Raw genomic sequence first — 72,089 nt, 5'->3', positions numbered from 1 at the left:
GTGGGTTTGTTGTTGGAAGATTTACAAACAAACATATCGCTCAATTCATTATGGAATCTGAGAGTATTGCGTTAGATAAAGCATGAGAGGGGGCCGAGTGCCTAAGATGATTTTTAGAAGACATTCCTCTTTGGCATAGGCCTGTGCCAGCTATATCTATACATTGTGTTAGCCAAGCTATAATAGTTAAAGCTAAGAAATAACTAATCTCAATCGGCGTTATTTCCATTGATTGGATAAAGTCCAAGGAGAATATCGCGCAATCTTTGACGAAAGGTTTGTACAAAGAGATAGTTAAAAATGCATCGAAGGGGTTGGAGCTTAAGCTCATATATTAAACTTGCCATGAAGGATACTCAACCTTGCTGACTGGAGATCCCATGATCAAGGTTTCGAATGAGACAACTAATTTGTGGTGGGTAAAAGTAAACACTATCAGAGATTTTCATTCTCTGTCCCTTCCCTATGGTGTAGACGTGATAGTGTGACTGCATGTGGAGGATGACTTTTTAATAAGTCTTAATGAGTTCTATAGTTTCGATTTAAGATTGAAGTGGGGTGTAGCAGTAACACTCTTTATGGAAACTCACCTATCTGAATGAGGAAGTGGGTCGCTTCCTGTGAGAATATGAGCTGATTCTCTAGAGCATTCTGAGAAACAGGATACGTCCAGGGCCAAAACGGACAAAACGGCACGAGCTTGGCAGCAATCTTGGAGATATCACCCGTGGTTGTTATCACGAATTACATCAAATGCTAGCAGTTCAAGACATAGTTCACTGTCTCTAGCAAGTAATTCTGGTAATATCTCACTAAGCAAAGGTTCAAGACCTCATGGACACCTCTGCCTAAAATGGTATTTCCTGCGTTTTTTATGTGAATTTCATTTTGATGGTTTTGGTATTACTGGAACTTAGGACCTAAAGGTCACTAAGGGTTCACTAGTTCATGCTTTTTCACTTTGGTGAAAGATACCTATAGTCTCACCATGTGAGAATTAAAGATGAAAGCTCTCAATACTATTATGATTTATGCAATCCATAGTATGATCCTGGGGTCAACACACTTTTGTGTGAGGGAGAGGACGTAGAAATGACTAGTATGATTTCAACACTTGCACGATCAGTCTGTTTGGATCGTGATGTTGGGATGTTTATTTACCAAGATCTATCTGTGTTTTCATGTTTTATTGAGTTTTCATTCATGTGGGGGATTGTTGAAAACGATTAATAAAAAAATAATTTTTTAAAGTTTTAATAAAAAATTATAATTTATTGTTTTATTTTGTGAATGAAACTTTTTAGTCCCACATCGTGGAGTTTCCAATTTTTAGTAGTTTTAAGAAACTATATAAAGCTTTTAGTCCCACATCGGGGAGTTTTTCTTCTTAAGTTGTATTTGTCAATTATATAAAGAAATTCACTACTTTTGTAAAATCTATGGGAAAGGGGTTGCTCTATATTTTAGAGGGACCCCTAAGGAAAAATATTTTATAGCGTTTCTTAAGAGTTCACGATTTTCCTTAACGGTTTTTTCGGAGTTGCCAAGCTCAAGTTGAGCATCTACTACATATGCTAGTAGTAGGTGTAGTAGGGTGTTTTATCCTGGAGATATTCGTCCTGTGAGGGCTATAGCATCACTCTTGAGTGTAGCCGGGCGCTAATGTCTTAAGGGCAACGTGTTGAACACGTGACTCACTCTGTTTTTCCAAAGTTTTGCCTTGTTGCTGTTGTGGAGATATGAGAAGCTCGTTCGTTTCGTCAATCGATCAATTCCATTATAAAGGAGCTAAGTATCAATAACTTTTGCTTATTTGATTTTTCTTTGTTTTTGATTGTTTCACCCAACATATAATTCCACTAATACCTCCAGATCACACTATCTGCACACTTTTGCCACAGAACTTTTTTTGAACCCTGAACCAGAAGGTCCAGAACCTTTGCTTCCTTTTCTGAACTTTCCCTCCATAACTACTACCTAATTGTCGTTAGAGATTAAATATTCCCACCCACTATTCTGCATGATCCACCCAAGAACTCGGCCCCTTTAAGTATGAGATAAATGCTATGGATAATAGAAGTGACCAGGTTAAATTTTATCGGTTTCGGAGGAGTTTTACTATATTGTCTTTGAGTTTGTTACTGGTATCATCACCGAATGACTTTATCACAATATACAGTGACATCTGTTGTTTGTTGGTGAATTATGATATATCTAAGCAAAATGCATGTCCTATTGACTCTAAGACTAAGCATAAGCAATCCAGAACTGTAACGGTAACATTGCACGATAAAATTGTGAACAATGTCTAGTTTGCAGTGGAATATTTAACAAATGGCCGGAGAAGGTACTCTATAATTTGCATATTACACATCAGTGACTAAAATTTGTTGGACACCATATTTGGCTATTCTTAGAGCATCCACAGTCATGGAGTCGACCAAATGCCAAATAGCAGACCAAAAGATAAATTTTTTTGGCATTTACAGTGATCAAACACAGTCATGGAAGACTATTTTTTAGTCAGGCGGAAGTATAAAAAACGCCCCAATTCAGACGCATTTTTAATGACCGCCCGATTTCAGGCGCACTTTTAATGACCGTCTGATATCATGCGCACTTTTAATGTGCGCCTAATTCAGGCGCACTTTTAATGACCGCCTGATTCAGGCGCACTTTTAATGACAGCCTGATTAGTGAATTTACAGAAATATTAGCCCGCTAATCTTCTTCTAATAACGTATTAGCCCACTAATCTTCTAATAACATATTATCCCACTAAACGAGTGAATACACCAACGTCCCATTGGGGCGTACATTAAAACAACGTCCCATTGGGGCGTACAATATACCAACGTCCCATTGAGGCGTACAATATAACTACGCCTGTGTTGGGACGTATGTATTACATGCGTTCGGTTAGGCGGAGTTTATAGATGCGCCTGATTCATACGCTAATTGTATCACCGCCCCATCTTCAAACGGTAATTATACTCTCGTCTGATTTCATACGGTCACTAAAATCTCGCCTGTTTTCATACGCTATTAATACTTCCGTCCCACTATATCTTTGTTTAGTCTGGGTTGATGACCACATTTGGTCTCAAACCCTAATTTTGGCGACCAAATTTGGGTTTGGTCCCTTCCGTTGCGGTACATTTTGAGACCAAATTTGAGTTTAGTCCCCAAATTTGGCCGTGGTTGTGGTTGCTCTTATCCATTATAGACATTATTTTTATTTTTAGTTTAGTCCCCAAATTTGGCCGTGGTTGCTCTTATCCATTATAGACATTATTTTTATTATACTGAAACTAGAGAGATCCTAAAAGGAGAAACCTTTTCATCTAGTAATGGATTGGATTTTGATTTTGATTTTTTTAGGGAAATCGAAAGTTAGGATCTTTAAAGCTACCTGTCTTGAAAGTTGGAATCTAATTGAAGTGGATAGTTTGTCGGATACCATTGTCTTTCCATCCTTTACGAAACAAAATTGAACGTTGAAACGAAAATTTTGTGAGACTAGTTAACTCATGGGTGCTGATGGGTGGTGCGGGAGGATACCAAAATTTATATAAGACACACTAAAAAATCTTCTATTTTATATGAATTTTGACACCCTCCCAGTAATGTGACACCGCCCATCGGCAATGTTGAGTTAAATAGGGAACAAAACTTAGGACAGTCTTTAGCTGAGTTTCAACTTCCAAGCCAATGCATCAAACTATTTAACTACGGCTCGTAAGTCTTAAAAGTCAGTTGCTAAGTAGGGGTAATTAGTATCTCCAACACTGTGAGCAGTGAAAACAGTAAATCATCAACTTTTTAGAAAAAGTTTGAACCCACAAAGTTTTTAATCACCAAATAACAACACGTACACTTACCAGAAACAACAATATGGGGTACCCTTCGATGACTTTTGAAAGCATGAATTGCATTGAGATCATGGGTATGTGTAACTAGAAATCAACACTTCTAAGTTGGCGAATATGGAAGCATTTCAAGTCTCAATGCATTCATATTATCTTAAGTTTCCCCAGATTCATTATTAGCCTAATTATTTCTTCAGACCTGTTTTAGTATTTATTAATGCAAATACAAATCAAATGCAATAATAGGAAGGAAACAGTCAGTTGTTTTACTTTCAGCTTTCATGTATCTAGACGGTTTTGAGCACATTATGCACTCCAGTTTAATAGTTATTTTTTTTAATTTTGAAGATAAGTTATTCAATAAACAACACGCGCTAGTGACTAAGTTGATATTTTGCTTACTAATATATTCAGATTTTATTGAAATCAAAATCTAAAATTAAACTTGTAAAATAGGGGGATTTCTTGTTCTAAGATTATGAAACATTACTAAAGTTAGAATATCCTAGGTGTTGATTTTTTGTTGATGGCTCAAATTGTCACTGTAGGGGCATAATTTGATCATGTCAACTTAGCTTACTGTTGGGTCATTTAAACATACGAAGGCCAAATATTTCTTTGAACAATTAGAATCTTGTTACTGGGGATTCAACCTTATAGGATTTTGGGGCTTAAAATGCTATATGTAGCCAAAAGATTGATAGGGGTACTTCATGGTATATGAAAAGTCAAAAGTACCCTTATCTAAATTTCACTATTCATAAAAAAAAATCATAAATATATAATCTTCTCTCCTCCTCATTCTTCTTCTCTTCTCATTGACAAATCAAGATGAAGACGATGTTTATGATTTCCACGTGAAGAAGATGAAGATCATTAAAAAAAACAACTAAATATATTATCTTTTCCTCATCATTCTCTTCTCATTCTAATCATGATTATGATTAATCCTAATTCACACACTAATCATAATTAGTTTACTTAATCATCCTAATTAACACTAATTCAATTGAGGATATTTTAGGCATTAATAAAATAATAAGATAAGGGGTTATCGGATTTGCTATTTCATGACCCAATAAAACCCCAAAACTATTTGGGTTTCATGCCCCAATAATAGGATTCAAAAATTAACTAGCCTTGCCCAAAGTGGCACTTTATTACACGCTGTTTTATGATTTTATATCTGAGTTATGAAGCAAAATTTGTAGAATTTATAATAAGAATCGTATCATTGGGGCGGATTCTAATATCCTAAAAGGGGTAGCTAGCTGGTCATCCCCATTCCTCAACGGTTTTATTCGTTCAGGGAGGTCCTAAATTCGAGTCCCTGATGGGTCAATATTGTAGAATTTGACATGGAAGGTAGAGTTAGCTTGCCCCTCTTGCGACATAATCAGTCCCCCTATCCTCTTTGGCTCCCTTGGTTGGTTTTTTATGAGGCTCAATGGTAGACTAGCACGGCAACTTGTTCAATTAATGTAGTAGTACGATGTTGGAGCTTAACTTGTTAAGCTTCCAACTAGTTTCTTGTAACAATACTCTTTACAATAAATATATATATATATCCTAAATATTGATAGGGGAAAAACCAAATGTAAGTTAAAAGTCAAATTTTCCCTTTCAATATTTCTATTACCTAAAATCAAAATTATTTCAAAATTCAAAACCAAAATTAATTCTCCATTCTCTTTCTCTCTTCTTATTCTCAAAATCAAACAATAAAACCTATGATTAAAAACTTTGGAAAATCTTTGATCAAATCTTCATCGGTTCTCAAAACCTAGGGATTCAAGATGACAAGATCATGGCGATGTGGATTGAATCTACCATTTACTGGTTATGATTCTAATGTTTATGAAGGTGTTAAACCACAAATTGAAGCTTCGGTGAATTCACTAGCAAATGCTCCAGAATGTTAAGAATTGAAAAACCCGCCATTTATTTTGCCTTTAGATTGGTTTAGTAGGTAAGATCGATGAATCCAGGGCTTAGGAAAACTGCATATGGGTTTATTACGGCTAGGAGTTCTTGTCAACCTAGTCGTGAAATGACAGTTACAGTTGGGACTATAAAAATTCGCATCCGTGAATTGACCGTTACTGTTGGCACTTCTTTGCTGTTAGTTGTTCTGTATTTGAAGAAAACTAGAAAATTTTCTTTTGGCTCTGCTAGGAATTCCCAACTGTGACACAACTTTTCCAGACGTAAGTTCATTTAACGGTTAGGTTTTGCAATTTTTCTATCCATGAGACATAACTCGGTTGGGACATTTTTCGTCGTTACTAATTCTGTATTTGCAAAAAAAAAAAAAAAAAAAAAAAAAAAAAAAAAAAAAACAGAAAAGGAAAAGGCATACATATCTCATAGCATTTCATTGAAAAGAAAAGGCATACATATTTCATAACATAAAATTTAAAGAAAAGATCACTACATTGCAAATATGGGTCTCAATAATAGTGATTGAAATCAGCATAAGTACTTTCTTCCAAGATATGATAACATCCACGAAGGTCAAACTTCTTGCGATAGAGATCCTCAAAATCGGCTTCGGCCATCTCCTATTGAAAAAATAAATCAATTATAGAATCAAAAATCTCAGTTTGGGATCACCTTCAGTATCAAGAAAATTCTTTGAACAATTATGAATAACAATTGTGCACATGTTCAAATTATGTCGACATCCATAACTTTCCTATCTTAGAAAACCCTAATTCCAAACTCACACAAAACCGTGAAGTAATATGTGAACTTGAGATTCTGTTTTAGCTTTGGGACCGGTTCTACCATGACACCTAAAGTAGGTTAAGTTTTGGTTCTACCAAGTCTCCAACATAGGTAGGGATCGGTTCCACTTTGGTTCCTAACACAAGTTAAGAAATCGGTCATACTAAGTTTCCGAAATGAGTAGGGATCGGTTACACCTTGGTTCCGAACATAAATTAATAATTGGTCATACCAAGTTCTATAGGTAAGGACCGGTTCTACCTAGAGTCTCAACATAATTTTAAGAATTGGTTATACCAGGTTCCCAAAGATAGGTAAGGATCGGTTCTACGTTGACTCTCAACATAAGTTTAATAATCGGTTATACCACATATCTTACCATAGGTATGATTCGGTCATAAATATATTCATGATAAACTGGACCAACATACCTATTTATTTCCTTTCGATTACGAAACAAGTTCGTATATGTACTTCCTTTAAACAAATGTTATAAAACATTGTTTCTTAGGATGAAATCACACCTATATCCCATACACACAATCACGTAAAAAGTTACGTACGTAGATTAGATTGACATCGGACAATAAGCGTTTTACTTCGTCACTCAATATACTTCTTTGACACTTTGATCATAATAATATGACCAAGTCTAATACGTACTAGAGTTTCATAAATGTATAACTTAGCATGTTATGTTTTCAATCAAAAGGGACTTGAAAGATACGTTAGGAATGAAAACAAGTTCAAGTCAATATTACTCAGCTCAAGTGGAAGTATGATGTCTTCGGAGTAGTCGTTACTTCTTCACATTCTTCAGGTCATCAGAGTAATATTTGTAAGTCTCAACATTCCTATACTTTTTAGTCTAATCTAAACGAAGTTTACTCTAGTAATTAATCAAGCGAATTTAGATAAGTTTTAATACTAAAATATGACAATCAACCTTGACATACCAACGCTTGGTGGGTTCAACCGAGCCATAATATAACAATAACTAATACAGAAACTTGTATTCTTCTTATTTCAATAATTCCACCTAGGCTAAGGCAAAGGAAACAACAAGGTTAGCTAAGTCAGGTAAAAAGAAGCGAAATGACGAACAAAAATACATGTATCACAAAGCCTCTGCAAATATTAACCTATATATTATCACTTGGAATGTAGTTGAAACTGAATCAAGCTCCGAGCAATTCAGCTTCAGTCATGCTCCTTACGCCTCTTGGATCTCGCAAGATCTTACGCACTTTATTCCCCAAAATGACGTCGATTACAGGCATAGGAGTTTCTACGCAGTCGTTCGTGAAGACTAGTGTTACCCTTCTTTTAACATGGCATTTATTTTATTTCCTTCAAACATGTTTCAATCGAGGTAATGGAAATATATTTGCTTTAAGATATCTCCAGGTTAAAAAAAGATATCAATCAAACCTCAACAATTAGGATAACTTACTCTCTTAAAAAATTATAAAGATGCCTAATTGATTATACCTCACAAAATCCATGTTAGAACACTTATCGGTCGAACTCGTTAGCGTTGCTATCTCAAGCTTGTTTGTCAAGTTTAGTTGTCAAAACTATAAGAATTGATTTCTAGTCTACTTATATCTATGTCTCGGATTAGGATAGAATATGTGGTTGAGCTTTAGACTTCACGACGTTCATCGATTGAAGACGAAGAATTACTAAGGGGAGCTTGTGAAACTTCATAAACAAAAGGTATGTGGAGACTTGAACTCATCTATCACTCAGAAGTCTATTTCTATCCTATCTCCTTTTGAGACAAAAGTCGTATAGCTATATAGACTTTATATTATACACATTTAATATCTCGAGCTGAATTTAACTCGCTTACATATTTCTCAAAATATGTTTTGGTAAGCTTTCGCTTTAACCAAGTTCATCTTTATTCTTGACGAAAGTCAAAAGATGATCATGTAAAAATCGCCTGGTAACATCTTATATGATTTGTGTGAGACAGTCATTTCATGTAGACTCGGAATGTTTCGTATTGATCTATTGATCACTTGAAAATTTCTTTGAAGCTAATAGTTTGTGTGAGACAGCTATTCCCGTCTTCCAAGAATGTTTCAATAATTAATATGGAGTTTAGAACGATTAACCATTGATTGGATATAGCACAGTATGCGTACTCGTATGCTAACTGTTGCAAGTTATTCAAAGTCCGGGAACCATATTATGCATACCCGTATGCGTACTGGTTTGATAGTTGAAGTCCGGGAACTTAGTATGCATACCCGTATGCGTACCTGCTTAAAGTTTAAGTCCGGGAATTCGAGTTTGGCCACGTACGACAGTATGCATACCCGTTCGTATACTGGCGAACCCAGACCAAATACGACTACTTAGGTATACTTACCCGTTTGCATACTTGAGTGGGTTAAGTTATAAAATCGGTTTGTTTATGAACAAACACATTTATATAATATATAATAAGGAATGCAGTCTTTTGCAAGCCGTGGCTATAATGTTCATGAATTGATTCGATTGAATTAAAATCGATTTTGCTTCAATTGTGTCTTGTATACTTCTATGAGAATATAAACAATTGAACAACTCTATAATTAGTTTCATTTGAGTCATTTGAATTAGTTGTGATTAAGATGAACAAGGTTGATATGAAAGTGTTCATATGGATAACTTCGGTTAACTATTGTGGAGCCAACTAAGTGTACAAGTTTATCTACGGTTACCCATATATAAATGATGGCATATTTCATTTGTGTATAACAAGCTAAGTTCTATCTAACGGTTGAAATATATTAGCTTGAAACTAATCAGGTTTCCATCTAACGGTGAATATTGAATGCTTTGTTACCAAGGTAACATTGATTGCAAAACCTGATTTGAAATCTATATAAGGGAGAACTCTAGCAACTGGCACCTCATGTGTGATACTAGTTGCGACTAGAGTCGATTCTCCTTTAACCTAGGTTTTTCTAAAACCATCATAGATTATCGACTTAAAGACTTCATTGGGATTCTGAAGACAGACCCAACTATTTTCTATGTAGTTGCGTGTTATGATCTTACTTTTTTCTATCGTATTGAGTACTATCTTCTCTAAGATTTGCTTGAGATTAAATCTCTGATAGGTAAGATAAAAAGTAGTCACAAACATCTTCGTCTCATCATTTGTGATTCCACAATATCTTTTTCTGTTTCCATACGGTTAAGATCATTGTGAGGTGATTGATATTACTAGGATATTCTTCGGGAATATGAGTTAGGTGTATCAATTGGTTCTTGTTCACCTTGATTTATCAAAAGACTGAACAAAAAACTCGTAGGTATTTATGTGGGAGACAAATTTATCTATTCAATAGACTTTTCCATGTGAGACAGATTTGTTTGTCAAGTCTTCGGATTTGAGTCGTAGCAACTCTTAGTTATGGGTGAGATCAGCCAAGGGAATCAAGTGCGTAGAGTCATGCTAGCATTTAGAGTCATAAATAACACGACTGTACCTTAATAAGTGTGAGATTGGTTAGGGATCAACTACATTCCAGTCTGAAGTTAACTTGTAGTAGGCTAGAGTCTGAAGCGTCTTAATACACTGTGGTGTTCAAATCTGGACTAGGTCCCGAGGTTTTTCTGCATTTGTGGTTTCCTCGTTAACAAAATTTATGGTGTCTGTGTTATTTCTTTTGTACATTATATTTTCTATATAATTGAAATATCACAGTTTGTGCGTAGTTCAATCAATTAGATAATCCAACCTTTGGTTGTTGATATAAATTGATTGGCACTTGAATATTAGTCTTTGGTACCGTTCAAGTTGTTTCTCGTAATAATTAGGCTCGCAGATTTCTATTTATTTGATTTGTTGATTACATTGAGAAACATAGATATAACTCTTGGATGTATTTTCCTTGATTGAGTTTGACTGTCTAGTTGATTCTATTGGAAGTATATTGGAGTTAGTCCATACAGATTTCCTAAACGAAATATTGGGTGTGGTTGTCAGACCCGCGCTTTTTTAATTCATATAAATAAAGTTTAGATATTAATCTTGCAGAACTAAAAAAGTCAGAGACAAATAACTATTTGTAGTTTCTATCAACTTATTCACCAATCAATAGTTCTTAAATGGTCATACCGCAGAAGATGCATACATTTTAGAAAAATTAGAATTGACAAGAACTACGATCAATATAAGATTCTGGAAAACCTGAGATTTATTAGGTAAAATGAAAGTTTGACAGGATTCACGAATCCCTTAGTGAAGACTTCAAAGGCATAACCTAACTATGTTTTTCGAAGAAAACTTAGGTCTTCAGGAGTTGACTCTAGAAGTAACTAGGACACAGAGGGCTGGGATTGAATTTCTTAGTTGCAGCGAGTCATATATTTATAATGATGAAGCAATCTAGGTTTCTTAAAGTTCAAGATATTATTTCTTGTAATCAAAGCAAGTTCGTGAACTAGTATCCATGTTTACGAATTACTTTGATCGCAAGAAAATCTTAACTTCTCAATATAGATTGATTTCGAGGAATGGAAACCATGTAAGCATGTGAAAAAAATTATTGTGATTCAAAGAAGAATGTGCACCCGCGTATTCGTTGGTTAAAGAACCATGCACAAAGTTATCCCACAGATAACCGAGTAAGGTTCATGAGCTGTCAAGTTATATTAGAGTTCAGTAACCCCAAAAAATAGACCAGTTCGCAAACTAGAAAACTTTGTTCGCGAACTCAATAATTTTGGAGTTACAGGAATATATCATAAATTTCATAATGGTGAACACAATAGAAAATTTCAAAAGTGTCCAAGAACACCTTGTGATTGCATAGTTCGGGAACTATAAAATCAGTTCGTGAAACTATTGTGCATCTTGGAGTTCAGTGTCAACAATTTTATAGACAGTTCGCGAACTAAAAATTCTTCTCTTGAACAATGGTATAATTTGACATTTTTAGTATTTTTGTTCGCAGATATAGTATTTTGAACAATATATTTTGTTCTCAACCTCAAAAGCGATAAGTCATATAAATATTCGTCGCTTGAATTCACTGTTTCGAGATTAGTCAAGTATATATAAGCTTGAACTCGAGACTTCTTATTTGTAATTCATCATATATATTAAAGTCATACTCCATTATCTAAAAGATAGAATATTGGAAACATTGAGTAAGTAGGATAGTCATTGTTCACGTACCTTTGTTTATGAAGTTCTAGCATATGTCTTCATTGTTCTTCAATCTTCGAGGGTATTCATTGATTTCTGATACTCAACTACCATGCTCTAATCCTAGTTGGAGACCGGAATTAATAGAGTATAAATCAATAAATAGTTCAGATCATCTAACATTGACAACAAGCTTGTCATACCAATAATTGTAGGTTCAATCGAATGATGGTCTAAAAAGATACCTAGGATGATGCACTAGTTGCTCAAAATTCTTCGCGAGAGATGAGAAGGATGAGGTTAGAAATAGATTAACACATGTTCATTCTGAAAGTAAGGTCGTGCTTCTGTGGAAGGATGATTAATTCAATTGCTAAGCTGACCCATATAATTGCGTTGTTGGAGCAGCTTCGCGCAAATTCCTCTGGGTCGTCCTATAATTTCGTACGTGTAAACTTAGACCAAGCTAATGCCTTAGTTACAAAATTTTCTTCGGAGCGTGACAAATTTAATTATGACTTATTTTGGCTCATGAAAAATTTAGAAAATCGAAGTTTAAGTTACTCAAAGTGGGAGAAGATAAAGTGAAAGATAACAATTGATGTGTTTCTCTTACAGAAAAACGAATTTGAGCCGGCTGAAGAGTAGTGTCATGACATGGATTTGAAAAAAATTCTGGTAACGTAAAGAGTCTTGAGGCCTTTTATGTACTCAACTAAAATAGACTTAGATCAAATTGAAATGGACTATGAGAAGCTTTCAGAAAATCTTATTCATATGGATGCATCTCGTGAATAAACTGAAAGCTACTTAAAAGGATTCCTTGGGTTGGAACCAGGGTCTGACTTACCCTTGCTCCATCCACCCCTAACAATATCTAAAATAATTACAAAAATTCTTATTTATTTACGCCACAATTAAAGAAATTTCATCTCCAATAGTAAGATCCTATAAATTATAGGCGGTGACATGGGAATTAATAGGTCTACGAGAAATTCTTAATTAGACTTCTGGTTAAACTTCTAACTATTCACAATGCGACAATTTTATGCATTAACAAAATGAGAATAAAATATATTTTTATGTTTATCCAAGTTTAAAAATTATAGGATGAAACGTACGTTAACAATCGAACATTAGTTATAAGATAAACTTTTTTTTTTAGACCACATATGAAAAGTGAACCAACAAATGGAGATCTAATAATGACTTCTTCCGATAGGTTTTTTTTTGACTTATTGTTGGAGATGCCTTAAAAGCCCAAATTGCATTCTTGATGTATTACTAGTAGATAAATATGGTCTCAAGCCCGGTAAAATTCTTTTGTTAAGCCCAAATCCTCTTCCACTGACGAATGAGGATGCATTAGTCTTTTTATTAAATTGAGGAATGAGGATGCATTAGTCTTTTTCTTATGTGTAGAAGTATAAACAATTGCTCAACAACAGTAGTAATGCAGAACGGAAGCGTGAATAAAGAAATAGATATTAAAAATAGGATAATTGTAGAGAAATATCAATATTGGTTTTATAATAATGTGTTCTAATAGTAAGCATTGGGGGTTTAGGAGATAGAATGTCCGGTTTTCTCGCAGCAAAAATGGTGAGAAGTCCATCTTCTCAACTGCATAGTTTAGGGTTTTTGGATTGGAATTAACAGAGCAGGAACGGTTTACAGGGAAAGCAGAGTTTACATGGTTCAGTGAAGACTAATGCAGGTTTTACAACTTTGGTAGAAAAAGTTCGTGGTACAAATCATATCAATAACACAGAGGCTGCAGGTGCAATAAAGGAGAATGAGACTCAGGATTGGCAAACAGTTTCAAGGAAGAAGAACCATAAGAGAAAGCATATTCATTCAGGAAAAGAGATCATTATAGACTGTAAGTTTAAATCTTTCATACTTCCATCTAGATCTAATGGTATTTTCTTTGATGAAAAAACCAGAGATACAAACAAAGTTTTGCAAGTCCTGATCAGCAATGAAGGGGTCATTTGGATGAAGAATATACTGAAAAGAGAATCAAAAAGAACCTTTTATGGTAAGTGGTACTGCATTTTTCACAGAGGTAATGAGCACGTACTTTTCTCTCGTGATCAAACTAGGTTTGGTGAATTTTTCCGTGTTTCTTATTCTTGTGAAAAGGTTAAGCATTATATGCGCTTCCCAGCTGAAAACGATTCTGCTAGATGGTTACCTTTTGTTCAAGGTTTCTATGATATTTTCATGCATAAGAATTCACAATTCCCTCAGGTTGAGTCGCAATCTATACAACCAGATCTTATTTTACAGATCGAGTCGCCATATGTTTCTACTGAGAAGAAATCTATTGTTCCACAAATTGAGTTGCAATCTGTTGGTACTCATAGGCTTACTCAAAAAAAATATTCACAGTTATTATTATGGTGATCGGGATCAAGCAATTATTTTTGAAACCTCTATTGAAGTCTCTTATTGGAATTCTATTGGAATTGGGATTGCAAATCGATTTTCTTTGGATATTGGTTTTGATATCTATCCGTTTTCATCTAAGAAAGCTTTTTTCTTTGCTTCGTTGAATGATAAAAAGAATTTGCTTAGTAAAGGACACTGGGATTTTTGCGGATTGTTTATTAGATTGTTGCCTTGGTTGAGTGCATCAAATTCTATTTCCATTCCAACTCTATCTTCATATGGTACATGGATGGAAGTCAAAGGTGTTCCATTCGATCTTTGGGGTAATAAGCTTTTTGAGGAGATGGGATCTACTTTTGGTGGTTTGTTAGAAGTGCATTCAACAACTCTGACCTGGAATGATGCTTCAGCAATCATAATTAAGGTCAAAAGTTATAATGGACTCAACACTTCTTTCGTATTTCGTTTTGGAAATTTGCCTTTCCAGTTATAATCTATGCATTTAACATCATCAATGGATTCTTTGATCATCATCATCAAAAATTAGGGTTCAGAACTTGGAAATGGTAATCACAGATTTTCCAGCTGTGGATTCGGTAGAAAATCTCTCATTCAATGTGGATTGGCCGAAAATTCCTCGTAATATCTTGCGACCACATGATTCTCACTGTAAGAATATGTTTAAAAAATTCTCCTCCGCTGAAAAAGGAAAGGCATTTAGTGACATTTCAAATTTTGAATTTACTTCTAATAACCACGGAAAAAGAGTGTGGGTTTCAAATATGGATTCGGATGCTTCAATTTCAAATTTAGACTCATCAATTGAAAACAACGGTAAGATTTTGGCATGTGTGGAAGACTCAAGTTCAACTCCAACTACTTATACAGATTCAAATGTTTCTACTCCAACGGCTATCTACCATCATTTCAAAATGAAGATGAAGTTAATGAGTATCTGAAGAGTGATGTTTCAATACCTTATTTACAGAAGATTGATCGTCGGATTTCTCATCTACACCATCTACTTCAAAGGCTCTAGTTCCTCATAAGTTAGCAAATCAACCTCAATAGAAATTTGATATCTTTTTAAACACATATGAAAAATGGAGCACACTAAAGCTAAAAGCAGATCCAGTTTTAAGGAAAGATTTTTAAACAGGTTTTGATGTAGATGGTTCATATTTTTCCTAAGTTGGGTAATCACTTCAAAGGTACTCAGGAGGAGATTGATGATTCTATGATGGACACTTTAAGAATTCATCTATTCAACTTCAACTTGGAAAACAGGAAGACATTATAGAGGTTTTCTATTCTTCTTTAGTATTTTGGTTTGAATATTTTATGGATTTTAAAACAATATGTTGGAATATCAGAGGTCTCAATGATTTAAATCGTAGGGACATTGTTAAGAAGAAAATAAATGATTGGAGGCCAAGTATTTTTCTTCTTCAGGAGACTAAACTACAACAATGTAGTGATATTTTGGTTTGGAAATATTCGAGTAATAAGAATGTTAAATGGCTAGACTCTCCTTTTCAAGGTAGTTCAAGAGGGATTTTATGCATGTGGGATTCTTCTAAGGTCGAAGTTATTGATCCCTTAATTGATCCTTACTCAATTACTCTTCACTGTAAAACTATTTCAAATTCCTTTGAGTGGATGTTCACAGGTGTGTATGTACCTTGTGCTTCAAATACTGAAGAAGTTAAGCTTTTCTGGAGAGAAATTGAAGAGGCAGTATCCTTGGGTAATTGGAGGGGATTTCAATCGGATTAGATTTTCTCATGAGAAAACTTCAGGTGGTGAGTCTACTTCTGGTATGAGAAGATTCAACAATTTTATCTCTAAGCATCATCTGATTGATCTTCCTTTAATTGGTGCAACTTACACTTGGAAAAATAATCAAGCACAAAGTATTAGAAGTCGCATTGATACAATCTTAATCTCTGCTTCTTGGGAAAGTTTTTATCCTCAAGTAATCCAGAAATCCCTTGCAAGACCCTGCTCTGATCACAATCCAATTGTCTTAATCTGTGAAGGAGTGAAGCATGGACCATCTCCATTTCGCTATGAGTATTTCTGGTTTTCTGACCCTGATTTTCTTAAGAAATGTGGTTTTCTTTTTTCTGTTTCAGGGAATGCAGCTTTCATTTTCTGCAAAAAGCTACAACTTTTGAAACCAAAATTGAAATAATGGAGTAAAGTGCATTATGGAGATCTTGAAATGAGACTAGAAGAGATGGGAGATATCTTTGTGGATTTGGATGCTTTAGAGAATGTTAACAATGGTCTCACAGAAACTCAATGGGAGGAAAGAGCTACTTAAAGACAAGAATACTGTAAACTAACTATCCTAAAAGCAGAAAAATTGAGAAGTATATCAAGGGTTATTCGCACAAAGAACTTTGAGCACAACACCAAATATTTTCATAAAATTGCCAATGACAAGAGAATAAGAAGTTACATTGGATCAATCAAAGTTAATGGTTCTATTACTTCAAATGAAACTGAAATCAATATTGGCATTGTTTTTTCCAAAATATTTTTCAATCTCAAACTCAAAGGACAGTGAATATGGATGGTATGACTTTCTCATATATTTATGAAGAGCTATGTGCTTGGATGAAGAGAGATATTGATGAGGAGGAGTGTTTGGCAACAATTAAAAGTTATGCCAAAACAAGGCCCCAGGGCCAGATGGATTTCCTGTAAGTTTCTATCTTTTATGTTGGGACTTTATCAAGACTGACTTCCTTAATGTCACCAAAGAATTGCAGGAAAAATCCTTTCTAGATTGGAGAATGAAGAATAATTTTATTGCTTTAATCCCAAAGAAAGACTTTGTTGAAGAAATTAAGGATTTAAGGCCAATTAGTCTCATTCATGGATCTTGCAAAATTGTTTCAAAAGTTCTTGCAGAAATATTTAAGCAAACTTTGCCTACCATCATTTCTCAGCACCAGACTGCTTTTATCAAGAAGAGACAAATCTTGGATGGAGTGTTAATAGCAAATGAGCTTATTGACTCAAGAATCAGAAGTGGAAATCCAGGTATTTTGTGCAAAGTAGATTTTGAAAAAGCTTTTGATCAATGTTAACTGTGATTTTTTGGATGCAATTTTTCAGTTAATGGGATTTGGTACTAAATGGAGACAGTGGATTAGATGTTGTGTTGAATTCACAAGATTCTCAGTTCTTATAAATAATAGTGCATCTGGTTATTTTAAGAGCAAAAAGGGCATCAAGCAAGGAGATCCAATCTCTCCTTTTTTGTTTCTTCTAGTAGGAGAAGCTGTGAACTTTATGATTAAGAGAGCTCAAGAGCAAAGTTTATTAGCTGGTTTCTAGTAGGAGCAAAGTTTACATGTCCCTTTTTGAGATACCAGTTTCAGTTTCAAAAAAACTTGAAAAAATAATGAGGGAATTTTTATGGAGAGACAATAAAGGCAGAAAGAAGATTCATCCAGTTAAATGGATAGTTTTGTGCAAGAAGAAGAAGTTTGGGGGATTGGGAATTAAGAACTTACGACTTTTCAACCATGCTTTACTCTCCAAATGGTCATGGAAATATGCTATTGAAGATGATGCTCTAGGGAAAAATATTGTGGATGAAAAATATGGGACTGGTGATGTTGACTGGTGTTCTAAGAATCCTAAATGCACTTTTGGAAGGTATGTGTGGAAAGCAGTTATGAAATCAAATTCAATTTTCTTAAAATTTGTCAGATTCAAGGTTAATGATGGTGTTTTAGTCAAATTCTGGCATGACAATTGGTTGTATGAGCATCCAATCAAAGATTGTTTCCCAAATATTTTTGTTATAGCAAGATCCAAGCAAAGTTCTTTGGAAGAAGTGGGTGATATTACTGGTAATAATGTGTCTTGGAGTCTACAACTTCCCAGACGAATAAATGTTACTGAAAGGATAGAATATAATCTTCTTCAAGATGATTCACACTCTTTTAAGTTCAATCCGTCCCATAAAGATGAACTATATTGGCCTCTAACTTCTAATGAGTGTTTCTCAGTTAAGTCAACTTATGACAAGCTATCTATGGAGGATTTTCCAAATTCAACAATGTTCTCTTTTATCTGGAGTTTAAAATGCCCTCCGAAAATTGGCTTCTTTCTTTGGTTAATTGCACATGGCTGACTTTTAACAAGAGATTTGTTGTTGAGAAGAAGAATTGATGTGCCAGCAAACTGTCTTTTCTGCACTTCTCTAGAAACTGCATCTCATCTTTTCCTTCACTGTTATTTTGCTAAGTCAGTTTGGGATATCTTGTCAGGTAAGTTAAAATGGCTTTATGCAATGCCTTAAAATGTTATTCCAGCTTTACAAGCTTGGAAGCTTACTCTTTATGACAAAGCTAGAACTGAGATTTGGAGACTTGTTCCTGTGGCAATCATCTGGTATTTATGGAAGGAAAGAAACAATAGAGGTCTCAACAACAGTCCCACTACTACTGTAGCTGTTGCTCATAAGGAAAATTATCTGTTGTTTACTTGGTCTATGGCTTTCAAATATTTTGAGAATGTAGATTCTAAGGAGGTGATGAAGCATTAGTGTAAAATTTACTTTGATGTTTCTTAGTGCTCTTAGCTTGTTTTGAGTACTTTTTTCTTTCTTTTTTGAACTTTGCCTAGGGTGGTATAACTCTTTTTGATCAATCAACTTTTGTTTATCAATCAATAAAATAAAATAAATAATGTGTTCTAATACATAGGACTTATCTCATATTTATAGAATAGATAATAAAATTCATATTCCTAAAATAACTCTAAACTTAACTTGGAAAATAAAAAATCCCTAAAGTAAATGGTGTTCTAGAATTTAAATAATAAGTAATTTGCTGTAGGGTCTACGGCCCGTGGATGTGCGGTCCAACTAGAATCATAACGGTTTCTCTTTACATCTCATCTTATCTTATAGTGGTAATTGAATATTTGTCCTTATCACACAATAAATATGTCCCTCTTTATATATAAGCCCATCAGGGGTTCAATAAGGATTTTATTTCTTCCAAATTTGCCCTATATCTATTGTTTTTATCTATCACTACTTACTTCTTCTTCTTCTTCTTCATTTAGCAGCGAACCATCATCTCCATTTCTCCACCACCACCAACAACATCTCCATTGTCACCAACTATGCAAATTCTCCTACCTTCGCCGCTGACAATAGATATGTATCAGCAACATATGAAACCTTCTTCTTCTTCTTCTTCTATAATCGTTTTTTAAAATAATATCCAAAGAAAACGAGATCTGATTTTTTAGGTTTTGAAATCAAGTTTTGAGCAACGTCTGCGAACGATTTGGTGGTTCGATTCGATTAAGAAAAGGGAATCTGAGAGCTTCTACGATAAAATTGATTTCGAGATGATTATGGTGTGTGAATCAATAAGATATGTTGGAGATAATGAACTTGTTGTTGCTGAGAAGTAATGAGTGTGTTCGAATCTGAAGCGGCTGATGCTTCTAATGGATTGTGATTAAAATGAATAGATGAATGTGTAGGAATTACAGGGAATATAGAATTATGAAGAGAGAATTAATGATGATAATGGTAGCGGCGGCGGTGGTTCTGGTGGCGACGCTGGTGTTGGTTCGAATTGGTGTTGAAGCTTCATAGAAGATAGTGGCGGTTGCTGCTATGGATTATAAATGGTGGTTGATGGTCCTGTTGGTGGTTACTGCAATGAAGGATATGAATATGTTGTTGTTTATGAAGCTACAGGTGATAATCAATTAGTGTTGTTTATATGTTTTTATGGGATCAATTCTTGTTGTTGACTCAATTTTTTATGGGATCAACTACGTTTGTTGATCCATTTATGGGATCAACTCTTGTTGTTGACCTAATTTTTATGGGATCAACTACGGTTGTTGATCCATTTATTGGATCAACTCTTGTTGTTAACCCAATTTTTTATTGGATCAACTACTGTTGTTGATCCTTTCAACTCCTATTGTTGACAATATTTCCTTGGATAAGTATAATCATGCTTGTATTTTAAATCATGCTTGTAGTTTAAATCATGTAAATTTATTCCAATGTGAACTTGTGGTGCAATGATAGCATGATTGACTCCATGTCAGATGATGCGTGTTCGATTCACGCCAAGTTCACTCCATTTGCATGAATCAACTTCTAATGTTGGTTTTATTTTATCTGGATCAACTACTGTTGTTGATACAAAAATATTTAAACCAGTGGTGGTGGCGGCGGTGACGGTGGAGATGGTGGCGGCGGATTAGTGGTGGCGGCGACGACGAAGTATTGGTGGTGTAATGGTGGTGGTGAAGGAGTGGTGGTAGAATATTAGTGGTGGTGGCGGTTGGTAGGTGGTGGTTGTTGAACGGTGGTGGTGGAATGGTAGTAGAATGTTTGTGGTGGTGGTGCTAGTGGTGGTGGTGAAGTGGTAGAGGAAGAAATTTGTTGCATTTTGAAATAAAGAAAAATATTATATGGGTGAGGGTATTAAGGGAATCTAATTTTAAATGGATAAGGTTATTAAAAAGTAGGGACATATTTATTGTTGCATAAGGATATATTTATTGGGTGTCAAAAGTAGGGACATATAAATAATATACCCTATCTTATACTAATATGAAGAAAAGAGGGTTTTTTCAACCGTGTCCACCCTATTTTACTAAAGTATCCTCGCTGATTTCTACCACCGAAATTATGCAACCAAGGGTAAAGTCGTAACTTGATGTAACAGTAGAAAACCAGTTTCGTTTCTCTTCGTCTCTGTCTCGAACTTCTCTTTCGTCTGAAACACCTCCACCATGAAAGAGATTTATGAAACACCTCCTCCATGAAAGAAGAACAAAGGCTACGGAAACTGAGGCTTAACGTAAGATTTGAATCCAGATAAGTCTTTTTTGTTCTCTAATTTTGATAATATATCAATCGTCGATTTCCAACCTATGATTTTGACCTAAATTTCGAATTTTTCTTTCCCAATTTGAGAAGCCATAGCAATTGCTGCTCATTTCTCATTCTACGGAAAGGTTAGTCAAGTTCCCAACTATAATCTAATTCTTTTAAATTTGGGAAATCCAATCACCGATTTTCAAATCATATAAATTGGGTACCAAAATTGAAATTATGATTCTGTATTTGTGAATTTTACATCTAAAATTTGGGGTTTTATTTAGGTAGGTTAATCTTTAGGAATGCGTAATGAATTAATGGGTTTGTTGTAATTATGAATATCTTTGATTGAAATTGGTAGAAACTCAAGTTGAATAAGCTGTATAGATTGAACTAAAATTTAAGTGAATGTTCACTTAAGTTGAGAATGAGACTGCAAGGTGAAAGTTTGTTATACAGGAGATGATAATGCTGGACTAAAGTGGAGATGGTCTGAAGGGGAAAAATTCTTCTCTCTGCTTTCGAGCAGCTCAAAGTGTCCATTGCAGCATCTATAAAAGAAAAAAACTTAGTTCTGCTTGGAAGAGTTAACTACGGGAAAAATCATCATTGAGGGCTACAGATTAGCATTGTAGTACCCCTACGAAAAATCCATTTTATGCATTATGGAACGGGGGTATTGTAGAAATTACAAGCTTTTCTACAATGCCTGACTAAGAGTTGTAAAGTGTGATGTGATTCATGGATCGACAATATTTTTCCAAAGTTGTGATTCTCTTTCGATTTTTTTGAAAGCCTAACACAACTCTTTCCTGTGTAATAGGACAATGTTGGACAACACAAGCAAGACATCGTGGAAACATATATAACAACAATTACTAGTATTATGAATAAAATTTGCACGACTCTTATATGAGTTGTAGAACTATCTTGGACAACACACACTTGTGTTGTAAAAAAAAGGTTTCACAATACGTAGATTGTGTAGTTGCAAATCGGAAGACAACATATATTAGTATTGTGAATGCTCCTGTCACTTCACTTCCTAGAGTTGTACAACTATTCTGAAAACAACTACTTATTATGCTGCAAGATTTGTTTTTACAATCATTACCGTGAGTAGTAGAACGTTTTAACACAACACTTATTAGTATTGTGAATACTACAGTCATTACACATGTTGGAATTGTAGAACCACCTTGATATAACTATACTATATGTATTAGAAATTTTCAACACCACTCTTACAAGTATTGTAGGACTATCTTGGAAAACACAGATATGGTATTGTGGAAAAATATGTAACAACAATTACTATTATTATGAATAAGATTTAATAAGATTTGCACGACGCTTGTATGAGCTGTCGAACTATCTTGAACAACACATACTTATGTTGTAAAGAAACTATTTCACAATATCTGGGTTGTGTAGTGGAAACCTCTAACACAACTGTTTATTTGTGAATAAGACCTTACATATACATTTCACTTTTGGCACTTTGTTTATGTTGTGAAATGTGAAGAAACAACTAGATTCAACTGAAACATAACTGGCTCTGAAGTTGAAAGATTCATTCAAATTAAACCAAACCCAGTGTCACAGCATTCACATACCAATGTAATATACACAAAACATACAAAAAAGTGGCAGTGATGATGTTTGTTACCAAAAGTTAAGTCTCCAAAAAGATCAAAGATAAGTTCCAAAAAGATCAAAGAAGATTAAAAAGTCTAATGGTAGGATATTCGATCCTTGGGCCATGTGATAAAATTTGAAACAGCATCACGAACAGTTTTTACTTCTGAAGTCATTTTGTAGACAAGAGCATCCTCCACATAAGCAACCTTCACACATACAGTGTAGGCACCAAGACTGATTGGCATTCCATGTATCTTCTTACTTGGACCTGTTTCAGCAATTTTAGCCTCGGCAACCACCTCGTCCTCCTTGTACCATCTTAACAGCTTGCAAGCTTGGAATATCTCTGGCACTTGGACCTCATTTGGACTTCTGACAGGACCTGGAGTGGTATGAGTTGAGTCTCTTTCATTGCATAAAAGAATCCTTCAAGTGCTAGCCTCTTGGTTGTTGCTGGCTTTTGGACTTGACCTGTGAGAAGGTGAGACTCCATTGCAGACACATTTTGAGTTCCTTCCCTACATTAAGACCAGATCAGCAGTATGAGGGGCATAATCAAGTTTGAATTCATCAAAAAAAGGAGACCTAATCGAAGAAAAGTTAAATTCTCACCTCTAACTGCACCATCCGATCATTCAATTCTCTATAGGATTCCCGACACTCTCTAATCATCAACTTATATTGGGACTGGGTAACAACCTTTTTCGTGTCGCTCCAAAACCAATTCATTTAAGTCTCCCTTTAGTTTTCTTGTCCTCTCCAAAGTCCTTTACAAGAATATCATTTGTCACGGATGATCCACAATCAACACCATTCTCTACTTGAGCTTTTTCAAGTTTTTCCTGTATAAGTGTGTAAAACATTAGATATTTTCACATTTTTCAAGCACACATAAACCAAACAAAGGAACATCATAAAATTTCTTACAAAAGCTTCTACAACACCAGGATGTGGTTTTTTTCCTTTACGTTGTTTATGACCAACTTTCCAGACTACAGCTCTATCAATCTCTTTGGTTGTGTTTTGCTCTTTTTGCTGCCAAATAAATGTATCAATACATGACAATCATCAATAATAGCATAACAACATGGTATTAAAGTCATGATACATGCTACGAAGAAACTCAAAATATTTCTAAGATATAACCTTGTAGAGAACTTCATGATACTTCATGAATAAGACACTAGCATGACCAAGACTATTGGATAACTAATCATATAGATGGGAGATAAACACATGAGCAAACCAAATGACAAAATTACAAATATCTTCATGTGAGAGCACAAGCCTACCAAATTCTATGTGTGACTCAAAGAATTTCACATATTACAACTAATTTATAAAGTCGATACAGTTGCTTTTGATGTAAACAAGCACACACTTTCAACCAGATGAATTCAAGGTTGGAAATTCAAAAGAAACCTGATAGCAAAAGAATTGTGAGGCATAACATGTTCAAATGGGATTTAAATATCTGATAATTCTGCCTTAAAATATGTACACAGTAGTGGCTTAGCGTGGGCTTTGAACTTTAAACTCTTTAAGGAAGTCAACGACCAAACATGAATATTTTCTAAGAAACTAACATGAAAACAAATGCTAGATTACAATAATCAGAAGGGTCCCTAAATTAGGTAGGCTAGTCTAAACCACAGGTCGTGATTTGAAATATGAAATGATCCATCATAAACGACTTTACAATTCACAACCAGTTAAAAGCCAGATATCAACCTATACGAAATTGCATAAGCATCTAAATGGGGTGAATATCAGTTAAAAGGCCAGAGATCAACCTTTACAATCCGCCTTTCGGTCAATGTTACAGCTAACAAACAATTATATTTTTAACGATGCAATAGCTTTCACGTGGTTAATATCAAGTGTGTTATAAACATGATTGTGTAGAACATACCAATTGCACCTACAATCGCGTGTAACCTTGTCGACTTATGGTATGTGGGGTGGTGTGTTTTGAACGCTTTTCTTGCATTTTTAGTCTTTTGACCTGAAAAGAAAAATAGAGACATCATCATTCGACAGACTTTAAAGTTTTTAATAAAAATATATAGTCATTCATTATAATAGAAAAACTTACTCTGAATTCAACAGAGTCTACATGTTTCACAAATTCTTCCCACTCCTTAACTGTCATGGTCCTGGGCATTAGCTTTTCCATCCGTTTCTCTCTTTCTTCCCCTTGGAACCGATCCAAAGCGTCGAGTACCAAACCAGCTTTCCTTGACCTTGCTTCTCTAAGATAAGATCCTATTTTGCTGAAATAGTAGTCTTTGTAACACTCAGGCACAATGAATCGGTTCTACAAATAAAAGTAAATAATTTGAATTAGAATACGCTATGAACTTAATAGTTGTTGACTAAACGAAAAGAGATAAAGAGTTATGGACTATTGTACCAAGACTATCTTCCATATGTTTTCTTTGGCTTGAATAGGGACACGTCTCCAATCTCTAAAAGTTAATGGAAGTTTCCGAACAAGCACCCCTAGCACACTGGCGAGTTGCACAGATGGATCGCCAATCAGCTGTTCATTAGCGTTGAAGGAAACTGCTTTCTTCGGATCAACAGAATCTAACTTCAGTACATGCATCTGAGTTGGGGCACGTGGAACATACTTTCTTTTCTTCACTTCGTTTCCTTCTTCACCTTCCTCATTATCAGAACTATTACCATTCTCCAATTCAGGCTCATCATCATTACCATTATCATTCTCTTCTTCCACATCATGCTCCACATGATTAGAGTTATCCTCTTCCACAACTTTACGGGTACGTAGATTTTCCTCTTCATCTTGCAAATCTGCGAGTGTGTCGTTTGGATCCCTAAGTTGAACATTCATACATGGGCCTGTGCTGATTGTGTCAAGTTTCCGCTTTACATTCTTTCGCCCCACTCCAGAATTTTCATCATCTCCTTTAGAGCTTTTAGATTGGGACTTTTTAGTTGTTGACTGTGAATGTCGAGCACTTTCAGATTGCACATTCTTCTTCCTAGTAGCTTGTCTCTTTGTAGTTGGTGACGACAGTTCACTTTCCGGTTGTCGATGACGCTTTGAAGTTGTTGCATAGTTAAGAGTCTGATTTCGTGTTTGGTATAGATAAATTGTTCCGTAGTTAAGTTTTTCCTTAAAACTGAAAGAAAGAATTGTGATTTCTTGTGTGTGTTGTGATGGCGACTATGCGTATTAACTGTTTGATAAAATGTTTGATTGAATAATCTCTAACTGTTCGTGTTTTTGTCCAGATGACACACTACACCATATGATGAAACATGTTTGGTAATATGCATAAGATGATTTTGAAAATTATGATGCATGATTTTATTTTGAGGGGTTGCTATGATATATTTTCTGGACAGCTTGGATTTTCCATGAAAATGGGTTTTAAATTTATTTAGCAATCCTGGACTCACCAGTTAATATAACTAAGAAAAAGGATTTTGTTATGATAACTGCTGAATGGTTTATTATTTCTTTTAGGCTATGATTTTGGGTTTTGAAACAAACATGCTATGTAATTGGTTATATTTAAAAATGAAGGTAATCTAGTAATTACTGTGCACCTTGATTAGCTTATTCTGCCAGTTAAATGTGGATCGGTAAATGTGTTAACATGAGCTTAAAGGTTAAGGATGCAAATTTATGGCTAATAAGGTCTTTAGTATAACCCGAACTTGTGAACATTAAATTTTAATAAGCTACAAATAATTGTTATATATATTGTGTGATGTCGTGAAGTATGTATAATGACATGTTTATTCAGTAACTCTTATGATGGATTAAAGCATGTTTCTAAATCTAAAAGTAAAGAGAGGTCTATTCTATTTTGGGCTATGGATGACCACTAAAGTGATCATTCAAGAGTGCATAATTCATACAAGTTAAGTCTTTCCCAAAGGTGTCTAACTTGGATAAGGTCATGTTTTCTTGAATTTGGTTTCTAACCATTCAGATCATAAGTGTCTGTCTATATGCAATAAACTGTTGGTACTTCCCAAAGATGTCTAGTAGTTTATGTGTGGACTAGGTAGAACAGAATAACCTATAATGTTCGGCTTGAGACAAATATCCCTTTACCTAAAAGCAAGGAAGTGTTTGTATCAAATTGAATCCTAATAGATTAATTCTGTAGGCGATTTTCATCGCATATTGGGAGGTGAATTGTATGTCGTTTGTACTGTCCAAAGGTATAAATCAATGATATGTCGTTGTCTCGCAGAGCGGAAAGGTTACAATTTTTATAAAACACTCCGAGTATTTAAGCAATACCCTAAGACTGATTTACATTTTGCAGAACTATTGAATTGTATTTGTCGATAAGTACAATGTTTGTTGTGATATTTATATGATAACTTATAAAATCATCATAATGCATGTGAGTAGAATCTTTTCTACTTCAACTCTAAAAGATATAATAAAAGATCAACAAAAGAAATTGGGCATGACAACAAGCTTTTCTGCTAAGAGTTAATTAAAGATCCTGATCCACTTTCCATTTACTTGAACTTCACTATTGTGGGTCATTTTAATTGAATATTGGGATCTTGTTTTCAACTTATTGATTTCCATTTAAGAATGAACAAAAGGTGATTTTCCTTGATCGGTAGTGGTCATAATGTGGTTTAATATGGTCAGTCCCTTAAAGTGATCATAATAAGAAAATCAATTTACCCAGGCAGTTTAGAAATTCATTAGCTTTTGATAGTTTACCAAGGATACATGCGAACCTTATCTAAACTATCTCGCAGTAGTCAAAACAACATTCCTAGTTACCTGAAACTTTATCGGAAGATATGTTAAGGACATGAGGTTACTTTGATGATGATTTACATATGTCAAATTTTTGCTGATATAGAAGTTTATGGACAATGAATCAAGCTGAATTCATGGATATTTAAGGTTGTTCTTGCTCTAAGTTGTACCACACATTGGTTTGCTTTAATTGTGGAGACATTTTCATTTATATATTTTGAAGGGAGTTCAAACATTTCATCTTCTTTAGGTGCAGATTTTTATGTACCGTAAAATGAAGCAGAAGTGGCAAAAGGGAGTGTAAAGGCTAAAGAATTAGCATGACAACTAATGCCTAGGGTCTTTAAGTTCTTCCAAGTCTGTCCGATAAATCCGTAGAAACCCTTTTTATTCTGTGCGAGGAAGGGGAGCTTGAGATGAATTTTCCTCCGCTTTTGTGTGCTTAGTTACTCTCACTTGATTATTAAATACTTAGGATCTTAACTAAAGTGTATGCATGTTTCTATTGCAAGTTTTAAGGTCCTGCAAGTTTTAAGGTCCTGGATCTTAACAGTGAAATATTGTTATATATTTTTTGAATCAGATTAGCTTGATATTCAGATAGAGAGTGTTTCTATGACAGTTTCGCTAAATACATCAGGAGTTTGGTTCTTAGAAAAAAATTAGATAAGAGCCAACATTCTTAATTTCTAAGTTACACAATTTATTACAAAATCAGAGAAATGGTTTACAATTTAAAGGAAGATAATAAAGGGTTTTAATTTGATCCATGTGATATAGTTTCGTACGATGCTTGTAGAGTTTGAGGCTAGATGCAATGTATTGCATGACTGGTTCAATATGGTTTTCCACATGATTGTAGTTTGTTGGGACCGGTAACTTGCTGAGTGATTCTGCTTCTGTTGGGAGATATATATATTTAAAAATATAATTTTTAATTTATATCAAACTTAGAAAAATAGTGTGGTGGTATTATTTTGGACTCCCACATTATAGACTTGGGTTCAAATGCATTTGATTAGGTATATTATATATATCTATATTACTTAAAAATTCCGGGAGAGCGGGGCCTTGGGAGGTCTACTGATTTAAAAGTTAACTTTTTGCAGATTTAACTTCTGATTTCCATAACGGTTTTTTGTCAACTTAATACTCTCAATTAAATTCATTAATTTCGGTTTTATATTCTAGCCGCTTTATTACTGTTATAGAGGATTTTAAGTATGCATTTATTATTGATTTTATTCTCATTAAACCGAATTGATTTCCTTTGAATTATAAAAGACAGTTTTTGGAGAAGATGAATCACTGAGTTTTTTCATCTATTTGTGTTCTGAGCAAGTGTAAGATAGAGTAAGAGTTGGTTCGATTTTTCAAGGTGCAGAGAAATCGAACAAGAGAGAATCACCTGTTTTATCCCATAGGTGTTCGACAAGTCTTTGACTGCCAGCAGAATCAAGAGGCAGCAGAGTCACGAAATACCTTAAAGATAGCGACCTAGTCCGCGACTCAGCTGTTTGAGATTTATTTTGTTTGAATTTTCTTTATTGTTTTCAACAACTTCTCCTTAATAAGCTCATCTCTTATCTTTTGTTACATAATTGTCGATATTATAGTGTGCAGAATTGTTAGGATATGGTCGACCTCTAACTTCAATATTTCATTTAGAATCCTAATTTTAATCAAGTGAGAACGGCTTAGTATTATATCGATACTCTCTTCTTTTCTTTTTTTTGGATTGCGCAGATTTCTCATCTTTTGTCAGCAGAAAAATTGTTATCCTGGTCATTTTTCCTTTGATCTAATAATAACTTTTGGAGTCATGGATTGCCCTCACTGTGTGTAAATTGAGTGACTGCATTGAGCAAGCAGTCTTACATCATTGTACGCTTGAAGGAACCAGTAAGGAATGCTACTTGCTGAAATTGTAATTGGTAGTCTAAAATTGTCTTAGAACAGTTCAGATGAATATTGAGAATTTTAAATAGCGAGAGTTGTATCGAGTAAACAGATTAGCCAACTAGTTCTTCAGTTAGAATTCAGCGTCCGTTGAACAAAGCCTATAAATATTCAGTTGTATTATCGTTTGTAAGCAAGAAGATGAATAAGAAGATAGAATTTTAGAGAGATTAAAGTTAGATGTATCACTGACGGACAAATTAGTACGATCTAAGTTATACTTATCGGTCACCTTACTGCATCAGTTTGTTTTTATAAAAGTAACATGTCATATTCTTTTTGGATTCTACTGTAGTTATTACTACTATGGCTACTTATGCATTCACCTGCTTAGTTCTAGTTTTTGTTTCAACCATGTGGTATTAATACCTCCACATCCTAAATAATATTCGTAGGTTTGACATAGATTTGTCTCACTCGTGCCGAAAATTGAGGATTTTATTTTATGATTTGGTATGTAGAACGTATTAGTTACTAGTCTGACCTAAGTGAGGGATTAGGCCATTAACATGGTTTTATGATGATACGACATTACAAAGGATTAATCTTGTGAATTTGTATTTCCTGTTGTGGTTTTCTTTGGTCCCGTCACTTGATAGTATGTGTAGTTTCAGTTACGATCAGTTCTTTTGAGTACTTACAGGTTTACTTGTAGATCACATCGCACTATTAATTGGTGGTTTCTGTGAGCATATATATAGTTTTGTTCCTTGTAGTATATTTGGAACTTGAATGTCAGGCAAGCTAAAGTCTAACAGTTGTTGATGCATTATAGGAAAAATGCTGCAAAGTTTTGTTGTAACTAACCAAAGGGTTAGTATTGTTTACCATTTTTTCTGCGATTGATGACAGTATAAAAACTGTTGTATGCTTGGATACGGTTTTCTAGTGGGGGTTTAAATCACTCTCACAAATTTTCCTTAAAGTAAAGTAGTCATGCCACGAGAATTTAAGAATCATTTGATTCTGTTTTTCAGTGGGAGTTGCATTTGGTTAAGTTCACATGACTACAGTTTTTCCAGTGGGAGTTCGAATTGGATTAAGTTGCGACATCTCTAGTACATTTGTTGTCAGTAAGAGGTAGTAAAATAGATTTAATTTGTTTGGTTCAGTTAAGTTCATATGACTGCAGTTTTCTAGGGAAGTTGGTATTTTCATTATTTTGCTTTCAATAAAAATTATAAAGCAACTAATTAAAGTAGTTGTTATGTTTCAGTAAAGTACAATGAAATGTCTTGTTGTGTTGTTGTCAAGTCTAACGAAGTAACTCTGTTAAGTTTCATTTCCTTTGATGCATCATATACATTGTATACATTCAGGAGCCTAAGAGAGCTTTGCATAAGCTTTGTTTTTTCTTGAGATCAACATGGGTAGGTACCATGTTAGATAAGCTTTCATCCTGGATAGTTGGTAATGTTAACACATTTAAGGTTGCGCTAAATACTGTGTTATACATCTACACCACACTAATAGCCACTGTAAAGAATAAAGATGGCCTAAGGATTCTAGCAACGCTAAAACTGAGATTATGTACTGACCTTGCATCATATTGACTGCTTGTGTCTTCAATGTCCACTTTAGTGGTGCTATTTTGTTTAGGTGAAAGTTAAAGTATATCTTTGTAATGTACCATAATGTGACTGGTTTTCTTTCAAATGTAAGGGTGGCCACCCGATTTTCAAAAAGCTTGACCCAGTGATATTTTCATAAAATTATGTTGTGATGTTTAGAATTGACCAAGTGGGAGAATGTAAGATATCCCATATATTGTGGTCAATACTAAACATAAGTATTTTCAAACTTGGATCTCTAAAGTCACATTAGTGTACGTATCCGATTGAGATATGGGAAACAATTCTTATGAATTACTTCTCTCGTTCTGCCTGGTGTGCTAGCAGTATCTGATTGGTGGTGTACCCTTAAGTCTCTAGATTCTCGTAATGGGTAAGGATCGAAGAATTTTATAAAGGAGGGGAGTCCTTATTCTCACCGTACCTTGCCATTGGTATCCCATATACTGCAGACTTCGAAAGAGAAGGGAAGACTTCATTCTTAATAATCGCGGCTGTTTTTGTTGTTATTCTTGATATCTCTGAAGGTGCTAATCAGGTATGTAACAACACTCATTATATTGTTAGAATCATGATCTTAATCTTTGGCAAAATCATTATAGTCTATGTAGGTTTCAAATATTCTGTATTCTAATTTTCCTACAGCTTGTCCTACGTCTACTATCGTACGAGTGTCGCGGTTTGATCCCAGCAAGTTATTACGGCCATCTCTATTTTGTTCCTTAACTTCCTTCCCATGTTCCTTCTGTAAGTTGTTTTTTATTTGACCAGCTCCCGATGAGCTTTTTCTTTTTCTTTTTTTTTCTGCCCGAAAAGCACACAATATTAAAACTCAACCAAACAGGTTAAAGGCCTGTTTAATGTCATGTTTTACATGGTCATCATTGTCGGGATAGTGCACTCTTTTCTCACAGTTTTGATAGTTTAGAAGTAAAGAGCAGCTATCCCATGCAATCTTGGTAGCCACATTTGCCTTAAGGGAAAGCAATTAAACATGCCAAAATAGCAAAGTAGGTCTATATTGTACATAGCATTTTAATTTTGGATTGTTGTATTCACTTTACTGATAAGAAAATGCAATTAAACTTTGGGTGAGTTTAAATGGTCGGATTTTAATTCCGGATTTACCATCATCTCTCCCTTATACATAAATTTTTTTTGGATATCTTTGTTGTTTATCGTTCTTTCTTTTCGTGATCTACTTGTAATTGATGTCCTTATTTGTATTAGGGTTTTGATTATTTTGTATTTTGATGTTTTTATTGTTCTTGTAAGCGAACATGTAATCACGATTTTGATTTGAATGAATTGAAATATGTTGATTGTCAAAAAAAAAAAAAAAAAAAAAACTTCTGGTGAGTTTTAATGATAAGAAAATGCATTCTTTCGCAGATGGACTAACATTAATCTCTATCATGTTTTTCGAAAAATAAAATAAAACTAATTGTACTCATTTTTACTGATAAATTCAAGATATATTATCAACTTTTCAGCTTAGAATTTTGTTTTATTTATAATTTTGTCATTTTCATAGTGCCGATATAATCTTATTATCCTACTTTATGTAACAAAACATTTACAAATTTGATATTACTTCGTTATTGTCATTCCAAAGCGGTTATAATTTTTTATTTCTAAATATTGTCGGTCAGTTCATTCGGCCACATCTGTACTAGGTACTCCTAATTATCCTTTTTCTTAATTAATCACATTATAAGATTTTGGAAGTTGGTATGATTAAAATAATAAAAAATTATCTAATCTTAGTTTCTAAAGCTCTTTTATATGATTTTACATTCCAATATTTTTTTTAAATGACAAATAAATTGAGATCATAGATTTTTTAGGATTTTTTTATTTTTATTTTCTTTTCCTAATATATATTCAACCTTAATAAATCTTTTCTTACAAGTTTAACATTGATGTTGTTGATATTATTTATTTTTTTGATATATTGGTGTTGTTGATATTACCCGTGCAAAATGATTTTTCTCACCATATTTTCACATTTTTATTGGTAAAATATTAAGTTTTTACAAATCTCTTATCTCACATCTTTCAGTAATTATTATTGATATATCATTGGTGAAAGCTGGATTTTTCATAAATATTTGTGTTTTTGACATAACAGGTGAAATTAAAATTTGGGCTTTTTACAAAAATAGGCCCGTTTTTTTGGTGCTTTTCATTTTTAGGCCACTTTTTTTATTTATTGCTAGACTAGGCAAGTTTTGACCAAAAGTGATGGATGGAAAGTTAGCTGCAGTTATCTTCCAGATGTCCATATCTTCTTAGCTAAAAAGACGTTTTAGTCCTTCAAATCTATTGAACATTCAGTGCTTGCTGAACTCATTGAATTGCCTGAGCATACATCATCAGTAAAGAAGCAACGCTGCACCGGTCGGAATGAATGCAACAGACATTACAGAAAAGTCCGAAGAATGGGAATGGCATTGAGACTGAAGGCCCTTTTTGCCTTATGAATAGTGACATAGAATGGGAACATGGCCCTAACCCAGACAATTGCCTAACCTAAAGCTTACAATTTAGTACAGTATTTGAGACTTCAGACTTTCGAGACGGTGGACGCATAAGGGTGGAAAAAAGACAAATAGCAGAATCTGCAGCTATTCCTCGTCTTTTACGTTAGGCGAACTTAGGCGCAGGCCCAAAAAAAAATAATGTGCATAACTGCTTATGCAGTAAAATCAACTATGCATAACTGCATAGATTATTATGCATAACTGGTTATGCAATAAAATCAACTATGCAGAACTGCATAACTTATTATGCATAACTGCTTATGCAGTAAAAACAACTATGCATAACTGCGTAACTTATCATGCATAACTTGTTATGAAATAAAATCAAACATGCTGAACTGTGTAGCTTACGATCAATAACTGGTTATGCAGTAAAATCAACTATGCAGAACTGCATAACTTATTATGCATAACTTGTTATGCAGTAAAAACAACTATGCATAACTGCGTAACTTATCATGCATAACTTGTTATGCAGTAAAATCAACTATGCATAACTGCGTAGCTTATCATGCATAACTGATTATGCAGTAAAATCAACTATGCAGAACTGCGTAGTTTATCATGCATAACTGGTTATGCAGTAAAAACAACTATGCGTAACTTTGACTGCATGACAAGTTATGCATTGTTTAGAGTATCTGCATAACCTGTTATGCATATAAAGTTATGCCTTCCCTGATGAGTGTTATTAAATCATATTGCAGTTTCAGGAGAACTTTAGAGATGAGTACAGTGCAATGGAGTTGGAACTCTGTGAAATCGAAACTAAAAGATTGAATCGAAAAGATCTACATTGATCGATAACCAAATAGACAAGACAGACATCAACTTGGGAATAATAGTAGTTACAACCATAATATTCGATAACCAAATAGACAAGACAGACTTGTTTTTGCTTCAAAACTCAATATTGCAAACAAAGCACGATGCGCATTTTAAGGCACTTAATCATGCTTCTTAAGGTTATAACCAGGGGTAAACTGGAACACTTAACTTAGCCATAATTTCAGTACGTGATATAACTAAAATAGTAAATCCTGATTAGAAGTACTTATAGCATAGAAAACTGCAACTAACTCAGATGGTGTCAATGTACAGACAGTATTTCCATCGGTGGCAGATATTCCAGCAATAACCATAAACATTGCACCAAAAAAGTATGAATATGCAGTCACTGAAAGACTGGACGGATACTTCAGTAGCAGCGGAGCCTGGAATATGTATGCCATACACAAATCAGTATATACAACTTCAAATACACATCTTGGTTCATTCTCAGTTTCATAACCATTTCAAAATCATCTCACCAAACCCATACTTCCTGCAACATCTCATTCATTCAGGCCATCCCATAACACCTACAGTTTCATATACACAAACAACACCACCATTCTCTAGCTATCAACACCACCAATCTACGGTTCATGCATCTCATACAATCCTTTCACTGAGAAGAACAATTACCTCAAGATAAATCCATTCCAGCAAATATAATTCAATTCTTGTTCTTTCTTAACTGGATTCTGCAATTCTTCTCAAGGCTACAACATCCCACCAAATTATTTCATCCAACACCAAAATACTCCCATCATCACCAACAGATCTCAATCTTCATAACAAATTCTATCGAACCCTTCTCTCGGTTTCCTGACTTCAATCAACTCCAGCACCACCACCAATCTTCTTTAATCTTGAATGACTCTTCATTGTTTCCATCAATTCAGCATCAACAACTTCTACATACTCTTCTCATATAACTGAAATCACCAGCAAACCCTAATTCTTTGATTCATCTTCAGGACAGCTTCAATCAAACATCAATTAGAACAAACCCATCTTCTAACTTCTTCTTATTCATCCTCAAATTAAACTCTGATTCCATTTCTCAGAAACCGTAACTCAATTCCCAACTATTCTCCCAGAACTGCTTCATATCATCAATTCATCAACAACCCCTCTTTTCCTCATCCATTAAGATCTCATTTCATTTCTCAACTTCATGCCAAACCCTAACTCTGATTTTATCAGATTAATCCCTAAACCGTAAAATCTCTAATTGATTTTCTTCATAAACCTCAACCACACCATCTTCTTCAACAATCATACCACCTCAACATCTGATGTACTTAGATAGACATAACACACGACTCGCAGAGAGTCAGCAGAAAACAAACGGAGGATGATATCAGCAGAATCATTCAAAACCAGCACCAAGAACCCAATTTCAGTTCGAATTCAACCCTAGTCTTCGATTATCGAAACCATCACTGCCAAACACCATCAATACTTTCTTCACAAACTGAACCTTAATCTACTTTGCTTCTCAATTTCTATCAAACCCTTTTTCTTCACTAATGAGCAGAAGAAAGAAAACGGAAGGAGAAGAAAACAAAGAAGAAGAAGATAAGAAGAAGAAGAATGAATGAGATCGAACACGTGACTGACACACACGTGTGAAGGACATTTCAGTAATCTTACCACATGTATGAGATCTCCCTATATAATATTTTGGCGAGATATTAACAAGTCAACACGATAAATTGACCGAGATGGTTAAAGTGGATGGAATCCGTTTAACTTGCCTAGTTTTGCAAGAAATAAAAAAAGTGGCCTAGAAATGAAAGTGAGGGTCCAGACGAGGCCTACTTCTGCATATAATTTTTACAAATATGTTTGTTTTGTTAAGGAAACTTACACGAGTATAAATCTGACTTTTTCACCAATTCCGCTAGCGTTATTATTATTGAAAACCAGAATTTTCAAACACACACATGTATATATATACATATATATATATATATATATATATATATATATATATATATATATATATATATATATATATATATATATATATATATATATACGTTATTCTGCAAATTTTCGCATATTTTGTTCTTTCAAATCCTAGGGTGTCTAGTGAAAATCTATCGGTGAAATGTAGTTTTCATCAACATTTTGGTTTTGTTAAGGAAACTTATTATCGATGAAAACTTGATTTCTCGCTAATCTCACCTAATGCCATTATCCAATTTTTATCATAAATTTTTTTTGTTAAAGGAAGCTAATTACGGTTTGAAATTTGACATTTACTAAAGAACTTTTTAGGAGAATCATGAACAAAAAATAGTAAGGAATAATATTTAGAATTATGTACTTATTATTCTCGACAAGTTTTTTCAATTGCGTTGGAAATGAATAATTCGATGTAGATTTCCTTTTTCAATATTGAAGTTGTTATGCAGTCAACTTCTAGTATATCAATAGGTGGGCAACTAACATAAGAGAAAAAAAAAATAAAGGTTTTGGTTAGAAAAATTCCTCCCCCAAATTAATAGAATATAATCATTTGTTAATAGGTGCTGGTTCTATCGGTTGTATTGTCCGAAATAATGGAGACAACATTCCTCTTTGGTGTTCTACATACGGTGCAATATCCAAATATCAGACTCGAGGAGGAGGAGGTATGTAATAATTTTTGCGCAAAAAAGAAAATTCAAACAATAAATAAGATAAAATGGCATGAAAAAAAACTAGTTATTTTGAGAGATGTTACAAAATTATTTTCACAAAATTGGTTAAAAAGACCAAAATCAACAACTCATGGGTGAAAAGGACATTTAGATTTTGATACTGTTTAAATGGACAAAAAGTAAAAATACACAGGATGTAAACAGTTTCATCCTACCCATTTTCAAATACTTTTTCTTATTTTTAATTTACATCAGGATGCATCAAGTTTCATCCTTACTATTTTTTAAGTTTAAGTCAGGATGAGTCCAGTTTCATCCTTGCTATTTTTTTAGTGTCCATTTCACCCATACTAATTTTTACTCGTCCATTTGAACCATGTTTTAAAAGTATTAGGACAAATGACCCATTTTCCGAACTATTTTTGGATACTAATTTAGTCTCATCCAATGAAAATTTCTATGGGGAAATAAAAAATATCTATACTACCCTTTACACTAAATTTAGACCTAAATCGTTGATTTTCATTATCATTTTCAATACTCCTTTCTCCTTCTCTATTTTTTATCGGTTGAATTCTTTTTTCGTCGTTTGCATTTTAATTGGTCCAAACATCGTCTATCAAACAAATCTTAGGATTTAATTGGTTGAAATCAAAACCCAAAATTCATTAATCTTAGAGTTGAAACTTAGAACGTCAAGAAAAATTTTAATAAAGCAAACAAAACAGAAAGATCATAATAGTTGTGATCCAAACTTAGGGTTTTAATTTCTTAAAATTAAAAAGTTGATTGAAAGTTTTTCAAGAATGTATAGTTGCAGGATATTTAATCCATAGGTATGGAGTTGATTTTATCCGCCGATTATGATTGATGTTTTTCGCTAAAATTAATTGTTATCTACCGATTATTTTTGCTTCAACAACTTAATTTTTCTATACTAAAAATTAAGCATAATTGAACGAGCGAAGGACGTCCTTGTATATGACCATTTGGGAAGTTCACAAATACTTTTTTGCGATCATTTTAATCTCGCTTTTTCCTAATATCTCCAAATCCAAATCCAAACAACTTGAACTTGATGTAGCATAAAGATATCATGAAGAAGAAGAGCTTGGCATGGTTGCAAAAAATCTTGAAAGTGTCGCAAAAAGCTATTAACAACTACTGTGATTTTTTTATTTTCAAATTCCTTCAATCTAACTCAAATTTCTTCATCTACTGTGATTTTTTGCTGGAGCCAAGATTTTTCAATCGCATTTAATTACATTAACTTGAAATGACCAATGAATTTGAAGAAACCGAAAAATAGTCACAAAATGTATAATCTTCAGTCGACCTCCCCAATGCGTGCGGTCATGTAATCAACAGATAATAATGAAACCGATTGGTCGATTATAATTGAGTTGCTCTTTATCTGAAAACCTGACGAGATTTCAAATATCTACCGGTTACATTGTAATTGGTAGACAATTAATATCATAATTTCGCCTATTATAACCTAAAATCTAATTAGATTTTCTAGACATGAAAATCAAAATAATTGGTAGATAATTTTAGTTGTTTTTTACCGATTATATAACTCAAAATTTTCAAATTTGATTTTTTTTCTGAGTCCTATTATTGGGATGGAAAGAATGGATTCGATGGGGAACTGTATTTTCAGGGGAGGGATTGACTTTTCAAAAGATGAATAAAATGTCTAAAATATCCTACAGATGAAATATTCCATCTCTCGTCTCAAAACACGTTAGAACATTTTGTGGATGATTACTCCGCCAAATATTCAGTACTAGAGAAACCAGAAATGTTCATGTACTCACACAGAACCTAAAAGTAGGAACATATATGGTATGAACCAACCTATATTTTACTACTCAGAAATGTAACCAAGTCAACTGCACGTCCAGTGAACAGAGATAGGTTACCTCTACAACAGTTTTCCCTGTGATCTAAGATGGTAGTTTAGGTCCATTAGACACTGTTGAAGTGACAATTGATGATAATGATGTTCTCAAACAAAAATACTCAGCATTAACAGTGAATATGTGTAGTGTACAGACTAACCTAGCTACACTCAAATATCCAAGTAACAAAAAAACATCACTATAATTCGTTTTGGAAAATCTTGCAATCCCCAACCATCATCTTCGCCCATTTCCAAGTGACACAACCGAACAGTGGCATCAGACAGTGTCGTCGTCCCCAAATTATGTTGCCTTTATAGCATTAGCCTTTTTAAGAATATTTGATATGATATCTAACTCGAATCCATTGCTCATCGCCATCAATCTAACTCGAATGTAACAAAGTTATTGAAATTCAATGGCTTTTTAGAAAAAAAGGGGTTAGGCAAAATTGCTAATAACGGGTACCAGATTAAGTGGGGTATACCAAAATCAAGATAAGACAAAACAGATTTCTATATAGAACGAAACAAGTTTTACCTTGACTTGGTACACCCCCACTAATCCTGTCACCCCTATTAGGGGTCTTGGGGTTAGGGGTTTAGAGGTAGTAGTTGGCAAAGATGTACGGTTAAATCAGTAAGGGTGGGGTTGGTATTTTTTTAAAAAGTACTACTTTGGATTTGTTTTTCTTTTGACCGGTGTTGACCTGAGTTTTGACTATATTCTTCTCTCCTCAGATCTATTCTTTCCCTCTCAATAACAGGACTCTTTTTTTTTTTAATTTAAGGCTACTTTCATAAATGGTGGTTTTTAAACTTGACGAACCTATCAAAAATCAGTAGTTTATGGACTACTAATTACTGTTATTTTCTTTTCTTCGTTTAAATTTTGTTAAAAAAGAAAACTTAACTTTTTTTTCAAATTTTTTTCAGTATTATTTTCCAATTAAAGTAAAAAAACTTAAGAAAAAAAAAAGAGAGATAACAAAAATAAAATTATTCAAGAAGTTACTTCAAAATATCCTTACCTTGTTTTGTTATGTAGCCCCAAATCATTCCGAGGCAGCCCTCAAAATGGCCAGGAAAAAAACTCTCAAAGAATTTGTGTTCTTATATGTGCATTGCTCTGCATTCAGTGCAATTTACGAAGTGGGAAGAGATTAAACAACAAGATGGAAATGAACAAAGGTTATCTGTTGAGGTAAAATTTCATTGAACTTAAAGTTAAATCTTTTTCTTTTTCTTGTATATGGATTTTTGGGAAATTGTCCCATTTTCTGAGTTTTACTTGAATTATTTTTTTGTTGTATAGATTTCTGACCCCAAAAAGGAGGTAAAGGAACAGGTGAAAATGATTAGATTAAGGTTAAGTGAGATGAATGTTGGAGAAATAAGTATATCAGCTTATGATACTGCATGGGTTGCACTAGTTGAAGATATATATGGAAGTGGCTCACCTCAATTCCCTTCAAGCCTTCAATGGATCATTGAAAATCAGCTCTCTGACGGTTCTTGGGGTGATCAACATATTTTCTCCACCCATGATCGAATCATTAATACTTTGGCTTGTGTTATTGCATTAAAAGCTTGGGATACATGCCCTTCTATGCGCGAAAGAAAAACGCAAAAGAAAATCCATTTTTGCTTCCGGTAACAGGACAGCAGTTATAAGTTGGATGTGATGGGTTACTGATTTCTTGTATCAAAATTTCTCTTGATATTATGCATATTTAGGACTCTTATTCATTTTCCTGATGAAGATTTCCCTGCGTTGAAAGATGTATATGCTAAGAGGAATCTAAAGCTAACAAGGTAGGAGGTTAGCCTTTTTTTGATGCCACAAGTTATGGGTTTGTATCTTTTCGATGTAATTTAAAGACGAGCCTATGCGTATATTATATATATAGGATACCAAAAGAAATGATGCATGCAGTCCCTACACCACTACTATTTAGCCTAGAAGGAACGACAAGCCTAGATTGGGAAAAGCTTCTCAAGTTGCAGTGCGTAGATGGATCTTTTTTGTTTTCTCCAGCATTCACAGCATTTGCTCTTATGCAAACTAAAGATGAGAAGTGTTTGGAATATCTTCAAAAAGCTGTCAAAAGATTCAATGGAGGAGGTAAAAAAATTTAAAAATAGTTCGTATTTCTTTAGTAACTGGCTATATTTCATAATAGATTACCGTACATTATAATTGTTTCCTTTTAGTTTCCCACAACCAATTAATGACTTCATTTCAGTTCTAAATGCTTACCCTGTCGACTTGTTCGAGCATATGTGGGTCGTTGATCGCTTGGATCGCCTTGGAATTTCACGGTACTTCCGATCTGAAATTAAAGATGATGCAGGGAATACTACAATTCCAGAAGATTCCGCTTAGAGGTTTGGTTTCCATGGTTTCCTAGTTTCAGTCTTTCTTATTTTTAGGATTCTTTTAGATTTCCTTTTAGTTTTCTGTTTCCTAGTTTAGTTATTCTTCAAGCCTATATAAAGGCTAGATTAAGTCTTGTAAGAGCTATCTATTACTCAATCAAATTATTAAACACAAAACTTATCTTTCTCTTCTTGCTTGAATTCCCTTCTCTTCTTGCTTATAGCAATCTAGTATTGCTTTCTTTTACCTTGTTCCACATTAGTTGGTATCAACCGCTTCGTTTTAGGTTTTCATCCTATAACTTGATCCTTTACATCGCTTCCGCAACACCTTTCAGTCCTTTTTTAGTTCCTTTTCGTATACAAAAAAAAAAAAAAATATGACTGCTCAACCAGTTACTCTAGCAGCAATCGAAGCTCTCATCAAATCTCATACCGAGATTTTGGCAAAAAACATTACCGAAGCTCTTGAGAAGTCCATGGAGGACAAATTAGGGTTAAGAGATACCAAGCTTGAAACCATGCAGAATCAACTTTTGAAGGTTGCAAAACATATAAATCTAGATTTGGATATGCCTGAGCTTGTAGACTTAGAAGGAAAAACTAAAGAAGATATACTTCAGTTTTTACAGAATGATGAAGTACCTGAAGATGTATTACGTACTTTAAACATTAAGAAACCGTATGAAGGTTTCATAGGTCATTCAAAGAAGAAGATAGTTTCTCCTGCACTTGACAGTGATGATGAAGATGAACGTGAGAACGATCTAGAAAAGAATTGGATTGAAGAACGACGTTTAAAAACTGGTCACAACCCTTACAGTTCTTTACCAGAATATAAACTAAAAGCTGATATTCCCAACTTTTCTGGAAATTTTCGTATTGAAGAACTAACTGATTGGTTCTTTGAGGTAGAAGCTTTTTTCGAATTCATGGAGGTCCCTGAAGATTCTAAGGTTAAACTTGTGACATACAAACTCAAAGGAGGAGCTGCAGCTTGGTGGGATAAGATCTGTGATGATCGTAGAAACGCTAACAAACCGAAAATACGTACTTGGAAACGTATGAAAACTTTGATCAGGGATAAGTTCTTACCTAGAGACTTTATGCAGCAACTTTTCATCAAATTACAAAACATTCAGCAGGGGGCACGAACTGTTGAAGGATATGTGTCAGATTTTTATAATTTGGTCGCACGAAATCAACTCAAAGAATCTGAAGAACAGTTAGTTGCAAGATTCATTGAGGGACTGAATAGATTAATACAAAATGGTATGACTCATTCAGTTTTTACTATGGTCGAAGCTGTGCAGCAAGCTATTAAGATAGAAAATCGTCTTATTCGTTCTTCTAGGATTTATCCATCCAGACAAGGGCGTTATCAAAATACTTACAGGGGTACCAATTCATCTCAAAACTTTTCTCCAGATACTGTTTTGAATATTCCCAGGCCTCCTTATGATGATGTTAGCCATTCACATCGACAACCTAGCCATATTGTGCCTTATACTCCACCTCTGGCTACACCTATCTTAGCCAATCCAGTTGATCTTCAGCCGGGTCAGCAGTCTCACTCTCTGCAACCAACTCCTCCTACTACAGGGAATCGGTTTCATAACAGGAAACAACAATTTCCACCGCAACAGTGAGCTAATAATGCTTATACAAAATTTCGTGGAGATAAGTGCAATAAATGTCAGCAATCGGGGCACACTTCTAGTGATTGTCGGAAATTCAATGCTTTGATTGGTGAACCTCAGTTCATTAATGAAGTCACTGGTGCGCTTAATGAGTTCGAAGATGAAGACTCACCTGGTGATGACGACGAGTTTGTTGGGATGATTCGTCCATTATTTCTTACTCAACAATGCAAGTCTCAGAGACACAGTATTTTTAAATCAAGATGTTATATTGGGGGTAAAATCTGCAAGATGATAATTGATAGTGGCAGTGTGGATAATTATATTGCTGATCACGTAGTTAAGAAGCTTGACCTATCAGTAACTTCTCATCCAGAACCTTACACTGTAGGATGGGTTAATGCCTCTAGCACACAGAAGATTAATCTTCATTGTTATGTGTCATTCTCTTTTGAGGGTTATGAAGACACAGTTCTATGTGATGTCATTAATATGACGGCAACCCATCTTCTTCTTGGAAGACCTTGGCAATACGATCTTCATGCGGTTCACAATAGATTCGAGAATACTTACACTTTTGTTCATAATGGGAAAACCAAGGTTCTTAGTCCATCCAATTCCACTTCAAACTCTTGTGCGCAGACTGATGCTGTCGTAGCCACTGTTATTCGTTCTTTGCACCCACAACATTCTTTACATTCCCATGAAGATTCTAAGCATATGATTGAGTTGCCTGCAAAGGTGAAGCCCTTATTATTTCAATATAATTTTTTATTTCCAGATGAACTACCAATTGCATTACCTCCTTTACGGAATATTCAACACTGCATCGATTTTATTCCTGGAGCCTCTTTACCAAACCAAGCACACTATCGCTTGAGTCCTGATGAGCATGAGATATTACAGGGACAGGTAAATGATTTGCTTACAAAGGGTTTGATACGACCTAGCATCAGTCCTTGTGCCAGTCCTGCCTTCTTGGTTAGTAAAAAAGACAATGGATGGAGGATGTGTATCGATTGCAGAGCATTAAATCGCATCACCATTCCTTATATATTTCCGATCCCGCGTATTGATGATATGATTGATTTACTGTCGGGCTCTATTATTTTTACTAAGTTGGATTTATGCAGTGGTTGCCACCAAATACGCATTCGAGGTGGAGATGAGTGGAAAACAGCATTCAAGACACGTGAAGGTTTATATGAATGGCTGGTCATGCCATTTGGGTTATCTAATGCACTTAGTACTTTTATGCGACTCATGAATCAGGTTCTCCAACCCTTTCTCAGTAAATTTGTTATTGTCTATTTTGATGACATACTAATTTTTAGTCGCAGTGAGCCAGAACACCTCCAACATCTTTCACAAGTGTTTCAAATTCTTGCTGACAACTCTTTATATGTTAATTTGAAGAAGTGTACCTTCATGGCTTCTTCAGTAACATTTTTGGGATATGTGATTTCTACTGATGGTATTCATGTCGATCCTTCTAAAGTTCAAGCAATTGAAGATTGGCCAGTTCCTACTTCTATTCGTGATGTTCGTAGTTTTCATGGTTTGGCTTCTTTCTATCGAAGATTTGTGAAGAACTTTAGCTCTATTTCTGCACCTTTGACTGACTGTCTCAAGAAGGAGAAGTTTGAGTGGACGGAAACAATGGATAAAATCTTTATTCTTCTTAAAGAAAACCTTTGTACGGCACCAATTCTTGCACTTCCGAATTTCAACAAGCCTTTTGAAATAGATTGTGATGCATCTGTTGTTGGTATTGGTGCAATATTATCACAGGAGGGTCATCCAATTGCATATTACAGTGAGAAGAATTCAGATGCACAAAAGAAATGGTCTACATATGAATTAGAGTTATTGGCTCTTGTTCAATCTCTTAAGCAGTGGCATACTTATCTTATACATAGGGAATTTGTTTTCAACACTGACAACCATGCTTTGAAGTTTTTGAATACTTCTGCTAAAGTTAACAGAATGCATGATCGATGGCTTTCCACACTCAACAAATACACTTTCTCCTTGAGACATAAAAGTGGCAAATTGAATCAAGTTGCTGATGCCTTAAGTAGAAGAAGTCATCTATTAACTACAATTCGTAATGAGAGTTATGCATTTGACTATATCAAAGACATTTATCCAAAAGATGAAGATTTTGGAAAACTATGGGATCAATGCAGTTCTCAAACTCATGGGGTTGATGATTTTCTTATACAAGAAGGTTTTCTTTTAAAAGGGAATCGATTATGTATTCCTCAAGGGTCTTTACGTTTACATCTTATGCGATAATTACATGGCAGTGGTCTTGGTGGTCATTTTGGGAGAGATAAAACAATTGCCCTGATTGAAGAAAGATATTTCTGGCCATCTTTGAAACGTGATGTACAAAAGTTCGTACAAATATGCATGGTCTGTCAGAGAGAAAAGGGTACAATTCAAAATACCGGGTTGTATACTCCTTTACCAGTTCCTGATGCACCTTGGGTTGATATAAGTATGGATTTTATACTTGGTTTACCTCGTACTGCTAGAGGAAATGATTCTGTTATGGTCGTAGTTGATCGTTACTCTAAAATGGCTCACTTCGTGGCTTGTAAGAAATCAACTGACGCTTCTAATGTTGCTTCTTTGTTCTTTAAAGAAGTAGTAAGATTGCATGGGGTTCCAAAGTCTATCACTTCTGACAGAGATACCAAATTTTTGAGTTATTTCTGGAAAAGTTTATGGATGCGCTTAGGCACAGTTCTACAATTCATCACAACTTCACATCCGCAAACTGATGGACAGACTGAGGTTGTTAATAGATCACTTGGGAATTTGATTAGAGCTAAGTGCCTGGATAATAGTAAGCAGTGGGATCTGTTATTGCCACATATGGAATTCGCTTTCAACACTTCTGTGAATCGTTCTACTGGGAAAACTCCATTTGAGATTGTGTACTCTAAAGTACCTAATCATACTCTTGATTTGGTAGCCTTATCCACCACACAGAGTACAAACACTGCAGCCGACTCTTTTGTAGACAAAGCAACTGAATTACATAATGAAGTAAAATCTAAACTGGAGAAGTCCAATTCTAAATATAAAGAGGATGCGGATAAACACAAGAGGTTTAAAACCTTCAAGGAAGGGGAGCTCGTGATCATACATCTAAGAAAAGAGAGATTTCCAGTGGGTACTTATAACAAAACCAAGATGAAGAAATATGGTCCTTTCAAGGTATTAAAGAAGATCAATGATAATGCTTATGTTATTGATCTACCAAATGATTGGAATATCTCCAACACATTTAATGTTCAAGAGATTTTTACGTTTCATGGTGACAATGAACTTCTGGTTTGTTTGGACAACTCGAGGACGAGCTTTACTCTAGAAGGGGGGACTGATGCAGGGCATACTACAATTCCAGAAGATTCCGCTTAGAGGTTTGGCTTCCATGGTTTCCTAGTTTCAGTCTTTCTTATTTTTAGGATTCTTTTAGATTTCCTTTTAGTTTTCTGTTTCCTAGTTTGGTTATTCTTCAAGCCTATATAAAGGCTAGATTAAGTCTTGTAAGAGCTATCTATTACTCAATCAAATTATTAAACACAAAACTTATCTTTCTCTTCTTGCTTGAATTCTCTTCTCTTCTTGCTTATAGCAATCTAGTATTGCTTTCTTTTACCTTGTTCCACATTAAAAGACCGTGTTGACTATATCCACAGGTATCATATCTACACCACAGATTTCACCAATTTGGTGATATTTTTTGAAGTACTTTTTATTTTACCAAAACCTTTATCGTGATAATGGAAGGTATTGGACTGAGTCTGGAGTTTGTTGGGCAAGAAACTCTAAGGTTGCTGATATAGATGATACAGCTATGGGTTTTAGAATTCTAAGATTACATGGACGCGATGTTTCTCCTGGTAATTAGTTACTTTTTTCTGGTAAAAGATTTCTAGTAGCCTTTATGTACTTAATATATAGAACTTGCATTGATTATTTACATTAATTTCTCCTTTTACATTATTCCTTTTGGTAGATGTTTTTCGGCATTTTAAGGAAGGAAATGAATTCTTTTGCTTCCATGGACAATCAACATCGGCGATAACTGGAATGTTTGACTTGTATCGGGCATCTGAGGTTATCTTCCCAGGAGAAACGATCTTAAAACAAGCAAAACAATATTCGTCGACATATTTACGAAAGAAACAAGCTTCAAATGAACTTCTTGATAAATGGATAATTAGCAAAGACTTACCTGGTGAGGTACGTGTATCTGGAAATGATAGTTTTATGTTCTCTATTAACTAATCCATGCAAACTATGAGACATCTCCATTAACGATACGTTCATGTATAAGGTGGGGTACGCTCTCGAAGTTCCGTGGTATGCTAGTCTACCTCGCATTGAGACAAGATTTTACGTTGAACAATATGGTGGTGACGACGACGTTTGAATTGGGAAGACACTTTACAGGCAATTTGTTTCCGTGCTTTCGCTCATATCATTTTTCGTCTTCATTTATTTCAAAATGCCTTTGAGTTGACCTTAAACAAAGTTTTTAATTGATTTTCATGTATTGTTTAACAGGATGTTTAATGTGAATAAAATCTCTATCTTGAACTCGCAAAATTGGACTTCAATAATTGCCAAGCACTGCATCAACTTGAGTGGCAGGAAATTCAAAAGTGAGTCAAAAGTCTTTCTGTTGTTTCTTTTCCTATTCTTAATGACTAATTATGCACTTCACATCTCAGCTGGTACAATGAGTGCAACCTTGAACTGTTAGGAGTAGAGAAAGAGGCACTTCTTCAGTCATATTTTCTAGCCACGGCGAATATATTCACAGCAGAGAGGTCGACAGAGCGATTGGCATGGGCTCAAACTGCTGTACTTATGAAAGCAGTTTCGTCATACTTCAACACAATTTCAGTTGCTGAGCAGAAATCATTTGTCAACGAATTTGCTAATCATATTGACTATGACAATATCAAGTATACCATTTAACGTTAAACATTTATATTCCTGCTTTTTTGTCCGTAAATTAGGATGAGAGACAAACTTTAATGATCATTGCCCGTGGGATTAAGCATTGCTGCGACCTTCTTAAAGAGACATCTGTAGTTAAAGATCCATTAATTACGTGGACGTAGACTGAAACTAAAAGAGTGTAAGACATGCATATATGCATGCAACATACACAGTGACATGATGGATTCCGATTAGAGCTCCATGACTTGAGCAAGGGCTCCTGTAAATCCTAGCATCATCCAACTACCGTTATGTACTGCTGATAAATGAAAAGGTCAACTTATTCAGAGAAACGGAGTAGGTTTCCTTTTGCACTAGAAATTAAAATTTAGAAACAAGAAGACCCTTAAAGAACACTTACTGGTTTTTATTGATCTTCTTATCTTTTTTTGTTTGTTGGCTTTGTTTGTTCCTCTTTGCAGTAGGATCAGTCAGAAGAGAATGAGCTCAATGACAACAGTTTCGAAGAAGACAACAATGAACCGTGATATAAAAGAAGGAAAAGAATTTGGTGATAGTCATAAGATGATACAAGCTCTAGTCGGTACCTTGCACCGTCTTTCATTAGATGTGCTCGTTGCTTATGGAACAGATATACGCCACCACTTACAGAGCATTGTGAGTAAATCAATCCCATAATTTGTATGCTTGATATGTACATACGCCATTGCTATGCCAAAGTAAAAAATTGGTTTGGATCTTTATACTATTTGCAGTGGGAGATATATTTGAAGCAAGACGATGAGCAAAAGAGAACACGGAGAAGCATTCGTTTTGGTGCGCACGACAACCCTGTGTGCCGGCCAACCCTCACAACTCTTGGACAAGAATGCGATTTTGTCTAATACCCACCTCAGTCGTCTCGTCACCCTTACAAACTCTCTTACTCATGAACTACTGCAAATTCCACGTTGCCAAACTCTTCCTGATCCCATTCCTCACCATTCCAACGACGTCCATGATAAGGTAAGCAGAACACAAGCACTACAATACCAAAGTCCATGGTTTCTCTTAATCGGATCTTAATGGACCAATTCCGAGTCACTGGCTATTTAGCTTGACCAAATCGTTTATGCATGTGTGCAATTCTAACTAATAACTGAAATATGTAACAGGTTCATAACATGATGGAAATAAACGGAGAAGCTAAGGTAGCTAAAGATATGATGTCATTAGAATCAGGAATGCAAGAACTGGTGAAATCTGTCTATCAACAATCTGACGGGATCCTCCCCGATATTAAGCAAGTGTTCCTTATGGTCGTGAAGAGTTACTATTATGTTGCACATTGTTCACCGGCAACTATAGATCATCATATAGCCAAGGTTCTCTTTGAGAGAGTTGCATAATTATAAGGAGATGATATAATACCCGTTTGTTTGCCACACTTGACACTACTAAACTTTTCCAACGAATTTCTCATTTTACTAGACGAGATTTTGATTTTCTCGTTAAGCGGGATGATATAAAGTCTATGTTCTCAAAACTCAAGGAAATCTTGACGGCTAAAATCCCATCTCAGAAAACACTAAAAAAAAAAAATTAATTATTCTAGATTAGATAAAAAGCGTTGCCTATTCTTCTCTTCTACTTCTCTCCGGATATCTCGAATGCTAATTATTAGTCAGATAGTTGTGTAACTTGTGTTGTTTCATTCAGCGCAACCAAAATTCTATTTTTCGAGAAATGGTTCAGCAAGATTATTTTATTTGTTTATTCGACGGCTGAGATGGTTGCACTGTTCCATTCAATGCGACCAAATTCTACTTTTCGCAGAGTGATTCAGCGCATCTAGATGCTAAATTGGAATGACCATAAAACTTGGATGAATATCCTAGCTAACGAGGACTTCCATTCTAGATACTAAATTGGAAGACCATATGACTAAGCCTTAAGCAAAATCAGTGTTTCAACAGTAATCACAAAATTGGCAGAGAATATAAAAAGCCCAAACTTATCAATTTCTTAGCACAAAATGAGTGACAAAATCAAATGATAGGGGAGGATGAGGGAGCTTGGCGGCAAAGAGAGAAAAACCCATTCGAGGCATCATGCTTTGCACAGGTTCTCAAATCCCATGTACTCCTTCTGATGAATCTTGACAATAATATTTGCAATACCAGTACCACCTGTTTATTAAGATGCAAAATGAATTTTAGTACTTACGTTCATTGTTCTAGGCGGAAAAAAAAGAAAGATCGGAATTAGATATGAAATGGTTCTTACCAAGGAAGATTGCACTGATGAAGATTGTGAATGCCAAAATGAAGATTATAATAGATGTGCGTCCTAAGGACTTGATCACCTTTCTTACTACATGTTGTCCTGCTAAGGCAGCGAGAACAGCAACTCCCATGAAGTAAAGAGCTGCAAAAGAAATGTCAAACAAAAACAACAAAAAGGTTCATACTAACAGAATCGGTTACCTATCTGGAAGCGTATTTAGACGGATTCAGACTCACCGTAAGGGACTGGAAAACGATGTAGAAGGTAATATTCAATAACTGCCATGGACGCGGAGAATGTCATGGCAAAGATGGCTGTCGCACTCGAAACCTGCATTTAATGTTTTCAAGATCGGCAAATACTGAGATTCTAAGTAGCATGAAAAAATAAGGCAAGGAACAAAAAGAAGAAGAAAAACATCATTGTGGAAAAAAAACAAGTTGAATGAAGTCATTTGCGAGTCTATAAAAACATGGTAAAAGGAAAGCATGGGAACCTGAGGAGGGATGCCCATCTCCAAGAAGAGTGGTCCCAAGATAAAGCCTCCGCCAAGACCCAAGAGCCCGCCAACCATTCCAGCCAGTACTCCGAAGAAGCAATAGGTAATCAATTGGTGCACTTTAAAGTTCGTGCCATGTTCTCCTATAGAGGCAATTTTCGTCTTTCCTGTGTATAAGCTAACTGCCCCATAGGAAGCGACCCCCACAGCAACAGGTATCTGAAAAACATTGCGGAAGAAAGAAAAAAACATTTTTGTTTGTTGTAATGCTTTAAAACCATGGTTAAGGAACTGTGGTTAAGGCCATAATAAGTCTAAGATACCTGCGTTAAGTTCAATATCCAGTACCATACTGAACAGGTTGCTGTATTAATCTGTGCCCAAAAAAGGAAGAATTAGTCACACTAGCAACCCTGGGAAATGAAGCATATTACGAAAGACAGCACTGATGACGAACAAACCTTTGCAATTTGCAAAACAAGGAACGATACCCAGACGAAGACAATAAGGCTGAACTCTCTCCATTGAATATTTTCAAGAATAGGTACCTGGATAGCTTAAAATGTCAGTTACTTTTTGAGATGCAGAGACTCGGGTTATGGAGTATACTGACCTCCTCCTTATCTCCAGCATCATTCAGGCTTGGACTACTTAATAGAGGCTTATTAAGCAGCGCTTCTTGACTGTCATTCAACTTTAAGCGGTTTGCAGCCTCCTAAATTAGCAACAAAGATAAATTCATAACTGGAATCAATATTTTTAGCATGAGCGCGGAATTAGTATACGATTGCAACAGAGAAAGTAGGGATCGAGATACCTTCTTTAATATGGTTTCCTGTTTCCATTTATCCACACCCTTGAAGAACGACATGGTTGACGTGCCTGCACGCAGAACCTCAAGCGCCAATCAAGATTGGGTTCCAAATTATGATACAAAGTAAAAAGATACTACGTAGATGTTATTCAGGTAGCTAATTACCAACAAAAAAGATAATCAGGAGAACAGTGAGCATCCAATCAGCAAAGATGACGCTGCAAGTAACTCCGATACTAATTCCAAGCATGAGCATTGGCTGGATTAGCAGCGCCAAGTTGTAATCAATCATAGGCATATCAATAGTTGGATGCCTTCGCTTAAGGTTGTAGTAGACAGTTGAAACAGTTAAACCCACGATCATACCTGCCCAAACAAACAATAACTATGAGTCTATGACCATAATTTTTTGCAATATACCAAAATCCAAAAAATGCAAATGAAGGAAATACTAGCAAGCTATGACTTACACTTAGATATTGGAGCTGCAGATTTTGCATCAAACCCAATAATAAGGGTAAGCATAGGAACAAAAATCCCACCAGAACCAATTCCTCCTACACTTCCAAATGCTGCTCCTAAGAATCCGATAACCGAGCCAACAATGATTCTCCACCCAAATTTCATTTCCTGTCAAATTAACCCGAATACAGCATCAGTTTTACAAACTACAGCCAAAAGCTAAAATTTCCTCAGGACCCATATTCAAAAAATGCTTGACAAAATTAACATACAAATTGATGGTATTTGGACTAACTTACAGGCCAAACATGTTCATAAACTGATCCAACATTTGCATCCCAAAGGAATTTTTTTACACTCGTAAAATAATTCGAAACAATTTGAACTTCCTCCACCTCTTCAATTCTAATCTCATCTTTCAAATCCCTCTCTCCAGTAACAAAAACAAAAAGAAGCACAAATGCAAACAATCCAAGAAATCCATGCAAAAATCTGGTTCTGGATTGAGCCATATGTCTGAAGCACTAATAGTACACTGAAAAGGCTGAAACTGCTCCAATTTCTTTTGAATGGAAACTATGAGCTTGAATTTGTAAGGGTTGTTTATATCCATATTGATAAATGACTAGTTCTACTACTTGTTTCCCAAAAAATACTAGAACAAGAACTAGTTGCAGTTTAATAATAACAGGAGTAGATCATGGATATGTGGAAGTTGGCTAATATGTAAGTTGACCTTCATATTATATGTTTCTCAAATTTCAAATACAACGGATATATATATTGAAAAACAAAAAGGAAAATAATAAAAACAATATTAAGGAAATAGTCAGCTGTTTTATTTTCAGGTTACATGCTTGTATTTTGACGGATTTAAGTACATTATACACTCTAGTTTAGTGAATTTTATGGATAACTTATTTAATAAACAACTATCGCGGATACCTAAGCATAACACCTAATTATAATAACTCGGTCGTCGATTTTTGTTGGTGTCCCAACTTGTCACTCTAGGGGCATGATATGATAAGTTGTGCTGGACACACAACAATTTTTCACTTCGTTTTCCACCGAAATGGATCGAACGGATACTATCTTGTGTGCATTGTATCGGGATAGGATGAGGCAGAAGTGGACCCGTCAATTGTCTCTACCGGTGTAAACTTCGTTGAAAATCTGAAGTGAACCTAGATGTCAAACTGAGCTTACTTGGGGAGCTTGATAGCAGAAGGAAAAAGAAGAACAAATGACGGACATATTATGGAGCAGAGAATATGTCCCACAAGCCACATAAGCAAAGACCATCAAATTTTAATTTTTATTTCTATTTTAATATCCAAAAAGACTAACAACAAAACAAGACAAAAGAAAACAAAATTGAAATAAAGAACCTAATTGTCAGCCAGTTGGTCGAAGGAATACGGAGGTGCTGAAGAAGTTCACCAAATATGCATTCCTTGGCGTATGAGTACTTTGTGAGATTGTGTGCTAATGGGTTGGCATGCCGTGCAACAAATAAATACCTTATTGACGGTATATACTGTGAGAGACCAACCAATTTAAACAAGGCAAATAGATAGGCCTACTAGGCAACCAAAGAAACATATATTTTTTGCTATTACCCCCGCAAGCTGATGCAAGTTGATCGTAAACAAGACCTTCAGCTTGTCCGGCGGAAACTCGAAATGAGGAGTTGTTAGAACTTTGGTGAAAACATCTGCAAGTTGATCATTCGCAGATGCGTGTGCCACCTGAATTGAGTTAGCAAATGCAATGTATCTCTGTGGTCGCAAAAGACTGGGGGAGACATCGGCAAGAAAACATTCAGATCTTTAAATAGTTTGCAAAATACCTCGGCGATTGTATATACAAGAGATCTAAACTCTCTCTCAGTTGATAATTGTGTCACTGTTGGTTGCTTTTTCAATGACCATGAGATAGGATTATTGATGTAGTTGCAAGAAATCTCACAATCACACAAATATAAGAATCTACTAGCAATTAACCAGCCTCAAAATGAATTATCTTTTTATTTATTAAAATCACAAGAATAATTACAAGGTAATGGGAAATTCAGGTTTACTCTTTCTCACTTTACAATCTTTCTCTCTCCTAATTTCTAGACCAAAGTTCCTCTAAAGAACCCCCCCTCTCTATAGACCAACTAATCTTTATATAGGATATTACATAATGGATGACACCTAAGAGATCCTTTATTTTCGGAATCCTTGTGCGATATTATCGCACATGTACAATGGTTATTTTCGCAGACCTTATAAACTTCGCACAGTTCTTCACACTTTATTCGTGATTAGGTTGACATCATTCAATTAGTTCTCACATCTGAGTGCATGCGACGCTCTTTGCACACATCTAATTATTCCTTACTCGCATATAATACAAGTGCGATATTCTATTCCTACATTTTGCCTCTTCTTGTTTCGTTCTCAAATCCTCCTTGATGAGCGAAATGAGAAATCTTCAATTTGTCTTATCGCACATGCTTATCTTTTCAAATTCCACCTTGCCGAAAAATATCAGATTCAACTCTCCATTTTTACGCTTGTCTTCTCGATGACACACCATTTGACACGTCTTTCGAACCGTTCTTTTCTATCCAATCATTCCTTCGCATTAATGAGGTAAATTCCTCGATTTTCGAGAGTATAATTTCTCTTTTTATCATTATTTACTTCGTCTTCTTCTCTTTTTTACTTCTTTTTCTTCTTCTGCTGCTACTTCTCTTTTTTTTTACAATCCTTCATTAAAAATCTTTGCGTTATTAAAAATCTTTGCGTTTTCTCATCTTCCTTCTCTATTATTTGATCTCATCTTTACCTAATCTCATATTGATCATATTAAATTCTCCTTCAAGCTCTTACCAATCCCATTCTTCTAATGGCACCAATTGCTAAGAAAAATGAAGCATCTTTTAAAACTTTGAAGGATAAACTCAGTGCAAGAAGCTATTCACTTTCTCTTCCTTCTGGATCTAATTACTCATCCAAACTCACTCTTGATCTGATTAACTCCGAAAAATGGACAAATCAAAGAATTATCGTTTCTTTGGAACAACTTTTAACTGGTCTTCCGGTCCCATTATATGATCCCATTATTCCTTTATTTTATAAAAAATTTAGTTGATAAACGATTCGCACGGGGTATTTTTCAGTTGAGCGGTGATGCTATTAGTATACTTCTTGAATATGCTCGTCGCGCAGGTGGTTTAGGAACTTCTTATGCCTATGAAGTACGAAATATATTGCGTCGTGACAAACCGATTGACCCTGTTGAATATACTCTCGATAATTTCTTTAAGCACTATTATGTGGGTCTTATGAAGAAATAATCTACTAGATGGGATATTCGCATAAGAAGAAAGCATACTTATACTGAGAATGAGAAGATCATGCGATATGTTGACTGGAATGACAATTCCAACCATATTGCTCGTAGATCTAATGATACTGTTTGGACAAACTGTCTTGTCATTTTAACGAGCCCTTACGTATCTGGTAGAGCTATTGATCATTCTGATCTCCCACTTCCTAAAGAATTTTCCAATTATCGAGCTCATTTTATCCGAGGAAGAGAAGCAGGTATATTATCTTCGCATGAATATCTTTTTCTTCACTTATATATTAGAATTCTCACTTATATCTTTTTTTTTAGACCATTAAGGGAAAAAGACCAGTTAAGCGAGCTAATAAATCAACTGATGCTACATCTTCGCAGAATGAAGAGGTGAGAAACATTCTCTCTCTTATTTTAACAATATATTGTTGCCTCTGTTGCTCTTCTGTACCATTCGCGCAGATGGAGATTTCAAACTTTAAAGTCAAAGGTCGAACCAAAACCAAAGCTACCATAACCCATAGTTCATCTTCCCCTTCCAATCTTTCCAAAAGACATAGAAAATTTTATGATTCCGCTTCGAATTCTGAATCTGATGATGATGATGATGATGATGATGATGATTCTCCTATCAAAGATTCAATTAATTCGTCTACGAGTCATCTTTCTTCTCTTTTTGCCGATTCGATGGCTGCTATGGGTAATGACGAATTATATCATAGCTTTGATATGGTTTGGAAGATTTGTGATGCTCCCCGTCTAGATGATCCATCAGTTCGCAGGGCTTCAACTTTATTGGATCCCAGTTTTCAATTTGCTTTGTGTTCTCTGGTAATTTCTGTCCCTTTATAATTTTTCTAATAAAATTTTAATCTTCGCATCCTAACATGAACCCCAATTTTCGCAGATGTCTCACATATCATATGTGGTATCTTCAGATTACGAAAGGAGACTCCAATCTCTTCAATCTAAACTTGAAACTGAAGTTTCTACTTCTGCGAATAAAATTTCAGAGCTTCGCAAAAGGAACGATCAGCTAGCTGGTATACCAATTTTTCTCTTATATATTTATTCTTTGCCTTATTCACTCTCCTTTTGTTTTCTTTTAAGTATATATTCTTGCATAAATCTATCGTCTTTCTGATGAAGCAGCTTCTCTGTTTCGCTCTGTCCATCATCCAATTGATGATGATACCCTCCTTAACTATCTCAATTCTTCCTTAAACAACCTTTCCGGAGATTGAATAAATTCCCTAACTCTTGAGAAACTCATATCAGAATACCAGCTTCTTAGTATTGACCACAGAAGTGTTTTGACCACTTGTAACGGTTATAAGCATCGTTTCCTAGAATCCAAATCTAATATTAAAGTTTTAGAAGCAAAAGTTAATTCCCTTATTAATGAGAAAGATAAAGTCGTTCTCAAGGGTGCGAAAGCTTTGAAAGAATTCCAAGGAACTATTCTCCAAGTTCAAATAGATCGGGATCTTGCCATTAAAGAGAAGAATGAATTGATGGAGCGAGAAAAATTGATTCGATCTCAACTTCTTATAAAAAAACGATGCTGAATTTGATTAGGCTGCTAGAGTCTTAAGCAACGCTAGAGAAGGTTTAGCTGTGAATATGAGCCTTGAACCCGAACATTCTGCCTTGATTAGAGATATTATGTCCAACAATGAAGGTCATTTGTTGCTCTTTTATATTTGTCCTTTCTGAATAGGATTATCCTCTTTTAACTCTAACTTATCTTTATATTTCACAGAGAAGGAGAAGAAACAACTTGGGGAAGTTTACTGCCCGGGATTCCAAATATCGAAGGCTCAAGAGAAATTATATCATCACTGTTTCAAACAATAATAAGGATGCTCTTCACGCTCGTGATGCTGCAGTCAAGATAGCCTGCGAAATACGAATTCGTTGATGTTTCTCCCAACGAGGACATTCCTGATATTACCGATAGTGAAGCAGAGTATGAAGATTACGAAGAAGAAGAAGATGATGATGAAATCCATAACCCTGATGTTGAGAGAAGCAACAATGATGGTTCTAATGATAATCAGAACAACGAAGATAATCCACACAATGACTGATTACTTTTATCGATTGTAGATTCTTCTTCTTGTAAATCTTTATGTCTTCTTGAATAGTTTCCTTTTAGTGTACTTTTTGAACATATTTTATGCTTCTTAAATATATTAATCACTTTCTTCACTTCATTTTTAGATTTGTACTTATTAGAATACCAATATTTCTTATATGAGTTTATCATATGGGGAAAGTAACATTTTTTAATGTTTGCATTCCCATTCTTGCCTATGTTAACTTGTTACCAAATGATATACTCATGATAAAATGCATTTCGCGTGCCTCAGTCATTTACTTTACACATGCAATTAAGATCACAGTTGTCCTTCTTTGCAACACTTTTCTTGAAATATGAGATCGGATGTGCAAAATTACTTTATTCTGCAAAACAAACATTTAATCAGAGAAATATATTGTTTTTATCTCTTGAGGTCTTATTGCGCCTTCCTAAGTAAAGGTCTTATTTTGCATGTTACATTTTGATGTGCGACGAAATCGCAGGACGTCTCTACATTTTACTGTATCGACCCATTGATCTCGTCTTAACTTATTCTTGTATTATTACCTCTTCAGGTTTTCTCGCGCGTAAATGCGATAAGCCTTAATACTCCCGTGAGTAGAAAGCCTCATGACATTTACGTCTTTGACATAATTCATCTCCCTAATGGAGGGTGCCCTCCTTATCTTCCCCCTAGTTGCCCCTTCAAGGAGGCTTACTGATAAACACATTTTTTTGTCTGAATCGTCCTCAGTTTCTATATTGTTAGTGCTCATTTTTGTACTTATTATGGTGTTTTATGTGTGTGTAGGTATTTTTGGTGAATAAACATTTTTGTAAAAATCGGCTCGAAAAGTTGTCTAAAGCACCCCGAGGACACGTGTTATTCGAACACCCAGTTTTGGATAAGGGGCATCTCAATTATTAAGGGGCGCCTCATTTACTATTTTCACCCATAGGCGCCAGCTTCTATTTGCACCCCATCTCTGTTAGGGGGAAGATCATCTCCTACATTTTAAATTCTGGTTTTGGCGGGAAATGGTGTTCTTCAGGTGGCAGAATTAGGGTTCGTATGTTGGGGGTGTTTTAGAAGGACTCAATGGCTGAAACTTCATGGGACATCTTGATTAAGCTTAATAGGCGTTGTATGATCAATGGTTCGACCAGAATTGGCTATAATGGTGGAGTTGAAGAAAAACAGAATTCGGGTTTATCTTCAAACGGAAAGCTCTGTTTCGAATTTCGAGGAGTTTGAGCGAGAATCAATCACTGGGTTTGGTTGCTTTGGGCCTGTTTGGACCAAACAGGGATGGTATGTTCGACGGTTTCGGTTAGAATTGGTTGCATCGTCGGAATTAAGAAAATATCACACGGGAATATCAAGTTTCTTATACTGTCCCGTGTTTACATGAAGTTGGTGTGTGTTTGACTCAATCCAGCGTGTCCGTATATTACATTCAGCGTGTTTGGAGTTTGACAGAAGCAAGTTAACGCGTGAAAAAAAAATAACAGGAAATAATCCCGTGAAAAATATATGACATTACTGCGGAGATATTTGGGAATTATGAGTGAAGATTCTTGTCGTTGTGGAGTATAAAAAGGGTGTTGGGGAGTCAGAGAAGTTGGACAGAGAGGATTGGGAGCAATTTCGAACATCACGGAATCATAAAAATCGAGTTGCAGAGAATACCTTCCTGCTGCTGCTGTGAAGAACACGAAGAACATAAGACGCACAAGAACTGTCTTTCATGCTACAGTGGAAAGACATTCTTATTTGCTACAGTGACAGCGGCACTTTCGTTGTATCGATCTCTGTAACAGTTGGCTTGCAACACCGGAGAAGTGTTGCAGTTTCCTGGTTTATTCAATTTCTATCCTTTTTATCATTTGTAAGCACTTTTGAGAAATGAAATCAAGTTTTGAGCGTGTTTCAATGATGAAGAGCTAAACCCATCCTCCGGGGCGATTTTGGAAGCCATTCTTCCAAAAGTTATGTGGTAAAATTTATTTAAATTTATTTATGCAATTCTTTTATGATTATTTGCACCGAATGAAAATAGGGTAAATGATTTTTATTAATTAGTTGTGTTTTCTCTTGATGAAGTATGCTTAGTTTAGGGATTTTGATACTTCATGCTTGCGATTAACAATTGATGTTTTAAAAATCTAATTTAAGCAATGATTAGAATCACAATTTCTTTTGATTGGAGTTATATTGTCTAGAATTGCATGATAAAAATTAACATTAAATCACATGAATTTTGGTGAATGGTGAAATCCTGAACCCCGGTCTCTCTAATATAGTCAGCTTTAATTTGCTTTATTTTATTTAGTCTTAAAATTTAAATCTGAAAGCATAATCTTCACAAGTCTTAACGAACTCTACTACTACAACCACTGTAAAAATCCCATCAATTTTTGGCGCCGCCGACGCGGACTTGTCTTTAGGCTAGATTTTTAGATTTATTTTTTTAGGTTTTTATTTATTTGTTCTACTTTACGTTTTTGGGATTTTGTCTTTTTACTACAGATTTTGGAATTTGGAGAGAAAGAAAAATTTGCCAAAGCTTTTGGTGAATACTTAAAGATTTGGAGTGAAAGAGAAAGCGAAAAGAGCGATAAAAAAAATTATTAAATTTTGTTTTTATCTTTTTGATTTTTTTTAGTTTTTAGAAATTATATTAGGATATTCTCTATTTTTGTAATTTTTTTTATTTTCTGCACTTCCCTATTTGGACTTTGGACTTGGACATTTGGACATTCTTTTATTTTTAAACCCTACGGAAGGGTAGTATTAAATATTGAACTGTTTGCAGAGAAGGACGGCGATTACGATATTGCCTCGGACCCTCGGGTTCGTACATGACATTGGAGTCGTGGCCCGAGTCGACTACAACGGTTCTTCGCCCGTCTGGTACGGGAGGTAAGTTTATCTAAACACCCGCGAATCCCCTGTCAGCGGGTTTACTGTATTCCTTTGTTTGCATATATGTCGAGGAACTGAATACGGATGCTTTAATTTCCTAGTAAAGGGCAAGGCCTGGCCATACAAGATAAGGGTTCGGATTTCATCACCGTTCTCTTCTTGCTCGCCTTAAGAAAACGATACCAAACGCGAACCCAAGCTTAAAATACTGACTAGAACGAGACCGATAAAGTAACGAGCTTAATAGGAAAGTCATTCGAAAAATATTGGTTACTCTTTTAAGCATACTTCGAAGTTCATGATGGTTTCTGTGAGTTGAATGCGCCGCCTTGTAATGCCGGTGAGGCCTTGGGTATCAAAGCTCCACTAAGCTTCCCTAGTCTCTATTCAACTTACTTTAACTCGGATTGATTCCAGATGGGTTTGCTTAAATTGTAATGAATTCCCTTTCGAAAGATTAGAAGCTGGTCTAGAAACAATCTAAGTGGATCCATCATGCTTTTTGTTTGCTAGAAATCAGTAGGTTTGTTGTGGTGGAGTCATCCTTGTTTGTGTTTGCATAGAACTTCCCTTCCTTTTTATTTTTCTTTTGTTTTTCTAGTGTATGCCCGAGGTTATTAGAGAGCGGGCTTGGAAAAGAGACAATCTAGGTCGATTGGTTAGTGAAAAACCTAGTAATTCTTCTTGTGGAAGCGGGGAGCTCGAAGATTCTTCTTTTGAGAGCCCCGTTTTTTGGAAACTTCAGTTTTGAGAATCTGTCTCTTCGTGACGAAAGTACCCCTACTACTTCAGCTCAGCAAAGGCTACTTTGAAATATTACATGTACCCAACTAGGACCAACCGAGCATCGTGCATTAAATTACCAGCCTCTACGGCTAATTATGAGTTGAAAACTGGTATCCTTCAGATGGTCCCTATATTCTTAGGAAAAGACGATGAAAACCCTTACTTTCATGTTAGGGACTTTGAAGAAGTTTGTGGAACAATTAAGATTAAATACCTTAGTGATGAAGTCTTGAAACTTAGGATGTTCCCCTTTTCCTTAAGAGATAAAGCTAAGTCATGGCTGAATAACCTACCATCTGGATCTATAGAAACATGGGACCAACTTACTTATGTTTTCTACTTAAAGTTTTTCCCTAAGCATAGAACCGCATCTTTTAGGCAGAAAATTAGTTCCAGTGTGCAACAAGAAGGAGAATCCCTTTACAGGTTTTTAGAGAGATTTAATGATCTTTTGTCGCAGTGTCCTCACCATGGGTTCGATAAAATGAAACTAGTTGAAATTCTTTATGACGGTTTAGACTATTCGACCAAAGCCATGGTCGAGTCTATGTGCTGGTTTGTTCACGAGTAAAAGCGCTGATGATGTACTTTCCTTCTTAGAAGATGTAGCTGAAAAATATCAACAGTGGGAGTCTTGCGTTGAACCCCCTAAAAGACTCTTGGTAAATAAAAGTAGCACCAATGTGGTAGATACAAGCTTTGGGTCAGATGCTAAGTTTGCTGCTTTTTCTAGAAGGTTAGAAGCTTTGGAAATGGGTCAGTCTAAAAATAGGTCCCTTGTTGAACCTAATGATAGAATTAGAGCCTCTCAAGTCTCTAGTTGTGGAATAGAACCCGATAACTCGTATTGGGAAGGTCAGGTTAGTGAATAACAAGCCCATGTCGTCTATAACAACTCTAGGTTTAAAAACCTTCAGAAGTTCGACTCATACTCAGAGACCTACAACCCTGGTTGGAGAAACCATCCTAATTTCTCTTGGTCTAAAGGCCAAAATCAAGGTCAATCTAGTAATTATTAGCCTCCCCCAGGTTTTGGTTATAATAAGAATTCTTCAGGTCAAGCCCAGTTCCAAAACCCTTCTGAGAATAGAATGACTAGATTAGAGGAATCTCTTAGTATATTGACAAAAATCCAAGATATGTTAGCAAAGAGCCAGGAAATGTTAGTAAAGAGCTAGGTTAGTTTTCAACAGGAAAGCGAACAAAATTTTCAAGCTACTAATCAGACTCTTGCTAAGTTAGAACTTCAAGTTAGTCAAATAGCTAAGACTCTAAGTGAAAGAGATAACAGAAGTTTACCTAGTCAACCACAACCCAATCCTAGAGGAGTTCATCAAATATCTTTAGTTGGTGAGAAATCATCAAACCATGTGAATTCAATAACAACCCTTAGGAGTGGTAAAACGGTAGACAATAAGGTAGCCATGCCTAGTGGACATACTGTAGTTCCACCTTCTACTTCCCAAGAGGAACCCGTAGCTGAGGAAACTGAAACAATCTCTAAGGACTCCCAAGAAATTCCTGTTGTGCCCGGCTTTGTTCCCAGAGCCCCATTCCCACAGTTGTTAGCCCCAACAAAGAAGGAGTCGAATTTCATCAAGATAATGGAAACATTTAAGAAGGTGAACATTAACATTCCATTGTTAGAAGTAATTAGGCAGATGCCTTCTTATTCCAAGTTCCTTAAAGATCTTTGTACACGAAAGCGTAAGCTTAATGTCCAAAAGAAAGCCTTTTTAGCTGGTCAAGTAAGTTCCATTCTTCTGAACCAAACACCCCCTAAGTATAAGGACCCTGGATGCCCCACCATATCTTGTGCGATTGGTAATCACATGGTCGATAAAGCTTTACTTGACTTAGGATCTAGTGTTAACTTACTCCCGTATCATGTATACACCCATCTAGGTATTGGTAAGTTGAAACCGACTAAAATGACACTACAATTAGCTGATAGGTCTGTCAAAGTCCCTCGTGGTGTCATAGAGGATGTTCTGATTGAGGTTGATGAGTTTATTTATCCAGTGGATTTCGTTGTTCTAGACACCCATCCTGTTCATAACCCAAGTGCTCAAATCCCAGTGATTTTAGTTCGCCCATTTTTAGCCACAGCTAACGTTGTCATCAACTGTATGACTGGGCTTATGAACATATCTTTGGTAATATGGCCACTGAACTAAATGTCTTTAATGTTACTAGACAACCTTCTGAGAACGATGATTTAGAAGAAGTGAATATGATTAGCACTTTAGTTCTGGATAATTGGCTTGACACTTTACTGGTAGATTCTCTAGATGATTTTGAGGAAACCATTCTCTTAGATCAGATGTGTGATCAATTTTTAGAAGAATCTCTTTAGTATTTTAAAGATTCTATGGACCCAGAAATTCAGGATATAGTTTTAGGTCTTTCTGAGAGTAATGATGACCCTAAGTTTGGGGGTAGAGAACTAGAAGAATCTCTTGAGTATTTTAAGGACTCTGAAGATCCGAAAATTCAAGCAATAGTTAGAGGTTTGTCTGTGAGTAATGAAAACCCTGAGTTTAGGGGTAGTGATGGTTCTTGTGATTGTCACGTATCCCTAATTAGAGTCCCTAAATTGGGACTCGAGCCTTGTGCGTCTGAGATATTACTTGAGTCTATTCAGACTCCGCAACCGGATCCTCCTGATACTGTCCAGGAGGTAACCCAGGTATTAGAGACTCGTTTTTCGGATGAATCTATTTATCGAGACACACATATGAAGTTCAATTACGCGCTGCAGATAAACCCAGTTGCCTTGACAGAAACCTTAGATGAGGACGTGCTCCTTCTTTTCATTTTTTTGAATCAGTGCAGTCTCATACTGGTGTCAGCTCTATTTGGTCTTATGGACCCACAATTGTTTCGACTATTGATATATGACTTTGGAAGGTGACAATCCTTTTTGAGGTATTTGATGTCTAGCTAAAGACTATAAATTTAGCATTTTCTGGGAGGCACCCACGCTCATGCTTACGGTAATATCCTTCCTTATTTCTTTTTCCATCCCTCAAGTGGTAACAGTTTCTCCTTGTTCATGCTTTTAAGTTTATTTTTTAGAAACATTGAGGACAATGTTAGATTTAAGTTCGGGGGTGGGGAAGAAACTTTTTTGTTAGCTTTTAGTTGCAATAAATAAACTCCAGAGCCTAGAAATTTATGCTTATTAAGGTTGGCACTAACCAATCTAAGTGGATGAGAACATATTGGTTATAGGAGTCGAGGAATCAATCTAATTAGATGGAAACATCTAAAGAGTCTATTCATAAAAGCACAGAGCTCAGGTGTTAGAATTAAAAAAAAAAACATGGTAGTTTCGCCATATCTCGTTGAATCCCTTTCACCTTATGTTTTTATTTTTATTTTTCTTATAAGTGATTGGGTGAAATAGAGTGATTGAGATACCCAAAAAAAAAAAGATTTGAGACCAGACCATCAAACCAACCGAATAAATTCAATAAAGTCGACCACTGGTGCCCTTGTATATGCCAGTTGTGTTGACCTAGAGTTAGGATTATCACCCGCTGGTTCCCTTGTATATGCCAGTGATAGACACATTTTTGTGTCTGAATTGTCCTCAGTGTCTCTATTGCTAGTGCTTGGTTTTGTACTTGTTATGGTATTTTTATGTTTGTGTAGGTGTTTTTGGAGAAATACACTTGTGTGGAAAAAGTTGCTCAAAAAGTGCTATTTGGACCCCTGAAGGACATTTGCTATACGGACCCCAGATTTGGCTAACGGACACCCAAGGTTATGCGTATCCCAAATTCATCGTCAGCACCCATCTGCTATTCGCACCCCAAAAAAGGATAGGGGCACTTCATCTTCAACATTTCAAAAATAAAAAATGGCGGGAAAAATATTCACTTCACTGGGAGAATTTCGATCGGATTTTGGAGGATTTTTTGTGCGATTCAATCGCTGAAACTTCATGGGTAGATGTGATTTGTTAGAACAAAGCTGTTATGGGTGTTTGTTTCGATCAAATTTGGCTAGATAACCCAAGATATGAAATCAGAGCATCACGGGTTGGTTTTCCATTCCGAGTCCTGATTGAGTGACCAAGAGATTTGTGCGTGGCTGTTGCATGTTGGAACACTTCTGGACAATGACTGGATGCGTTGAGAGTAATTTGGCGTGGGGAAACAGCGTGAAAAGCTAAATCGAGGAAGAAAATATTCCCAGAATATTCTCACGTTGTTTCCCCACGCCAAATTACTCTCAACGCATCCAATCATTGTCCATAAGTGTTCCAACATGCAACAGCCACGCGAAAATCTCTTGGTCACTCAATTAGGACTCGGAATGGAAAACCAACCCGTGATGCTCTGATTTCATATCTTGGGTTATCTAGCCAAATTTGATCGAAATAAACACCCATAACAGCTTTGTTCTAACAAATCACATCTACCCATGAAGTTTCAGCGATTGAATCGCACAAAAACTCCTCCAAAATCCGATCGAAATTCTGCCAGTGAAGTGAATATTTTCCCCGCCATTTTTTATTTTTGAAATGTTGAAGATGAAGTGCCCCTATCCTTTTCTGGGGTGCGAATAGCAGATGGGTGCTGAGGACAAATTTGTGTGCTAAGGATGAATTTGGACTACGCATAACCTTGGGTGTCCCTTAGCCAAATCTGGGGTCCGTATAGCAAATGTCCTTCAGGGGTCCAAATAGCACTTTTTGAGCAACTTTTTCCACACAAGTGTATTTCTCCAAAAACACCTACACAAACATAAAAACACCATAATAAGTACAAAATCAAGCACTAGCAATAAAGACACTGAGGACAATTCAGACACAAAAATGTGTCTATCAGCCAGCTGTGTTGATATTAGTCAGACTGGTATCTCAGTCCATTAGGATAGGTTCACCTTAGTTAACATCAAAACCATCTACGTTTTTATATACATCCATCTTCTTAATCTTTCCATGTGATTGGTTGTCCGGTTATGATGTACAAAAACTATCTGAGTAGAGCTCTATCACTTATATATGAATTTTAGTATGCTTGATTGCAAACTCGTGTACAACAATTGGAATTTTGCATCAGGGTACTTCCTCCTATAGTCAATGATTGTATGCAAACCAAGCATATTCTTTAGTGCCTTCCAAGGTTCTGCGTAGATAGCTAGGGTCTGGAGTAAAGGTTTTGTGGGTACACCTCTGGTAAACCCTCCGGAGACAACACTCCGCCGCTAGGGACACCTAGCAGTTTAACGACTTTTTACACGTGCTAAGTGTAGTCATTTTATTTTCTAGATTAGATTTGCTCGAGGACTAGCAAATAATAAGTTTGGGGGTATTTGATAAACACATTTTTGTGTCTGAATCGTCCTCAATTTCTATATTGTTAGTGCTCATTTTTGTACTTATTATGGTGTTTTATGTGTATGTAGGTATTTTTGGTGAATAAACATTTTTGGAAAAATCGTCTCGAAAAGTTGTCTAAACCAATCGGAGGACATGTGTTATTCGGACACCCAGTTTTGGATAAGGGGCAGCTCAATTACTAAGGGACGCCTCATTTACTATTTGCACCCATAGGCGCCAGCTTCTATTTGCACCCCCATATCTGTTAAGGGGAAGGTCATCTCCTACATTTCAAATTCTGGTTTTGGCGGGAAATGGTGCTCTTCAGGTGGCAGAATTAGGGTTCGTATTTTGGGGGTGTTTTAGAAGGACTCAATGGCTGAAACTTCATGGGGCGTCTTGATTAAGCTTAACAGGCGTTGTATGATCAATGGTTTCGACCAGAATTGGCTATAATGGTGGAGTTGAAGAAAAACAGAATCTCGGGTTTATCTTCAAACGGAAAGCTCTGTTTCGAATTCCGAGGAGTTTGAGCGAGAATCAATCACTGGTTTTGGTTTTTTTTGTCCTGTTTGGACCCAACAGAGATGGTATGTTCGACAGTTTCGGTTAGAATTGGTTGCATCGTCGGAATGAAGAAAACATCACACGGGAATATCAAGTTTCTTATATTGTCTCGTGTTTACATGAAGTTGGTGTGTGTTTGACTCAATCCAGCGTGTCCGTATATTGCATTCAGCGTGTTTGGAGTTTGACAGAAGCAAGTTAATGCGTGAAAAAAGAAATAATTGGAAATAATCCCGTGAAAATGTATGACATTACTGCGGAGATATTTGGGAATTATGAGTGAAGATTATTGTCGTTGTGGAGTATAAAAAGGGTATTGGGGATTCAGAGAAGTTGGACAGAGAGGATTGGGAGCAATTTCGAACATCACAGAATCATAAAAATCGAGTTGCAGAGAATACCTTCCTGCTGCTGCTGTGAAGAAAATGAAGAACATAAGACGCACAAGAACTGTCTTTCATGCTACAGTGGAAAGACATTCTTATTTGCTACAGTGACAGCGGCACTTTCGTTGTATCGATCTCTGTAACAGTTGGCTTGCAACACCGGAGAAGTGTTGCAGTTTCCTGGTTTATTCAATTTCTATCCTTTTTATCATTTGTAAGCACTTTTGAGAAATGAAATCAAGTTTTGAGCGTGTTTCAATGGTGAAGAGCTAAACCCATCCTCCGGGGCGATTGAGGAAGCCATTCTTCCAAAAGTTATTTGGTAAAATTTGTTTAAATTTATTTATGCAATTCTTTTATGATTATTTGCACCGAATTAAAATTGAGTAAATTATTTTTATTAATTAGTTGTGTTTTCTCTTGATGAAGTATGCTTAGTTTAGGGATTTTGATACTTCATGCTTGCGATTAACAATTGATGTTTTGAAAATTTAATTTATGCAATGATTAAAATCACAATTTCTTTTGATTGGAGTTATATTGTCTAGAATTGCATGATAAAAATTAACATTAAATCACATGAATTTTGGTGAATGGTGAAATCATGAACCCCGGTCTCTCTAGTATAGTCATCTTTAATTTGCTTTATTTTATTTAGTCTTAAAATTTAAATATGAAAGCACAATCTTCACAAGTCTTAACGAACTCTACTACTACAACCACTGTAAAAATCCCATCACTTACCTCTACCGGGTTAAGGTTGTCTCATCCCATCCGGTAATAAAACAACCAGTTGATTTCGCAGCCTCTTTTCCCTCTACCGACAAGGTTTATGGTTACGAGACTGCACCCTAAGTGGGGTTTCTTCGGACCGATTGCATCATAGCCAAGACTTGTCAAGAGTGGTAAAGTAGGATCCAAAGCTCCTCGCACTCTTGACTCAACCGTGTACCTCGGCGCCTTGGTCGAGTTCTGCACTCCTTGGGAGAGATCCTCAATCTTTCGACTTAGGCATCTCTCCCGGGTGGGCTTTTTCGTTTTCTCTCACCCCAAATCTCCATGACTCAAGTTCCAGAGTTGGTATGGATTTCCCTTGAGTCATGCTTAACTAGCTTGTGAATTATGACGTGCTTTAGGTCTTACTTTTTGCCTCTTGCATATATGCGAACTAGGGTGCACGCCACAATCGCATAGCTACGCTCCCCAATTGGAGTCTTTATCTATGATGCCTTTTGTCAAGGTCTTATTTCTGTCTCTTAGTATATAAGAGAATCTCTTAAGAAGAAGGGAATCTTCAATCTTATTATAATCTCTTTCATGGAATTATACCATCATGAAGTTGTAAAGTTGTCTCTTTCTATCGTTACTTTTGAGTTATGCAACTCTCAGTACATAGAATTTTTATTACTCATCTGCGTAGCTTATGTGATACTCTTGAGTTTACAGATTCTTCATAGGGAATTAATTCGCATAGTTTCTCCATAGTGTGCAAACAACCGCATAATTAGACATATTTTAATCTCCATTTTCTCCTTTAAGATGTAGTCTTCCTATGTTTCTTGGTGCGAGCGTTCTCGGAAGATTCTGCCTCAGTATCATTCTTTTCAGATGTTTCAACTCTAGACACCACGTCCACCATTAGCCTTTCACTTCTTTGATTGTCTTTAACATGTTTCTTCCAGTTTCTTCGCTTATTTTATCTTTCTTCGCATTTGTCCACATCAATTTCTTGGAAATTTTTTCCTACATTTGGATCACCCCTTATCATTCCAATTCCTTGAGGTAGTGGAAATTTTATGCATTGATGAAATGTCGAAGCTACCCCCAAAATACCATGCAGCCATGGTCTTCCAATCAAAGCATTGTAAGGGGACTCTACATCAACAACGCAGAATGTGATTTTTGTAGATAGATTCTTCAAGGGAATTCGCATTGTCACCTCTCCTTTAGGCTTATTAGCAGAACCGTTGAATCCATAAATCTTATAAGTGGACGGAATTAGTTCGCTATCTTTTCCTTCCATGGTTTTATATGTGTGATAAAAGAGGATGTCAACCGAACTTCCTGGATCTATAAGTATTTTGTCAATTGCCCATACGTTTGCATCATCTTCTTCCTCCTTATCATCGTCTTCTAATTTTTCTTTGGGATTAATGCCAAGTTTTACCACTAATGGACTCTCATGTGATTCTCCTCCTCTTGGTGTCTCTTCAGTGCTGAACGAAATGACTTGTTTTTTCCAATCTTTTAATGGCGATATCTTCGCAAGGTTAAGTATCTCTCGTCCATCATTATGTCTCGCATGCACTCGACTTAAGATATTATCATGAAAGTCTTCGATGTTTTTGAAAGAGTGAATAATTGAATTGCAATATAAATTCTTGGCTTTCACATCCACTTCAATCACATATGTGTTTTTTCCTTACTCTGCATTGTATGTGTTGCCTCCAAGTGGTGGTGGTGGTAAATTTTGTTGTTGTTGTGCTAAGAAGTGATTTAATTTTCCCTGTTCTATCATTTGTAGTATAATCTTTCTCACATTTCTACAATTATGCGTTGTGTGCCCATGAAAGTGATGATACGCACAGAAATCCTTACTTCGTCTACCTGATGGTGGATCATTTCCCAAATTAAAGGGATCTGGAATATCTTCCATTAAAATAACAGCTTCCCATACTTTCTCTATTATTGTGTTCAATGGCAGAAGTTTTATTTGTTCCCAAACTATCTTTTGGTTTCCTTGTTTCTTATTATAATATGGTTGCTGCTGTTGTTGACCTCCATAATTTTGTTGTTGGTTATCCATTCTTTGAATTTTATTATTGCCTCCCCTATTTAGAAGTTGTTTTTCTTTGTATTCTCTTTCAAACTCTTCTTGATCTGCGCTTCCCATGGCTACTAACTTTTGTTGTTTCTCCACATTTTTCTTTCCCTGACTTCCTTGAGATGTACTCGCAACTGCATTTGTTATTCTTGGAAGTAAACTCGCATTCCCACTTGTATGGTTCATCGCAAATGGATAAGATTCCATATCTTTTTGCTTTTCTTCTAAAGCTATATATTCTTCTTGAAATTCACGCAATTCTGACATAGTTATGGTGTCTTTTATCCTGAAGATTTGTGTGTACAATAATTCTGTAGGGAAAAGAGTATTCATAAAAGACAATATAAGATTTCGTTCATCTACTCGTCTTCCCATTTCACTACACATAGTTCTCCAACGTGTTGTTAAATGTCGTAGACTTTCATTAATCCTTCTGCGAAGCCCAAATGCTGTTTTAATTCCTGGTCTTGACATGTTATTGCTGATATATTTCCCCAAAAATATGTTTTGTAGATGATGAAAAAATATTATAGTTCCCACATGCAACCCCTCAAATCATTGCAATGCTTCTCCAGTTAAGATGGCTGGGAAATATTTACACAATACTGTATCATTCCCTTCCCATTGCAGTAAAGATCGGCTATAAGATTTTACGTGTTGTATTGCACACGTAGTTCCATCAAAAATATGAGTAAATGTAGGTAAAGTACACTTAGAAGGTATTATTGCAGTTTGTATGTGCCTTGCGAAAGGTGTTTTTACATCTTCTTCTACGGCTTCTTCTAACTGTCTTCTTCCACCATTTTTTCGCACAGCTATCATTTCTTGTAATTCTGCCATTTCTTTAAGAATTTCTTCGCTCATAAATTGATCTAAATCATATTGCATAGGTCTTTTTAATCTTGGTTTTCTTAACCTATTCTCATGATTACTTTGCCGCATGGCTTCATGTATCTCTCTTTCTTCAGTTTCTTCTCTTCTTCGTCTACGTTTTTCTCTTTCAGCTCTTTCACGTTCACGAAGTTCATTATTTCTTTTCTCTTCGTCTTCACATGCATACTGATCTCGTACATTTCTCTACCATGTAATAAGACTCTCCATTTTTCTGGATCATGCTCCTCATTATTACCTCGCTCGTGAAGGATGTGATGACGTTCTCCAGCATTTTGATACCTGTCAATTCTTTGATTTTCTCTTCTATAATGATGTTCTCGTGGTTTCTCATATCGATCATGTTCTTGTTGATTGTCATCTAACTGCAGGTTTTCGTCAATAACTCCTAGATTTCGTTCTCTTCGAGTATGTCCTTGGTTAGATCGACTTTGTCTTGATAAACTTCTATTGTTTCTTGATATCGATCTTGTACTTGTTGTACTTCTTGATCTCCGATCTTGTAATCTAAGATTCTTTTCTCCCAAATCATCATTTTGTCATATCAGGTTCGCACGTATTTCATCTTCTCTACGTCTTTCTGCGATCAATCTTTGTCTTAATTCTGCGATTGTCATATTATTGTCATCTCCTTCTATCATTCCCATTGCTACAGTTCTTTGCTCTTCTTCTTCAGTTGAATCAGTTTGTGAAGTATGTATGCTTACTCTATCATAATCAATAGGATTGTTTTGCTCTTGTGTACGTTGAGTTCCAATTGGATCTTCGTTTCCTTTAATATTCTCTTCTCCCATCCCTGGTTGATTTGGAATTTCATCTCTTGTTCTCTCAACAATTCTTGTACTCCTTCTCGCCGCCATTGGTTGAATAACGGATCTAATTATCGCCATCACTCTTGTTTTTCTGAGATTGAACTTCTAAACAAATTCACCACCAGGATTTATCACTCCGAGCTGTTTTCTAGCGCCAAATGTAGTTGCAAGAAATCTCACAACCACACAAATATAAG

General features: G+C 35.5%; 1 protein-coding gene and 1 pseudogene across 1 annotated transcript; one reads left to right on the top strand and one right to left on the bottom strand.

The window, feature by feature from the left end:
- Window positions 1-37,964: 37,964 nt before the first annotated feature.
- On the top strand, window positions 37,965-49,279 carry LOC113306394 (annotated as a pseudogene).
- A 474-nt stretch (window positions 49,280-49,753) lies between these two features.
- LOC113301167 (sulfite exporter TauE/SafE family protein 3-like) lies at window positions 49,754-52,515 on the bottom strand. The gene is made up of 11 exons (XM_026549932.1): window positions 52,231-52,515; window positions 51,940-52,099; window positions 51,635-51,835; window positions 51,473-51,537; window positions 51,269-51,370; window positions 51,117-51,203; window positions 50,979-51,029; window positions 50,653-50,874; window positions 50,393-50,486; window positions 50,157-50,297; window positions 49,754-50,059 (listed from the first exon to the last, which is right to left on the bottom strand). The coding sequence occupies exons 1-11, from the start codon at window positions 52,441-52,443 to the stop codon at window positions 49,980-49,982; spliced, it is 1,416 nt and encodes a 471-aa protein (XP_026405717.1). The 5' UTR covers window positions 52,444-52,515; the 3' UTR covers window positions 49,754-49,979.
- Window positions 52,516-72,089: the final 19,574 nt, after the last annotated feature.

The sequence above is a fragment of the Papaver somniferum genome, chromosome 8, assembly GCF_003573695.1.
Source record: "Papaver somniferum cultivar HN1 chromosome 8, ASM357369v1, whole genome shotgun sequence".
Lineage (NCBI taxonomy): Eukaryota > Viridiplantae > Streptophyta > Magnoliopsida > Ranunculales > Papaveraceae > Papaver > Papaver somniferum.
This window is presented reverse-complemented; position numbering and strand designations above follow the sequence as displayed.

Coding starts and splice junctions, on each gene's coding strand:
- LOC113301167 (XM_026549932.1), bottom strand. CDS start 52,443: ATGGCTCAATCCAGAACCAGATTTTTGCATGGATTTCTTGGATTGTTT. Junction 50,487..50,652: donor AGATGGGCATCCCTCCTCAG/GTTCCCATGCTT, acceptor CATTAAATGCAG/GTTTCGAGTGCGACAGCCAT. Junction 50,298..50,392: donor TCGTTTTCCAGTCCCTTACG/GTGAGTCTGAAT, acceptor TTTCTTTTGCAG/CTCTTTACTTCATGGGAGTT.